Source organism: Grampus griseus (assembly GCF_964374135.1).
Source record: "Grampus griseus genome assembly, chromosome: 16".
NCBI classification, from domain to species: Eukaryota; Metazoa; Chordata; class Mammalia; order Artiodactyla; family Delphinidae; genus Grampus; species Grampus griseus.
This window is the reverse complement of record NC_139010.1, coordinates 22,577,579-22,649,667: the sequence shown is the minus strand read 5'-3', so window position 1 is coordinate 22,649,667 and position 72,089 is coordinate 22,577,579. Positions and strand designations below refer to the sequence as shown.

The following is a 72,089-nucleotide window of genomic DNA, read 5'->3' as shown; positions in this document are numbered from 1 at the left end:
GGGAATAATTGATATTTGAGGTATATATTCCACTGGAACTATGTAGAAGATATCATATTTATTAGTTTCTTCCCCTTCCTTTTTTTTCTTAAAGAGCACAGTAGTGGTAAGCATTTCTCCAAGAAATTAAAAGAGCTTGATGCTATTTCATTCTTCCTTAGTAGAAGTGTAGGTAGATGTCAATTTACATTTGGGAAACTGTTATGGACTGAATGTTTGTGTCCGCCCAAAATCATACAATGAAACCCTAACACTCAATGTGATGGTATTTGGAGGTGGGGCCTTTAGGGGGTAATTAGGTTTAGATGAGGTCATGAGGGTGTAATCCCCATGATGGGATTAATGTCCTTATGGGAAGACTTCCTATTAGAGGAAGAGAGACCAGTGCTCCCACTTTCTGCCATGTGAGGACAGTGAGAAGGTGGTCCTCTGCAAGAGAGAAGTCTCTTACCAGGGAATGAAATTGGCTGGCACATTGATCTTAGACTTCCCAGCCTCTAGAACTGTGAGAAATAAATTCCTGTTGTTTAAACCACCCAGTGTATGGTATTTTGTTAAGGCAGCCTGAGCTAATACAGAAACTAAGGCTCAAAGAAGACAAACATTAAAATTACACAGAGAACCCTCCTGTGGTAAGGTTGATATTTTTAGTGTTGTGCTTCCTAGGCTAATGTTTTACCCACCAGAATTGACTCTCAATTATAGTAATTAAGGAGACTATTTGTTAAGTGTAGTCTTATTGTCACAATTCTAGGGCCCTTGCCCACTCTAAAATTCTATGTTGTTAAAAATATATATATATGGTGGAAACAACACAAATGTCCATCAAATGACAAATGGATTTAAAAATATTTATTCATACCATGGAATATTATTTGGCCATAAAAGGGAATGAAGTACCAAAGCATGATACAACACGGATGAATCTTAAAATCGTTAATACTAAGTGGAAGAAGCCTCTCACAAAAACCTACTCATTATATGATTCCATTTATATGCAATGTCCAGAAAACGCAAATCTATAGAGAAAGTAGATTTGTGGTTTCTTAGGTCTGGGGGTAATGGAGGGATGGGGACTGACATCTATAGGATATGGGTTTCTTTTTGAGGTGACACAAATGTTCTAAAATTGACTGTGGGGGGGGTAGGGATAAATTAGGAGGTTGGGATTGCCATATACACACTACTATATGTAAAATAGATAACTAATATGAACCTACTGTATAGCACAGGGAACTCTACTCAGTACTCTGTAATGGGAATATGGGAATAGAATCTAAAAGAGTAGATATATGTGTATGTATAACTGATTCACTTTGCTGTACAGCAGAAACTAACACAACATTGTAAATCAACTATACTCCAATAAAAATTAATAAAAAATAAAATTAACTGTGGTGATGGTTGCACCTCTGTGCAACTGTGTTGATGGTTGTGAATATACTGAAAACCATTCAACTGTATACTTTAAGTGGGTGAATTACACGGTTATGTGAACTTACATCGATAAAGCTATTTTAAAAATATGAAAAGGTATTCAACTTCATGCATACTTAGAGAAATGAAAATAAGAATAACAACCATTTTTCATCCATCAGATTGGCAAACATTTTCAAGCCTATAATATTTAGGACTTGGTGAGGGTGTGGGGAAGTTGGTGCTCTTGTACACTGCTGGTGGGAGTAGAAACTGAGGCAGCCTTCTTGGAGGGAAATCTGGTAAGACGTTTCATGATTCTATATATATATGAACCTGTATCAGTAGGTGTATATATATACACATACACACACTTATTTAGTCGTTCCACTCCCAGGAATTTATGCCACTGTACAGTTATCAAGCATAAAAATGATTACCAAAACATTGATTACAATAACAAAAATTGAAAACAACCAAAAGTCAATCAATTGAGCAAAATAAATGATAGATCCATATAAATTATGAATACCATGCAGCTGTTAAAAAATGAAGATGCAGAACAGTATATATATAATATGCTACTGTTTTGTGCAAAAAAGGGATGAAAATAAGAATAAAAAAATACATGTGGGCTTCCCTGGTGGCGCAGTGGTTGAGAGTCCGCCTGCCGATGCAGGGGATACGGGTTCGTGCCCCGGTCCGGGAAGATCCCACATGCCACGGAGCGGCTGGGCCCGTGAGCCATGGCCGCTGAGCCTGCGCATCTGGAGCCTGTGCTCCGCAACGGGAGAGGCCACAACAGTGAGAGGCCCACGTACCGCAAAAAAAAAAAATAATAATACATAAATAAATAAAAATATATATTATGTGTGTGTTTGCATAAAGAAGGATACACAAAAACTAATATAATATAAATGGTTACCTGGTTGAGTAGGAACTAAGTAGCTATTAGGCAGAAATGGATGTCAGACTTTCCACTGAATACATCTTACATTGTTTTATTTTTGAGGCTTTTGAATATCTAACCAGAATAAATTAAATTTAAAAATTAAGGATATGACTGAAATAAAAGAATAAGCTTATCTACAGTAAGTAAAATACAACTTATATAAGATTTTTTTTTTTTTTTTTTTTTTACATCCCCTCTCTAGTTTTCTAGTTTTCATTTTTCCCATCTATTTCATTTTTGGGGACATGCTTCCATTTGTTCTGAATTCTCTATAAACCTTATCATCTCAAGATACTTTAAGTGAAATTAAAAAGTTACAGAATAGTAAGTACAGCACTCTTTCATGTACTTATTCAATTAACAAATACTTTTAGGTCCTTAATTTATGCTCTAGATACTAGTGATATCGAAGAAAATAAGGCAGCCAAGGTTCCTGCTATCATGGAGATTACATTTTAGTAATGAGTAGGTAGGCAAGCACATAAATAAACAAGGTAACTTCAAACAGTGATGGAAGAAAATAAAACATGGTGGTGGGGAGTGACTTGGGTTGGGGAATAGTTACTTGATGGGTGTCATGAAGATCTCTCTGAGGAAATAACCTATGAACTAACCCCTGAGTGAGGATAACCTGGGAGAAGAGAGTGGTCCAGGAAGATAATGTAGCGAGTGCAAAGGTCTTGAGAATGGAACAAGTTGGCAAGTTTGAAGATCTAGAATATAGTCTGTAGAGCAGGCAGAGAGTGGTAGGAGATGAAGTCAGAATGGTAGTCAGGGGACAAATCATGGGTTTAAATAAAAGAATAATACGTATGTTTGTATATATATTGAAAATATCTGGAAGGACACACAAAATCTTATTAACATTATTAAGTGGTTATTTTATGGGGATAATGGTTAGTAGTACTCTAATTTCCTACACTCCAGCAGGATTTGGATTTTTAAAAGTATTTTAAAGTGCATAAAAGAAATATGCTTCAAAGGAAAAAAATGTTAATAGTGTTGAAGTAGGAATCTAGGAAAGTGAATTTTGTACCTAGAAGCTTGATGATTCCTTTGGTCTTAGTCCCTCTAGTGGCGGCTCTGGGGCAGTGCTGGTGACAGTGTCTAAGCACAAGCATCCCATGGTGAGATGCTAAAGTTAATGAACTCTGAAATACTCAAAAGTTTGAATTCTTGAAATCGTGCAATCCTTGCCACATGGTGAGTGGGAAAAATCCAAAAATTTCTACTGTATACCATAAAGCAGGGGCCAGCAAAGTCTTCAGATTTTAAAATCAAAACATGAGGAAAACGCTCCAGTGCAGTAGTCTCACAACTGTGTGGCTTAAACATCCAGGCCCTGGTCACACCATCTCTTCTGAGCCTTTCCTCAGGCCTATACTGCCCTGTCTTCTCTCCACCTGGACGAGCTACGTCTCCCACCCCTCTTGGTCAGCTCACCCCTTCTACATAGCTTCCCCCGACAACTTGCTTTCCCCCTCAACTCATCCCTTGGCATTTCCTGACAAGGATAAAAATAGCTGACATTTAGGGAGCTGTCACTGGGTACCAGACACTGTTAATTAATGTTACCTTGTTCAATCCTCAAATCAATCCTGTGAGGTGGTCCTGTTATTACCTGCCTTATACAGATGGAGAAGGTAGACCTGAGGCATCGGGGCATAAAGTAGGATCAGGGCTGCTAAGTGGTGGCTTGAAATTGAATCCCTGTCTGACTCTAGACCACAGGCATTTAGCCAGCAATCGATACTCGAATATAGTTTTTTATTTGGATAGATAGTGACTATATAATCAAGTGTAGATCACAGGGCATAAATTCAGATGTATATAGGGACAAGGATGTGAGTACAGAGAACCTGACATAAGTCTTTTATATATATATATATATAAATTAATTTTATTTATTTATTTATTGGCTGCATTGGGTCTTCGTTGCTGCGTGTGGGCTTTCTCTAGTTGCGGCGAGCAGGGGCTACTCTTCGTTGTGGTGCATGGGCTTCTCATTGCAGTGGCTTCTCTTGTTGAAGAGCACAGGCTTTAGGTGCACAGGCTTCAGTAGTTGTGGCACACGGGCTCAGTAGTTGTGGCACATGGGCTTAGTTGCTCCGCAGTATGTGGGATCTTCCCAGACCAGGGCTCGAACCCGTGTCCCCTGCATTGGCAGGCAGATTCTTAACCATTGCGCCACAAGGGAAGGCCCATAATTGTCTTTATTTTCTCAAAGGGATATGTCCTCCCTTGTTTTTCTTGAAACATGTGGCTTTTGTGCTCTATTTTTTGTTCTACATTTGATAAAATAGGGATCAAAAATATTTCACTTTCCTCTTATAAAGATTTGTGATAATGCCTGGCAACTGACACTTGGCCTCAGTATCAGAGAGCAACAGAGTTAGGAGACTGTGACAAACTCAACAGCATGGGCCCCATCTAAAGGGGGTGTTCCCAGCTCAGCTCCAGACAAATGCTGCCGTTGGGAATGGTAATTGAATTCCAAATCATCAGATCTTTCAATTTTTCAAGAGAAGGTAGAAGTCTGGAATTTTATGCAAAACCTCCCAATTTAAAAATGTTGCACAGGGAGATCAGCTCGGTGCTTTGTGACCACCTAGAGGGGTGGGATAGGGAGAGTGGGAGGGAGATGCAAGAGGGAGGGGATATGGGGATATATGTATACATAGAGCTGATTCACTTTGTTATACCAGCAACTAACACAATAATGTAAAGCAATTATACTCCAATAAAGATGCTAAAAAAAATGTTGGCAATGATTTCACAACATTTTAGGAACATGGTTTGGTAGGACCAAATTTTGATTTGATCAGTGGGTCACAAGTTCAATCTTGTCTCTTTAATTGCAATGCAAGTTCCTTGTGAGGAACTGCTAAAACAGATTTCATTTACATCTCTCACAGTGCTAGGCACAAACCAAGTACTCAGAGATTTTTTGCTCAGCCGTGAAGCTGCTCATGAGTATTATTCTATATTTAGATTTCAATTCCTTTTGGCAAACATTTATCTGGCAAGTGTGAGCTTTTACAGAATCACAGTATCTGTGAACTTATCGCTGAATCAAATGGATTCTCTGAATTTACTAAAGAGAACAATGGGGCCTACGACACAGAAAGTATTCATTAAAAGTTTGTTTTTTTTAAATAAATTTATTTATTTTATTTTATTATTATCATAATTTTTCTGGCTGCATTGGGTCTTTGTTGCTGCAGGCGGGCTTTCTCTAGTTGCAGCGAGATGGGTCTAACTCTTCGTTGCAGTGTGCAGTCTTCTCATTGTGGTGGCTTCTCTTGTTGTGGAGCATGGGCTCTAGATGCACAGGCTTCAATAGTTGTGACACACGGGCTCTAGAGCGCAGGCTCAGTAGTTGTGGCACACGGGCTTAGTTGCTCCGTGGCATGTGGGATCTTCCTGGACCAGGGCTTGAACTCGTGTCCTCTGCATTGGCAGGCGGATTCTTAACCACTGCGCCACCAGGGAAGGCCAAGTTTCTTGTTTTTATTCCATTCATATTTCCTGAGTATCAGATTAATATCCTTGGTCTAGGTTATACCTTGATGCACATTATAATCACTGGCCATAGCTTAAAAAAAAAAAAATCCATGCCCCGCCCCTAGAAACTCCATTTTAATTGACCTACAGAAGGGTCCTGGCACTGGTATGTGTGTATATATGTATATACATATATGTGTATGTACGTGTGTGTGTGTATACGTATACGCACCAAGTGATTTTTTTTTGGCTGGGCCACCAGCTTGTGGGATCAAACCTGGGCCCCTTGCAGTGGAAGCCCGGAGTTCTAACCACTGGACTGCCACGGAATTCCCCACCAAGTAATTTTAATGTGTAGCCAGACTAGAGGATCACTGGTCTAGGTTCTGGGAATCAGAACTCATAGGACCAGATAATCTCAGATCTTACTGCCAGAAGTTATCTCATGAGTTATTTGGCCCAGTTTCATGCACTTAAGTCACTATTTTCCTAAAACAACCATCATATCTGATTTGACGACTATATTACCAATATACTCCACTGCAATTCTATTTGAGAAGAGAGGAAGAAAGCTGAAATGTCAGGGAGATATTCAAGTGCTTGTTTCCCAAACATAATCAAGTGACTGTTAAAGTAATTTCTTTCTGTTTAAAAGAAATCTGTTACAGTAATAGTAGGTCCAAACTAATAACTCAGTGACTTCTGCCTCACTAACGAGTGGCATATTAACCACTTTTCCATGATAATTAAAAATGAATTATTTTTTTAACATTTTTATTGGAGTATAATTGCTTTACAATGGTGTGTTAGTTTCTGCTTTATAACAAAGTGAATCAGTTATACATATACATATATCCCCATCTCTTCCCTCTTGCGTCTCCCTCCCTCCCACCCTCCCTATCCCACCCTTCTAGCTGGTCACAAAGCACCCAGCTGATCTCCCTGTGCTATGCGACTGCTTCCCACTAGCTATCTATTTTACGTTTGGTAGTGTATATATGTCCATGTCACTCTCTCACTTTGTCCCAGCTTACCCTTCCCCCTCCCAGTGTCCTCAAGTCCATTCTCTAGTAGGTCTGTGTCTTTATTCCCATCTTGCCCCAGGTTCTTCATGACCTTTTTTTTTAGATTCCATATATATGTGTTAGCATATGGTATTTTTCTCTTTCTGACTTACTTCATTCTCTATGACAGACTCTAGGTACATCCACCTCACTACAAATAACTCAATTTTGTTCCTTTTCACGGCTGAGTAATATTCCATTGTATACGTGTGCTACATCTTCTTTATCCATTCATCTGTCCATGGACACTTAGGTTGCTTCCATGTCCTGGCTATTGTAAATAGAGCTGCAATGAACATTGTGGTACATGACTAAAAATATGGAACACTTCACGAATTTGCGTGTCATCCTCGCACAGGGGTCATGGTAATCTTCTCTGTATCATTCCAATTTTAGTACATGTGCTGCCGAAGCGAGCACAAAAATGAATTATTTTTTAAAAGGAGAGAACACACACACACATAGTAAAAATGAGAAAGGTATAAAAGTACACCGTAAAGTTTACCTGCCATTCCTGTCCTTGAGCCATCAAGTCTGCCTCCCTGAAGGCAGCTACTCTTATGGGTTTCCTGGGTATCTTTCCAGAGACATTATAAAGTTATTTTTTATTTTCATATTTTGGCTTCAGTTAGGAATCTTTACTTCTGTAACTCTTTTTTTTTTTTTTTTTTTGCGGTACGCGGGCCTCTCACTGTTGTGGCCTCTCCCGTTGCGGAGCACAGGCTCCGGACGCGCAGGCTCAGCGGCCATGGCTCACGGGCCCAGCTGCTCCGCGGCATGTGGGATCTTCCCGGACCGGGGCACGAACCCATGTCCCCTGCATCGGCAGGCGGACTCTCAACCACTGCGCCACCAGGGAAGCCCCTGTCACTCTCTTTTTTTGACTGATCCTTCAATATTTCCTTAAGAGCAAAGGTGCTAAGGTTAGAGGGGGGAAAGAACGATCCACTGTGAGAGTGTTAGAACTTGAAAGGATCTCAGAGATCACCCTGCCCTCTGCTATTCCAAGTGTGGCTCCTGGATTAACAGGGACTTCACCTGGGGGCTTGTCAGAAATGCAGAATCTCAGACCTCACCTAGACATCCTGAAGCAGATGTTTTAGCTTCACCAAATCACCAGGTGATTCGTGTGCAGTTTTAAGTTTGAGAATCATTGCTCTGATCTGACATCCTCCTTCTCAAATCAAGGAAGTGTGGGTCAACAAGGTGCCAGTAGAGAGCTGATACGACAAATCAGGTCTCCTAACAGCCTTGTCAAGTGCATTTTCTGAAATGCCTAAATTCTGGCCAGATAATCTGGTGCAGTGTTTTAATGCATTTTATTCACTATGAGCTTTGGAGTCAGACACAGCACGGTTCAAATGCTAGCTTTACCAATGGAACAGAGTAGGACCTCAATAATGGTGATTATACTTCCTGTTATTACCATTATCTTTAAAAAATAAAGAATTTTTCAGAGCAGTTTTAGGTTCACAGCCAAACTAAGCAGAGTTCCCATTTACTCCCGTCCCCCACTATCGCTATTCGCACACATTAACAAGTGAATTACTAGCATTTGTCATTGCACTTTGCACTTGATTAAAACCTCAAAGCAATGTTTCGACAGCCTTTAACGAATCATTTACAGATTCTATGTCTGACTTAACAGAAAGACTTTTAAAAAAAATTTTAAATATATCCTGTTCTTGTCTCAGAATGCTGTTTTACTCTGGCAGTCCGGGAGGGATTTTATCAGGCAGCCTAATAAAATGCAGGGACTAAAACATAGGGAGGCTAAGGTCCTGGCAGGTTCCGTTTTCTTTCCACTGGATCTTATGTTGGAACAGAGCAGCAGGTTCTGAGGAAAAGACGTTGGGAGGTAGGAGCTAAATCGGAAACTAGGCCTTTTTATCAGAGAGCTCAGCTGGTGTCCAAAATCCCAGCCTGAGCCGGGAGCAGGGAAATCAGAACGAATGGTTGCAGGTACTTTCTGGAACTTGGGGTTTGGCGCCTTGGAAGCTCGGGTTCCGAAGAACCGCAAGGGAAAGGTGCCGATTTTGCCCTGCACACCAGAACTTAGCGTGAGACTGGAAGGAAAAGGGAGAAGCAGGAGGAGAGCTGCACATCTGAGAACGACTCTGGTAGCTGGCCGCGCAGAGCTCACCTATGGGCTGCCTAATTTCTGTCCTCGTTCGGAGCTTCTAGGGCTTGTAAACTCTTACCTTCCAGCCTTTTTCCTTTTCTTTTCAGCAGAGTTAGCTTTCTTCCTCCCACTTAAAGCCTACGACCTGTGACGTTAAGAAAAAAAAAGCACTTCCGGAGGGACGTTTCCTGGAGACCGGAAGTAACTGGGCTGTCTCCTGTCGCTCCTTTACACGCAGTTTTCGCGATGCCTTGTGGGAGTTGTAGGCCAGGGGCCGAGGAGACTGGGCGGTTTTTCTGGTCCTGAGGTTGGGGCCCTGACGCTGCGCGTCTTGAGGTGCAAAGAACTTCAGCGATGTTAAAAAGTTCTATGAGATTTCTATGCTATATTTTGTACTATGTATTTTTAAAGCGTTTTTTTTTTAAAACCAGCATTTGTAAGTTAAATTATATTTGCTCTTTTAAAAAGCATACCAAAAAAGCATAAAGAAGAAAACAAAAGTGGTGAGATCACTATATTGACTTCGTACAAACAGTTCAGAAAGATGTTAGTTGAAGCTAAAAGCCTTTCTTCTGTACCTGCCCAGCTCCCTCTCTGAAAAGGAATCCACATATATGATTTTTAAAGAAAAAAATCAGGTGCAAATGTACATACAGTTGACCCTTGAACAAAACGGATTTGAAATGCAGGGGTCCACTTTTACAGGGATTTTTTTTTTCAATAAATATATGAATTATGAAAAACTGCCCAGAAGAGATAATGCTATCATACTCTTCTCAACCTTCCTTTTTCATGTGATAATCCATCATAGAGATCTCTCCATACTGCACAAAAAGAGTTATCTTACTCTTTTTTTAATGGCTTTATAGTAGTAGTTCATAACACAAATACCGTACTTTATTCATCCACTGATCTCTTCTTCTCCATCCCATTGAGGGACATTTTGGTTGTTTCCAATTTTTTTCTGTTGCAAAGAATTTTGCAATGGCCTCCTTGAACATATTTTGGTGTACATCACAGGGTAAATTTGTAGAGAAAAATTGTCCAGTCAACAAGATATAAGTTTTATAAAAGTTGATAAATACCACCAAATTGCTAAATTGTACCAATTTACACTCATATCCGACAATGTATGAAGGTGTTTACTTTCCCACTTCTGTTCTAGCACCAGGTATTATCAAACTTTAGACATTTTGCTTCTCTGAGAGGTGAACAATTTATCTTCCTTTGAGTGATTAGCAGTTTCATAATTATGACTGAGGTTGCACTTATAGTTATATGTTTATTGGTTGTTTATGTTTCTGAAGGTAGTCATATTCTTGACCCAATTTTCTGTTGGGTTGTTAATATTATTTTTTAATAAATTTATTTATTTATTTTTGGCTGCATTGGGTCTTCATTGCTGCACTCGGGCTTTCCCTAGCTGTGGCGAGTGGGGGCTACTCTTAGTTGTGGTGCGTGGCTTCTCATTGTGGTGGCTTCTATTGTTGCAGAGCACGAGCTCTAGGTGCACAGGCTTCAGTAGTTGTGGTACGTGGGCTCTAGAGAGCAGGCTCAGTCGTTGTGGAACATGGGCTTAGTTGCTCCACGGTATGTGGGATCTTCCCGGACCAGGGCTTGAACCCGTGCCCCTGCATTGGCAGGTGGATTCTTAACCACTGTGCCACCAAGGAAGTCCTGTTAATCTTTTACTTACTGATTTGTTTGCACTTTTTTTAAACTGGGGAAGTCAGCCTTTTGTCTGTTACGGGAATTGTGAAATTTTATTCCTTGTACATTATTTATCTCCTGATTTTGCTTTTGTATTTTTATGCCACACACATGTGCTTAATGTTTTTTTAGAGAAAATCCTTTCTTTACTATTATTATTTTTAAATATTTATTTATTTATTTGGCTGTGTCAGGTCTTAGTTGTGGCACACGGGATCTTTTGTTGCGGCGCACGGTCTCTCTGGTTGTGGCGCATGGGCTCTAGAGTGTGTGGTCTTAGTTGCTCCTTGGCATGTGGGATATTAATACGACCAGGGATCGAACCCACGTCCCTTGCATTGGAAGGGGGATTCTTAACCACTGGATCACCAGGGAAGTCCTTTTTCTCTTTCTTTTAAGGTAAGAAGTGGATTTATTTAGAGAGAAACACTCCACGAGAGAGTGTAGGCCATCTCAGAAGGTGAGAGGCCCACATGTGCTTAATTTTTGCATAGTCATGTTTATTAATTTTTTTCTATGGCTGCTGAGTTATTTGGTTATGTATAATTTATTTTGATATAAGGAGGAATGGCTGTAGCTTTATCATTTATCATTTCTTCAAAATACGAGACAGTGGTCCCAACATGATTTTTATTACCTTTACCATTAGAGGGAAAAACCCAGGGAACATTAAAAATACACCCTATCGGGCTTCCCTGGTGGCGCAGTGGTTGGGAGTCCGCCTGCCGATGCAGGGGACACGGGTTCGTGCCCTGGTCCGGGAAGATCCCACATGCTGCGGAGCGGCTGGGCCCGTGAGCCATGGCCGCTGGGCCTGTGCGTCCGGAGCCTGTGCTCTGCAACGGGAGAGGCCACAACAGTGAGAGGCCCGTGTATCGCAAAAAAAAAAAAAAAAAAAAAAAAAAAAATACACCCTATCATAAGGTGCTGCAACAAGTTTAAATTTTTTAAATTAATTAATTATTTATTTATTTTTGGCTGCGTTGGGCCTTCGTTTCTGCACGTGGGCTTTCTCTAGTTGTGGGGAGCGGGGGCTTCTCTTGTTGCAGAGCATGGGCTCTAGGTGCGTGGGCTTCAGTAGTTGCAGCACGCGGGCTTCAGTAGTTGTGGCTCGTGGGCTCTAGAGCACAGGCTCAGTAGTCGTGGTGCATGGGCTTAGTTACTCTGAGGCACGTGGTATCTTCCCGGACCAGGGATCGAACGCGTGTCCCCTGCATTGCCAGGCGTATTCTTAACCACTGCACCACCAGGGAAGTCCTGCAGCAAGTTTAAAGGTTAGTTTTGGGGAAAAGAGTAGAAATAAATAAGTGCATTCTACTTTTCTCAAAACACATGCTTACCTGTATTAAATAATACTCCAAAAAGGTGCTAATATTTATTAAAATAAGTAATGAAGACTTTTCTAATCAATATACAACTTAAAAAAGAGAATAAATTGTGAAAATGATTTAAAAAATTAAAATGATTGAAGAATTCCCAAATTGAGGAAGTATTATGTATGTTCAAATATAAAGCAAAGTTTTTCCCCAGATCATCCTTTAGAAAAACATGTAGATGCCTCATACTTGTATCCTTACACAGTTTCTCATACAATGGAAGAATAGCACTATTCTTAAATTAATACGGTTTTTCATAATATAGTATTTTAAATATGTATGTTTAAGTAAATTTAAAAAGTTGAATATTACATGTCATTTGATCATTTTATATATAACTAAATAATGAAATTTAAGTATTACATGTAGGCATTTGACTATTTTATATATAATATATATACTATATTCATATGTAATATGTACAAATATGGCCCTAAACTCATTTTTTGTTTTTGTTTTTGCATTGTCTCATTGGTGAAACTTAGACTTGGCTTTTATTCAGGCCTGGATGATGTATTCTTGCCATTTTGTTATTGTTTGATCAAGGCTTTAGTGCGGATACAGCGGTGCAATATATTAAACTTAAAAGAAGTTCTGAAGTAGAAACATCATTTAGAAAAATGGTGAAAAATACAAGAAGAAATAGCTACATGTTTTACCATATTTGCCTCTAGGCAGAGGGAGGTATGAGGCAAGTCTTCCACTTTTTTGTTAAAAACTTGGAATACTACGTCCTTTAAAAAACCCAAAACTCATGAGGATGTACAACAGTGATGTAAATAAAAATTAATTTGAAAACAGGAATGTGAAGTTTGTGTTAGTTTTTATAATAAGAAAAACATGAGGATGTTTGGTTGGGCACTTCCTTTTAAGATTTTCTTTTTCTCTGATTATAAAATCACACTGTAAGCATTTTCATCAAGGGCTTATCAAATTCAACATTTTATGTAAATATATATAAATATATATTTAAATATATATAAGTTATATGGAACATACAATAATACATTAGTTTCAAGTGTACAACATAGTGATTCAATTTTTTTTTTTTCCTGCACCGCATGGCTTGCGGCATCTCAGTTCCCCAACCAGGGATTGAACCTGGGCCAAGGCACTGAAAACACTGAATTCTAACCACTAGACCACCAGAGAACTCCCATGATTCGATATACATATACATATTTTTAAACACCAGGTGCTACTATTTTATTTTTTTAATATTTATTTATTTATTTTTATTTGGTTGCGCCAAGTCTTAGTTGCAGCACGTGTGTTCCTTAGTTGCGGCTTGGGGGTTCCTTAGTTGTGGCAGGCAAACTATTAGTTGCGGCATGCATGTGGGATCTAGTTCCTTGACCAGGGATCAAACCTAGGCTCCCTGCATTGGGAGAACGGAGTCCTACCTACTGCACCACCAGAGAAGTCCCTCGATATTTTTATACATTATAAAATAATCACCACAATAAGTCCAGTTACCATCCATTACCATGCAAAGTTGTTACAATTTATATTTTTATTTGGGGGATGTGATCTTGTAAGTAAGCCAGTCAGTACTATTATTAAAAAATAACAAAACCTCAAAGGCTTAAAACAAGTTGAGAAGGAGAGTTTTACTGAATTCTGATAGTGACAATACATGTGGAGATATCAAAATGAGGAAAATAACCAGTAATGCTGTGTAAACCTGTAACATCACAATATAAAGGACACCTTCAACTGGGTGCTTATTGAATTGTGAGCTCTTTCTCTTTAATTCTTACCTGTATCCCAAGGGGTGCTGTGAATTGGGGGCACTAAGGAGGGAGGAGCCATTCAGAGCCAAGGTGTCAGATATGTAAGCCACAGTTTAGTAAATAATATGATAGATAATACAATATGATGCAGGTGTAGTCTATTACTAGAATTGCCTAATTCCAGATTTTTGAGGAAAGGAATGAAACCTTTAGTTGATTTTATTCTGTCACATACATTATGCCTACATGGAATAATAACTTTGGTAAAACTCAGTTACAAGATGTAGGGGGAGCAAAGGAAATTATCAGAATTCTTTATTTTTTTAAAGAAGCAAAAACTACAGGTACTTTGTGAGTATATATTCAATAGGCTCTCAGTAAATTCCTACTGACTTACACATGTTAAGTTTCTTTTCTAAAACATGTGCCAACATGAGTGAAAGACCATAAGAACAAGAGGATTCAGTGCAGTATTCTCTGTAAGAGCCGAAGATTGGAAGTGTCTGACACTAAGGAACTGAGATACACACACACACACACACATATATATATGTAAATATACTTGTAAATGCAATGACTGCAAAAATGAAACTCTGTTAGCAGTGGTTACCTCAGTTACCTTGGGAAGAAAACTGGGGGCTGGAAGACCAAGGGTGGAGGGACACTTACCTTTCATGCCTACCGTTTTGTACCCTTAAAATTTTGTTCTGACTACAGTCCTGAAGCCTGCGGAAAAAAATCCACATTCACAGAAATGTAGACAAGATGAAAAGGCAGAGGGCTATGTACCAGGTGAAGGAACGAGATAAAACCTCAGAAAAACAACTAAATGAAGTGGAGATAGGCAGTTTTCCAGAAAAAGAATTCAGAATAATGATAGTGAAGATGATCCAGGACCTCGGAAAAAGAATGGAGGCAAAGACCGAGAAGATGCAAGAAATATTTAACAAAGACCTAGAAGAATTAAAGAACAAACAAACAGAGATGAACAATACAATAACTGAAATGAAAACTACACTAGAAGGAATCAATAGAAGAAAAACTGAGGCAGAAGAACGGATAAGTGACCTGGAAGACAGAATGGTGGAATTCACTGCTGCAGAACAGACTAAAGAAAAAAGAATAAAAAGAAATGAAGACAGCCTAAGAGACCTCTGGGACAACATTAAACACAACATTAGCATTATAGGGGTCCCAGGAGGAGAAGAGAGAAAGGACCAGAGAAAATATTTGAAGAGATTATAGTCGAAAATTTCCCTAACATGGGAAAGGATAGAGCCACCCAAGTCCAGGAAGCACAGCGAGACCCATACAGGAAAAATCCAAAGAGAAACATGCCGAGACACATAATAATCAAATTGGCAAAAATTAAAGACAAGGAAAAATTATTAAAAGCAGCAAGGGAAAAACGACAAATAACATACAAGGGAACTCCTATAAGGTTAACAGCTGATTTCTCACCAGAAACTCTACAAGCCAGAAGGGAGTGGCATGATATACTTAAAGTGATGAAAGGAAAGAACCTACAACCAAGATTACTCTACCCGGCAAGAATCTCATTCAGATTCGATGGAGAAATCAAAAGCTTTACAGACAAGCAAAAGATGAGAATTCAGCACCGCCAAACCAGCTTTACAACAAATGCTAAAGGAACTTCTCTAAGTGGGACACACAAGAAAGGAAAAGGGGGCTTCCCTGGTGGTGCAGTGGTTGAGGGTCCACCTGCCGATGCAGGGGACACGGGTTTGTGCCCCGGTCCGGGAGGATCCCGCGTGCCGTGGAGCGGCTGGGCCCGTGAGCCATGGCTGCTGAGCCTGCGCGTCTGGAGCAGGAGAGGCCACAACAGTGAGAGGCCCACGTACCGCAAAAAAAAAAAAAAAAAAAAAAAAAAAAGAAAGGAAAAGGACCTACAAAAACAAACCCAAAACAATTAAGAAAATGGTCATAGGAACATACATATCGATAATTACCTTAAACGTGAATGGATTAAATGCTCCAACCAAAAGACACAGGTTTGCTGAATGGATACAAAAACAAGACCCATATATATGCTGTCTACAAGAGACCCACTTCAGACCTAGAGACACATACAGACTGAAAGTGAGGGAATGGAAAAAGATATTCCATGCAAATGTAAATCAAAAGAAAGCTGGAGGGCTTCCCTGGTGGCGCAGTGGTTGAGAATCTGCCTGCCAATGCAGGGGACACGGGTTCGAGCCCTGGTCTGGGAAGATCTCACATGCCGCGGAGCAACTAGGCCCGTGAGCCACAACTACTGAGCCTGCGCGTCTGGAGCCTGTGCTCCGCAACAAGAGAGGCCGCGATAGTGAGAGGTCCACGCACTGCGATGAAGAATGGCCCCCGCTCGCCGCAACTAGAGAAAGCCCTCGCACAGAAACGAAGACCCAACACAGCCAAAAATAAATAAATAAATAAATGTTTAAAAAAAAAAAAAAAAAAAGAAAGCTGGAGTAGCAATCCTTGTATCAGATAAAATAGACTTTAAAATAAAGAATGCTACAAGAGACAAGAAAGGACACTACGTAATGATCAAGGGATCAATCCAAGAAGAAGATATAACAATTATATATATATATATATATGCACCCAACATAGGTGCACCTCAATACATAAGGCAACTGCTAACAGCTATAAAAGAGAAAATCGACAGTAACACAGTAAGAGTGGGGGCCTTTAACACCGCACTTACACCAATGAACAGATCATCCAAAATGAAAATAAATAAGGAAACACAAGCTTTAAAAGACACAATAGACCAGATAGATTTAATTGATATTTATAGGACATTCCATCCAAAACCAGCAGATTACACTTTCTTCTCAAGTGCACATGGAACACTCTCCAGGATAGATCACATCTTGGGGCACAAATCAAGCCTCAGGAAATTTAACAAAATTGAAATTATATCAAGCATCTTTTCTGACCACAACGCTATGAGACTAGAAATGAATTACAGGGAAAAAAACGTAAAAAACACAAACACATGGAGGCTAAACAATATGTTGCTAAATTACCAAGAGATCACTGAAGAAATCAAAGAGGAAATCAAAAAATACCTAGAGACAAATGACAATGAAAACACAATGATCCAAAACCTATGGGATGCAGCAAAAGCAGTTCTAAGAGAGAAGTTTATAGCTATACAAGCCTACCTCAAGAAACAATAAAAATCTCAAATAAACAATTTAACCTTACACCTAAAGGAACTAGAGAAAGAACAAGCAAAACCCAAAGGTAGCAGAAGGAAAGAAATCATAAAGATCAGAGCAGAAATAAATGAAATAGAAACAAAGAAAACAATAGCAAAGATCAATAAAACTAAAAGCTGGTTCTTTGAGAAGATAAACAGAATTGATAAACCATAAGCCAGACTCATCAAGAAAAAGAGGGAGAGAACTCAAATCAATAAAATTAGAAATGAAAAAAGAGAAGTTACAACAGACACTGCAGAAATACAAAGCATCCTAAGAGACTACTACAAACAACTCTATGCCAATAAAATGGACAACCAGGAAGAAATGGACAAATTCTTAGAAAGGTATAACCTTCCAAGACTGAACCAGGAAGAAACAGAAAATATGAACAGACAAATCACAAGGAATGAAATTGAAACTGTGATTACAAATCTTCCAACAAACAAAAGTCCAGGACCAGATGGCTTCACAGGTGAATTCTATCAAACATTTAGAGAAGAGTTAACACTCAGCCTTCTGAAACTCTTCCAAAAAATTATGGAGGAAGGAACACTCCCAAACTCATTCTATGAGGCCACCATCGCCCTGATACCAAAAGCAGACAAAGATACTACAAAACAAAAAATTGCAGACCAATATCACTGATGAACATAGATGCAAAAATCCTCAACAAAATACTAGCAAACAGAATCCAACAACACGTTAAAAGGATCATACACCATGATCAAGTGGGATTTATCCCAGGGATGCAAGGATTCTTCAATATATGCAAATCAATCAATGTGATACACCATATTAACAAATTGAAGAATGAAAACCATATGATCATCTCAGTAGATGCAGAAAAAGCTTTTGACAAAATTCAACACCCATTTATGATAAAAACTCTCCAGAAAGTGGGCATAGAGAGAACCTACCTCAACATAATAAAGGCCATATATGACAAACCCACAGCAAACATCATTCTCAATGGTGAAAAACTGAAAGCATTTCCTCTAAGATTAGGAACAAGACAAGGATGTCCACTCTCGCCACTATTATTCAACATAGTTTTGGAACTCCTAGCCACAGCAATCAGAGAAGCAAAAGAAATAAAAGGAATACAAATTGGAAAAGAAGAAGTAACACTGTCACTCTTTGCAGATGACATGATACTATACATAGAGAATCCTAAAGATGCCACCAGAAAACTACTAGAGCTAATCAATGAATTTGGTAAACTTGCAGGATACAAAATTAATGCACAGAAATCTCTTGCATTCCTATACACTAATGATGAAAAATCTGAAAGAGAAATTAAGGAAACACTCCCATTTACCACTGCAACAAAAAGAATAAAATACCTAGGAATAAACATACCTAGGGAGACATAAGACCTGTATGCAGAAAACTATAAGACACTAATGAAAGAAATGAAAGATGATACAAACCGATGGAGAGATATACCATATTCTTGGATTGGAAGAATCAATATTGTGGAAATGACTATACTACCCAAAGCAATCTACAGATTCAATGCAATCCCTATCAAATTACCAATGGCATTTTTTACGGAACTAGAACAAAAAATCTTAAAATTTGTATGGAGACACAAAAGACCCCGAATAGCCAAAGCAGTCTTGAGGGAAAAAAACGGAGCTGGAGGAACCAGACTCCCTGACTTCAGACTATAGTATAAAGCTACAGTAATCAAGACAATATGGTACTGGCACAAAAACAGAAACATAGATCAACGGCACAAGATAGAAAGCCCAAAGATAAACCCATGCACCTATGGTCAACTAATCTATGACAAAGGAGGCAGGGATATACAATGGAGAAAAGACAGTCTCTTCAATAAGTGGTGGTGGGAAAACTGGACAGCTACATGTAAAAGAATGAAATTAGAACAATCCCTAACACCGTATGCAAAAATAAACTCAAAATGGATTAGAGACCTAAATGTTAGACCGGACACTATAAAACTCTTGGAGGAAAACATAGGAAGAACACTCTTTGACATAAATCACAGCAAGATCTTTTTTGATCCACCTCCTAGAGTAATGGAAATAAAAACAAAAATAAACAAATGGGCCCTAATGAAACTTCAAATCTTTTGCACAGCAAAGGAAACCATAAACAAGACGAAAAGACAACCCTCAGAATGGGAGAAAATATTTGCAAACGAATCAATGAACAAAGGATTAATCTCCAAAATACATAAACAGCTCATGCAGCTCAATATTAAAAAAACAAACAACCCAATCCAAAAATGGGCAGAAGATGTAAACAGAGATTTCTCCAAAGAAGACATACGGATGGCCAAGAAGCACATGAAAAGCTGCTCAACATCACTAATTATTAGAGAAATGCAAATCAAAACTACAATGAGGTATTACCTCACTCCAGTTAGAATGGGCATCATCAGGGCTTCCCTGGTGGCGTAGTGGTTGAGAGTCCGTCTGCCGATGCAGGGGACATGGGTTCGTGCCCCGGTCTGGGAAGATCCCACATCCCGTGGAGAGGCTAGGCCCGTGAGCCATGGCCACTGAGCCTGCGCGTCCGGAGCCTGTGCTCCGCAACGGGAGAGGCCACAACAGTGAGAGGCCCGCGTACCGCAAAAAAAAAAAAAAAAAAAGAATGGGCATCATCAGAAAATCTACAAACAACAAATGCTGGAGAGGGTGTGGAGAAAAGGGAACCGTCTTACACTGTTGGTGGGAATGTAAATTGATACATCCACTATGGAGAACAGTATGGAGGTTCCTTAAAAAACTAAAAATAGAATTACCATATGATCCAGCAATCCCACCACTAGGCATATACCCAGAGAAAACCATAATTCAAAAAGACACATGCACCCCAATGTTCATTTCAGCACTATTTACAATAGCCAGGTCATGGAAGCAACCTAAATGCCTATTGACAGATGAATGGATAAAGAAGTGGTACATATATACAACGGAATATTACTCAGCCATAAAAAGGAACAAAATTGGGTCATTTGTTGAGACGTGAATGGATCTAGAGACTGTCATACAGAGTGAAGTAAGTTAGAAAGAGAAAAACAAATATCGTATATTAACGCATATATATGTGGAACTTAGAAAAATGGTACAGATGAACCGGTTTTCAGGGCAGAAATTGAGACACAGATGTAGAGAACAAACGTATGGACACCAAGGGGGGAAGGCGGTGGGGTGGTGGGTATGGTGGTGTGATGAACTGGGAGATTGGGATTGACATGTATACACTGATGTGTATAAAATGGAAGACTAATAAGAACCTGCTGTATAAAAAAATAAATAAAATAAAATTCAAAAAAGAAAAAAGCGACAGTATAACATGGGAAGTCTATTCAACACTCTGTAATAACCTAAATGGGAAGAGGATCTGTAGATGAATAGGTATGTATATGTACAAATGAATCAGATTGTATATTCCTAGAACAAGCAATATTGTAATCAAATTACTCTGATAAAAAATTAAAAATAAAAAAAGCGAAAAATAAGTCATGAGACATAAAAAAAAAAAAAAAAAGAAAGAATTGCAGGTGTATTAGTCAGGGTTCTCCAGAGAAACCGAACCAATAAGATTTGTGTGTGGATAGAGACAGAGATAGATAGATAGATAGAGAGAGAGAGAGAGAGAGAGAGAGAGAGAGAGAGAGAACAAAAAAAAAATTTTGTTCTATGTGAATGTAGTGCCCATTAAAAAATAAAATTTAAAATAAAATTCAAATTCAGGGTTAAACCACATTTGTCATTGTTTTCCAGCTATTCCTTCCTTCAAATGCACACAGCCACCAGATTTAATCTTCATAAAATTTCACTTTTAACATGTCACATGCTTGAGAAACTACAGCAGTTCCCTGTTACCTCCACACTCGCTCAGTGTTCTTGGCCTGATCATCAAGGCTCTCAACATTCTGGCCCAGGGCTCATCTTCAACACTAGTCTTAAAGGCTTTTCAACACATTCTGCTGTAAAGTTGTTTTCCTCACCTTTCCCTGAACATGCTATGGACATTTTCATCTCTCTTCGACAGCTTTTGCATTTTGCCCCTTCCTCCTTTTTTCCATGTAATTTGTGAATGCGTCTATGAATTTCTTTTAAATTTTCCCTCAAAACCACACAATTTAGCATTTGATTATGTAATGTGTTAAAGCTTAATTTGAGTTAATCTTGTGTTCTCAACGAAATTAATTTTCTGGTATGTGAGGTGTGGTGATTAAAGCATAGTCTTATTCAAGGAATAAGGAGCAGGGTTCGGCATTGTTTCCATTGCACTGTGATTCCTGTAAGCAAGGGATCACTCAGAGGAGACAACAATTGGACCTGCCAGTGGCCAAGACCCCTGTGAGAGGGGAAGCTCTGCGATGGCAGGATTCATTTCGTTCTTCTATGTTCAACCCACTGCACAGTGTTAGCTGCTTCGAAGGGTGAATAAATTGGCTTATTACATGCAGTAGAGCATGCAACAAACCAAACCAAACCAACTGAAGAACAAATTCTTGAATAGCGCCCTCTGAATTGTCATCTCTACAAAGTCAGTAAATAGCTATGTGATGTTTGGTGTTTTGTAGCTTTTATTGACTTATTTTTTTATATCTTTATTGGATTATAATTGCTTTACAGTGTTGTTAGTTTCTGCTGTACAACAAAGTGAATCAGCTCTATGTATACATATATCCCCATATCCCCTCCCTCTTGAGCCTCCCTCCCACCCTCCCTATCCCACCCCTCTAGGGGGTCACAAAGCATCAAGCTGATCTCCCTGTGCTATGCAGCAGCTTCCCACTAACCGTCCATTTTACATTTGGTAGTGTATACATGAACTGACTTGCTTTTTATTGCTTTTTTCTTATTACTCGAATATTATATGTTTATCTTAGCAAATGTAGATAAGCAAAAAGAATGAAATATATAAAAATAGGTGACCCTGTTACCTAGTGACAATTGGTCTATTTTGGTGTATATGCTTTTGCATATTTTATAAATATACATACCATATACAGATGGTCCCTGACTTACAATGGTTCAGTTTAGGATTTTTCAAGTTAACAATGGTGTAAAAGAGATACGCGTACAGTAGAAACCGTGCTTTGAACTTTGAATTTGGATCTTTTCCCAGGCTAGCGACATGTGGTATGATACTCAATAAGTATTTAATAAGTTACATGAAATATTCAACACTTTATTATAAAATAGGCTTCTGTTAGGTGATTTTTCCCAATTGTAGGCTAATGTAAGTGTTTTGAGCACATTTAAGGTAGGCTAGGCTAAGTTATGGTGTTCAGCAATTTAGGTGGGTTAAAAGCATTTTTGACTTAGGATGGGTTTATCGTGTTGTAACCCCACGGTAAGGGGTCAAGGAAGATCTGTAAATTTACAAAACAGGAATCATACCATACTTCTAAAACTTAACTTTTATATTTTCTTCCTTTTTAAATTATACCAAATCATGTGCATAAGTCTCAATGCTCAGTGAATGTTTACAATAATGCATATTGTTTGTAACCTTTTTATTCATCTGACAATGTGTGAACGTTTCCCAGGCATTAAATATTTTTCTATATCATTTAAAATGACTACACGGTGTACTACTGTGGATCATTATTTAAATGATTGTTGGACATTTAATTTTCCTAAAAAATTTTCATTATTGTAACTGTGTTTTGGTAAAGATAACCAGCTGTATCTTTGTACACATTCTTGATTATAATCTTTGCATAAATTCCTAGGTATGGAATTGCCTAGACAATATTATGTAAAATTCTGACTTTTGAAAGCCAATTTCCATTTCAGAAAGGATGTACCAGTTTCTTCTGCTGCCAGTAGATTTTTCTTTTAAATATTCATTTATTTATTTGTCTGTGCCTGTTCTTAGTTGCAGCACGTGTGATCTTCGTTTTGGCATGCGGGATCTTAGTTGAGGAATGTGGGATTTAGCTCCCTGACCAGGGATCAGACCCAGGCTCCCTGCATTGGGAGTGCGGAGACTTAGTCACTGAACCACCAGGGAAGTCCCCTGTTGCCAGCAGATGTTGAATGTGTCTAGGACTCTTTACTAACTTTAATATGCAGAAGGTGAGAACAATATTGGTCTAGGAAAAGAGCCTTCCATTGCATTTAATAAAACATGAGTGGCTGCTTTACCAAAATTCCTTTCTTAATCATCTTTTCTCTTTGTTCTTTAGAACAACATCAAAGCATTGTCCTGCCTGCTCTCAGGATAGAGAGTAATGGCAGCAAACTTTTTTTTCTGGGCAAGGTTGTCTAGTGTTCGAGGGATATAACTTTTCTTTTTGATTGTGGTAAAGTATATATAACAAAAAATTTACCATTTTAAGCATACAGTTCAATGGCATTAAGAACATTCACACTGTTGTGCAACCATCATGCCCATCCAACTCCAGGACATTTTTCATCTTCCCAAACTGAAACTCCATACCCATTAAACAGTGACTCCCCATTTGTCCCTCCCCCCAGCCTCCTGGTAACCTCTCTTTTTCTTTCTGTTTCTATGAATTTGACTACTCTATGTATCTCATATAAGTGAAACCATACAGAATTTGTCTTTTGTGATTGGTTTATTTCACTTAGCATGTCTTCAAGGTTCATCCATGTAGCATGTGTCAGAATTTCCTTCCCTTTTAAGGCTGAATAATATCCCATTGTATGTATATACCACATTTTGTTTATTCTTCTGTTAATGGACACTTCGGTTGCTTCTACGTCTTGGCTATCGTGAATAGTGATGCTATGATTATGGGTGTACAAATATCTGTTTGAGTTCCTTTTTTCAATTCTTTTGGGTATACCAGAAGTGGAATTGCTGGATCATATGGTAATTCTATGTTTAATTTGTTGAGGAATCACCACTGTTTTTCACAGCTGTAACTTCATATCCTTTTAAGGCCATTTGTTAGTTATTCTGGTCAGGATTTTGGGATGCCCAAATGGGCCTCCAAATACCTCAAGGGTTGTGAAATTTCCAAAACAAAATTTGTACTTCGTTTTAAAATTCCACACCAAACTTTCAGCAAGAAATGATATATAATGACGGATTAGTAAAAATGGGACTTCAGTGATTTCTCTTTAGAAATAAACCTTAAAAAATGTATATTGGTGAGCTCAATGAAAAAGTATTTCTTTAAGGCAATAGTTTATGGAGGCATTTAAAGGGTTAAGGCAGTTAAAATGTATCCCTGACCACTCACTGTCTTCTCTAAATCCTGCATTTCTTAGGGCCACAGTGAGCTGAAATACAGGCACCCTGGACCCACCCTAGGCCAGACACACTCCTGAGTGTGGAGAGAGCCAGCCCAGGAGAAATGGCACAGTGATCAGACCCCAGTCATCATACAGTTCTCCTTCCCACTGGCACATTTTATTTCCTTTGTGACACAAATCACTATTTTAAATAATCCTCTTTGTTTGCATGTGTCTTGTCTGCCTCCCTCTGTCAGAATGTAAGCTCCCTAAAAACAGAGACTTGTTTACCACACCTTTTTCTACAATTGTGCTGAATATAAAATAGGTCCTCAATAAATATTTATTGAATGAATAGATTGTCAAATGAATACAAACTTGCTTTCTTAGTCTATTTCTTTCTACTCTTAAACTATTTTAAAACTTATGAAATACTGTAAACACTCAGAAAAGCGCCTACTACTCATGTTTAACAAATCCTAAGATTTTACCATAATGCTTCAATTTTTTTTCTATCCCTTAAAAAAAATGGAAAAAGATAAAAATATATAGGAGATGAAGAGATGGCCAATTTGGGGGGTGTGTAAAAATGGACAGTCTTTGTCGACTCATGAGAGAAATGGTTCATCTACGTCGCTTACATAAATTCAAACTACAGATCCCAGGCAGCACTGCAACAGTTCTGCTCGTGGGCTATTCTTTTCTCTTGTATAAACAGCCAATGAAAGGTAGAGTTTACAAAGGTCTAGGATGACATCTGGTGTGTTGACTGTGGCCAGACTTAAATCTAGTTATTGTCGTTTGGAACGCGCAGCTGTAAACCAGACCTCATAGGGCTTTTCCTGTTAATTCGCAGTTCATTGTGCCTCTTGTTTCAGAGGGAAGAAAAGCTGATTTAGTAATCTAAATGGACGCGATACTGAATTACAGGTTGGAAGACAGTGAAGATTACTACACGTTACTGGGATGTGATGAACTGTCTTCGGTAAGGCAGGGAATAATGCCGTTCTTTTTCACAACAGTATTTCAAGTTTTTATTTAAGGTTTTAATTTGGAACTTACGTTGCCTAAAAATCTAATCTTGTATTATTTTAAAGCACTTTTGGCTCAGAGAAAGTTAAGGACTTAAATATGTGCTGGGTCTTTACTTGAATAATGTCCTTTTTCAGTTTTATGGAAGCTTCTGATTGAATATGTGTATTCTGTCACATGGCCATAGACTCTATTTCAAATATACTAAAAATACATATTTGAAATTTAATTCTAATTGCTATTGGCGTGTTTCATAGTATACATAAGCTATTTCTTTATTATGGCAATTTACACTGTAATTGAGATGAGATGTAATTTTCTAGCAATTAGTGATTTTAAAATCTTTTATTAAAATATGTACTTTTATGTGAGTAGTTAAATTATATAAACCAAGAAACATCGTTTTATGTTAATATTTCAAATTGTGTGAGAGGAATTACTTCTTTAAAGTCTGGCTTCTGAAACAAAATGTGTGAAAACTCTATAATTGTTCACTTGATCTATAATGGAACAATGTTTTTAAAGGTCCCCGTAGATAATTATAAAGGTTGTAAAAGTTTTTTAAATTATGGAAAGCTCATTTATAATTCTACCTCCCAAGGGTAACACTATTAATGTCTGGTATATTAATCACCAGTCTTTTTCCTATATATATATTTTTGAAGACAAGTTCGCTTTTTATCTGTTAACATTATAACAAGGATTTCTCCAGGCTACTAAAGATTCTTCATATATGTGTTAATGATTGCATATTTCATTTTACTATTGTACCACAATTGGTTATTCTCTTATTGTTAAACATTTCATTTATTTACAGTTTTTTAATATTTTAAATATTGAGATGAATATGAAATATATTTCAATTATATTATTATATGTTCATATTATTTTATATTTATATAACAAGTATTAAAATATTTATTTTATTTTATTACTAAAATATAGCCATTAATATTAAAATATTTTAAAGCAAATTATTTTTCTATTCATCTGTTTCATAAGGCTGGAGTTAAGTAATAAAATGTACTTCATTTTGTTTGGAGAATAGAATAATATTGGACACAAGGGATTATCTCTAATTTCGTCACCCTGAGGAAGTTATCTTAGGTTCCTTGTAGTTAAACACACTTAGAGCAACTGAGAACGCTTATTATGTGTTATTCATACTTTGGATTATACTCTTGCCAGATAATTTTTGAAGGAACTATCTGAATCAAAGGAACATAATTTAATTTGAAAAGTTTCACGATTTGGATTTATAAAAAATATTGTCATGCTAGGTTATAAAGGTTGTAATAGCCCCTTAATAAATCTCTTGACCCTTTAGTCAGTCTTTTGTAGTTATGTTATTGTCTTTTCAATCTTTCCACAAAGAAAGATTAGTCTTGAATAGACTACGGTGTATACCGTAGCATATATTAAAAGGAGAATAAAAGCATTGTCTTGACATTCCTTCTTCCGGATGTATTTTACTAATCCTGTCAATGGCATAGCATGTGTAGGTAACAGTCATTTATTTAAAATGCAATGACCTGTCACAATTTTGTCGATTCTTTTTATATATATCTTCCCCCGTGCCCCACCTTTTTTTTTTGTTTGTTTTGGCCACACCGCTCGGCTTGCGGGATCTTAGTTCCCTGACCAGGGATCAAACCCGTGCCCCCTGCAGTGGAAGGGCGGAGTCCTGACCACTGGACTTCCAGGGAATTCCCCTCTCCCCTCTTTTTATATGTATCCTTCTCACTGAAAAATATTTTAATGCCTTTTTTTGAGTATTACTATGACATTTCCTTTACTTAAATTGTGTTGCATGGATTTTCTTTACTTCAAATATTCCTTGATCTGATGCTCTAAAAAAATTAACCAGAACTGTTCCTATACAAGAGCAATTTAGCAGTTATAATTTCAAAGCAGCTTGATATTTTGATTCCACTTACAACAATTGAGTTAGATACACACATAATTCTTTGCTTTAGTATACAGTTCTTACATTTTAAAGCGTGTGTTGGAAATTAATTAAATGACATATATGAGGCCATGGGAGGATTTCCATGCTGCTGAGTAGGAAACAAATACCCCCTGTTCAAAAACATTTACTGAAATTTGAGCCCAAATCAGTTAGCTTTTTCTCCCTAAATCAGATTTTACATAGACGCATGCTATGAAATCTTCTGAAGTCCTTATTGATGCATATACCACACACTAGTGGTGGAAGGCAGCCTCTTGGGTGTGGATCTTAATTAATTTTTTAATATCTGGTCAACATTTCAGTAGTAATAAGACTTTCTCATTTCAAGATTTCATGGACTTGAAAACTGAGCATAAACTCAATAAATAGAAACACCTATTTTTTTTCTAGTTCTCTTTCTTATTGACTTCAGACCACTTGGGTTTAAATCTTAACCATTTATTGGCTATGTGACCTTGGGAAAATTATTTCACTTTCCTATGGCTGGGTTTCCTAATCTGCAAATGGGGATAATAATAGTACTCACCTCATGGAGGTGTTGTTGGGATTAAATGAGACATGATACATAAGGTGCTTAGAATGGTGCCTGGCATATAGTAAGTTGTCGTGGTTGAGGGAGTTGTTTTGGCCTCACAGTAATACTGTACACTTGGAACTTCATAAATTCATTCTATTCTATTTTTTTAAAATCAATTAATTAATTTATTTTTGGCTGCGTTGGGTCTTCGTTGCTGCGCATGGGCTCTCTCTAGTTGCTGCAGGAGGGGGCTACTCTTCCTTGTGGTGCACGAGCTTCTCATTGCAGTGGCTTCTCTTGTTGCAGAGCACGGGCTCTAGGTGTGCAGGCTTCAGTAGTTGTAGCTCGCGGGCTCTAGAGCACAGGCTCAGTAGTTGTGGTTCACGGGCTTAGTTGCTCCGAGGCATGTGGGATCTTCCAGGGCTCGAACCTGTGTCCCCTGCATTGGCAGGCGGATTCTTAACCACTGCACCACCAGGGAAGTCCCCATTCTATTCTATAATTCGCATTATTTTTAAAATATTTTATTTTGAAATGATTTTTAATAGAAGTTTTTGAAGAGCAATTTTAGGTTCATAGCAAAATGGAGGGCAAGATACAGAGATTTCCTATATACCTGCCCCCTCCACTGATGCATAGCTTCTCCCATTATCCACATTCCCACCAGAGTTACAACTGATGAACCTACATTGACACATCATCATCACCCAAAGTCTATAGTTTACATTATGGTTCACTCTTGGGTTTGTACTTTCTGTGGGTTTGGACAAGTGTATAATGACATTTATCCACCTTATCATAGTGTATCATAGAGAGTAGTTTCTCTGCTCCAAAAATCCTCTGTGCGCCATCTATACTGGAATAATTTTTGGCTTACAGAAAAGTTGCAAACATAATAGAGTTCTTGTATACACTTCACCCAGCTTCCTTAATGTTAACATCATATTTAATGGTAGTACCATTATCAAAATCAGAAAATTAACATTGGTACAATAGTATTAACTCAACCAGTGGTCATCAAGCATTTTTTGTAAAGGACCAGATAGACACGGTCAGCACTAGGATGAGGCAAGCAGAGTGCTTATGATGCAAAATTTAAGGAGGCACTAACTCTCAGGGTTTCTGCAAGTGCAGAGACCTGAGAGAGAGTGAGTACTTCCTTAAACCCAGGTGTCCTGCTTGTCTTTTTTTTTTTTTTTTTTTGCGTGTGTGGCAAGCGGGATCTTTGTTTCCTGACCAGGGATCGAACCCATGTCCCCTGCATTGGGAACGCAGAGTCTTAACTGCTGGACCGCCACGGAAGTCCCTGTGTGTGTCCTCTTGGTGCTGACCCTGAGATAGCAAATATTTTAGATTTTGCAGGATTTATGGTCTCTGCCACAACCACTCAATTTGGCCATTGTGAGAAAGTAGCTATAGATAACATGTAAATGAATGACCATGGCTGTCTTCCAATAAAACTTTATTTTAAAAACAGGTGGGGGCTTCCCTGGTGGCGCAGTGGTTGAGAGTCTGCCTGCCGATGCAGGGGACAGGGGTTCGTGCCCCAGTCTGGGAACATCCTACATGCCACGGAGCCGCTAGGCCCGTGAGCCATGGCCGCTGAGCCTGCGCGTCCGGAGCCTGTGCTCCGCAACGGGAGAGGCCACAACAGTGAGAGGCCCGCGCACAGCAAACACAAAAAAACAAAAACAAAACAAAACCCAAAAAAAACAACAAAGAAAAAACAACATGTGGTAGGCCAGACGTGGGCTGTGGGCCAGAGTTAGTCAACCCCTGACCTAAAGTATAGGGCTCCTTCCAATTTCATCAATTTTTCTACTAATGCCCTTTTTCTCTTCCAAGATCCAAGCCAGGATCCTTTATTGTACTTAGTTGTCTGGTTCCCTTAATTTCCTCCAAAATGACAGTTTTTCATATCTTCCTTGTCTTTCAAGACCTGGACACTTTGAAGAGTAGTGGTGAGTTGTTTTGTAGAATGTCCCTCAATTTTGCTTTGCTTGATCTTTTCCCATGATTAGAGTGAGTTTATGTGTTTTTGGAAAGAACACCACAGAAGTGATGGTGTGCCTTTCCCAGTGCATCATTTCAGGGGTACCTGATGTAATATGTCTTATTAACCTTGATCATTTGGTTAAGATGTGTCTGTCAGCTTTCTTCTGCCAGGTTTTTGCAGTGTAGGGTTACTATTTTCCCTTTTGTAGTTAACAAATATATTGGTGACAGTTCTTTGAGACCACAGTGTTTCTCCTCAAACGTTCACCCACTGATTTTAGCATCCTTTAGGGAATCTTGCCTATAAGAGTTACTGTTATGGTGTTTGCCTAATGGTGACTTTCTATTTTCCTCATCCGTTTACATTTATTACTTGGAATTCTTCTGTAAAGAAAAGCTACCCCTTCTCCCACATTTACTTACTTATTCAACTATTTTTGTCACTGTGGATTAATAGATAGTTATTGTATTTTATGGATTTTAACCCAGTATTACCATTGTATATTTTATGGCTCAAATCACTTCTATAGCTCATGTTAATTAATTATCATTTCATTAGAATGATGTAAGATGATCTCTCATGAAATCTATTTCAGGGATATTACTAATATCGGGCGTTTTGTGGGAAAAATCCAGTTTCAAACTAAGTAAATCGAAATGATGGATGTTAACCCACTTATTAAAATGGGTCTTGTCTTTTCTGCAACATATTCTGTAGCATATACATTTCCAGCACATGAATCAATGTATTCTTTTAATGAATAAATCACATTTTCAGAATGCTCCTATTACACTACAGTCATGTTATTTGAAGAATATCTGTCAGTCTATAATCAAGTATTCATTCAACACTTGGCATTGGTCCAGTACTAGACGTGATGGGGGGAGAACAAAACAAAAAAGTGAGACATGGTGCGAGTGTATAAGGAAATTGGCATCCAGTCGAAGAATCAAAGCTCATACACAGGAAACAATTCCAGGACAAATAAGTACTGTGCTGTGCGGTACTGTTTATGAGTGCAACAGGAATTAAGGAAAGAATATCTGAGAAGACTTCAGAGAAGAGATGGGGCATGAAACGATCTTACTTGGTTAAAATTTAAATGCATGGAGGGAGAGTCAGAGGGCATTTGTGTGGCCAGGGAAAAGCTGGAGAAGATCTGTTCAAGTGGGAATCAAATTACTCCTTATTGCACATGAGTATTTCCTGGCACAGAGCAAAATACTGTGCTATTAGGATATGGAAAAGATAAGTTTTTAAGTTTTAAAATTTAATTTCTAAAATTAATGTATGTTCAATAAAGAAATGAGGAGTATGAAGAGAGCACAGAGAAAAATGCTTAATGTTTGGGAGTATGACATAGGCATGCCAATTATGCGTACATATATGCTGTATTTATGTATTATGTAATAAGTACATGTGTATATGTATAAATATATATATATATATATATATATATATATTTTTTTTTTTTTGCGGTACATGGGCCTGCCACCGCCGCGGCCCCTCCCGCCGCGGAGCAACAGGCTCCGGACGCGCAGCCCCAGCGGCCATGGCTCACGGGCACAGCCGCTCTGTGGCATGTGGGATCCTCCCGGACCGGGGCACGAACCTGTGTCCCCCGCATCGGCAGGCGGACTCTCAACCACTGCGCCACCAGGGAAGCCCTATATATATTTTTTTGTATGTGTTTGGAGTCAGACTGTCTGAGTTGAAATCCTGGCTTTGCCACTTAGTAGCTCTGTGACTTTGGGAAAATTACTTAACTTTCCTATGTCTTGGTTTCCTAATCTGCAAAATGGGAATAATAATAGTACCCACCTCATAGAATTGCTGTGGGAATTAAATGAGATGCTATATATAAAGTACTTAGAACAGTGCCTGGCACAGAGTAGGTCTCAATAAATCTTAGCTATTATTATCATTATCTTTATTTTACATATTCACATGTTATGTAATTCCTTTTGAGAAAACATTAAGGTTTTATACCGTACATAGTACTTTGTAGCTTACCTTTTCTCATAGAATGCATTATATAAAATTTCTCAGATTATTGTCTTCTACTAAAAGATGATTTTTTTAATGACTGTAAAATATCCCATCTTAAAGCTATATTACAATTAACGTTAACAAATATCCTATTACTAGGCACATAGGTTTTTGTTTAAAATGTATAACTTTTTAATTTAATTACTTAATGAATTTATTTTTGGCTGCATTGGGTCTTTGTTGCTGCGTGTGGGTTTTCTCTAGTTGCGGCAAGCGGGGGCTACTCTTTGTTGCGGTGTGCAGGCTTCTCATTGCGGTGGCTTCTCTTGTTGCAGAGCATGGGTTCTAGGTGCACAAGTTTCCGTATTTGTGGCACGTGGGCTCAGTAGTTGTGGCTCGCCGGCTCTAGAGTGCAGGCTCAGTAGTTGTGGCTCACGGGCCCAGCCGCTCCGCGGCATGTGGGATCTTCCTGGACTAGGGCATGAACCTGTGTCCCCTGCATCGGCAGGCGGACTCTCAACCAATGTGCCACCAGGGAAGCCCTGTCAGGTGGATTCTTAACCACTGCATCACCAGGGAAGCCCTAAAGTGTACAACTTTTAATTCATTGAACTTTCTTATAACTAAATCCATTTCCTACCTCTGATTATCCTCTTAGCCAAATTCCTAGAATTGAAATTGTTGAACTAAAGAGTATGAAAAAAATTACAGGATTAAAAAATTTTTTTAAATTTATTTTCTTGGCCGTGCTACCTGTCTTGTGGGCTCTTAGTTCCCCGACCAGGCATCGAACCTGGGCCCTCAGCAGTGAAAGCGTGGAGTCCTAACCACTGGACCGCCAGGGAATTCCCAAGGATTTTTATATATGTGTATATCGCAATTGATTTCCAGAAAATGTGAACCATTTACGTCCTCACCAGGAAAGCATGAGAGAGTTCATTTCTTTGCACCCTCAGTGACACTGGTCATGATCATCCCGTGGATGTGTTGATTTATTTAATTATGTGTAAAGTTGAAACTTTTTTGTATATTTATTGGCCAATAGGGTAGGCAGCTTTCCAGACCATTGGACATTGGGTCTGGAAGGCAAGATTCAGAGGACCTTGACATGGAGAGCCTCACTTGTCCATGGGCCACACTTAGGGTGGTGATGCCAGGAGATAAATAGAACATGCCCAAGACAAACTAAGCCTCTTTACTGGTTAGTTTACCCAGAACCAGCCGTACATAGGAGATTTGTAATAAACTTTGTGACAATAAAACTATGAAAAGCAATGAAAGACAGATATGGATTATTCTTAATTTTTAAAGATGGGATAGGAATTAAAAAATAAAACAAAAACCCCAAACTTTCTACCTTTGATAGATAGGTAAAATTTTATCCATTTGTATTATTAAATCCCCCCAAAATATATACATAAATATGTATATAAGTGTGTGAAAATGTGTCTTGAAGGATTCTGTTATCTTAGGGGAAAAGGAGTAAAGGTTTTTTAAAAAAAATTCTGTATTGATAGAAATTTTTTCAAAGAGAGTTCGTGAGTATTCATAAATTACTTGTTAATTAAAAATGCTTACTACTACGGCTTCCCTGGTGGCACAGTGGTTGACAGTCCGCCTGCTGATGCAGGGGACACGGGGTCGTGCCCCGGTCCGGGAAGATCCCACATGCCGCGGAGCCTGCGCATCCGGAGCCTGTGCTCCGCAACAGGAGAGGCCACGAAAGTGAGAGGTCCGCGTACCGCAAAAAAAAAAAAAAAAAAAAAAAAAGCTTACTACTAGATTCTTTAAAAATTTTAAAATATAAAAACAAGCCCCAATCTCAATTTTCTTCATTCTATTAGCAGGTTATGGTGACTAAGGGGTAAAGGGAGCACCCAGGAAGAGGAAACATAATCAATTACAGCTCTTACTAGGAAATATATCTCTTCCTGTTATTCCAAGTGTTTCCCAGTACATGCTTAACATGGAAAAGAGTAGAGATATCAGTCTGGGCTTTAAACATATTCATATCTAATACAGCCTGTCTTTGATTGTAAAAGTGAAGATTTTTTTATGAGAATTGATTAAGGATGACGTGGAGCTGATAAAAATGTTTTTCCCATGAATCTTCTGACAATACTGAGCTGAACTGCTTGAGAATTCATTTCTCAAACAAGAGGCAATTTGCTTTCATTAATTCATGTATAGTAAATATAGTACTTGATAATAGGTCCCTAAGTCTGAAGAATTCGGCCACATAAAACAGTGGTTACGATTATTAGATTCAAATTCCATCTGCTTAGTTAACAAAAAACTCAGCTTCTGAGTAATAGTAATAAGCTAAATGAGTTCAAGTTACTTAACCACTGACATTTAATAATAGCTACTATTATTGAGTTCTTACTGTGATTGGGCTTTGTGTTAAGTGCTCGACTTATTCATGAAACGTAAAGATGAGGGAACCTAGGCACATAGAAATTACACAACTTGCCTAAAATCTCAGGGCAGAACTGGGATTTAAAACAAAGTAATCAGAATCCAAGAGCCACATAACCACTGTTGTATCCTGCTGTTGACATTGCAATTATAATTAATGAAGCCAAGTCTTGATAATTCATGATAATAAGGATTAGATGGGTGAGTGAAATCAAATAAAATCATAAATGGCCCTCAAATCTCATTTTAGTTTGGGTTGAAGTTTCTGTTTTCCCAATCAAAATCTCTAACCAAACAGTTTATTGGTAACAAAATTATCAGGTTTATCCTTTTTTTAAAAATTGTGAAAAAATTTTCCTTCCAATTTTATTGAGATATAATTGACATATAGCACTGTATAAGTTTGAAGTGTACAGCATAGTATTTGGCTTACATACATCATGAAATGATTACACAGTAAGTTTATTGAACATCCATCATCTACATAAATATGAAATTAAAGAAATAGAAATTTTTTTCCTTCTGATGAGAACTCTTAGGATTTACTTTCTTAACACCCTTCATATATAACATACAGTAGTGTTAATTATATTTATCATGTTGTACATTGCATCTCTAGTACTTATTTTATAACTGGAAGTTTGTACCTTTTGACTACATTTATCTAACCTCCTAATTCCCAACTGTGAAATTCTTAATAAAAAAGAAAAGGGCCAAAAGGCAGACAGAAAGAACTTTATAATGGGTAATTTATAAACTGGAGAGTCTTTTTTTTAAATTGATTTTTTAAAATTTAATTAAATTTAATTTTTTTGGCCACATCACATAGCATGCAGGATCTTAGTTCCCTGACCAGGGATTGAACCCATGCCCCCTGCAAAGGAAGCTCAGAGTCTTAATCACTGGAATGCCAAGGAAGTCCCTGGATAGTCATCTTGAATAATGGTTGGTGGCTAAGCATCCTTAGAAGAACTCGGATGTGTAAACTCACCTTTCATATATTCTTAGGATAAACCTATCTGACCATTTTTGACATTTGAACTCATAGATGTCTTGGGCCATCATCTAAATACAGTAGCAAGTTTAATTGTCATCACAGACTACTATTTGAATAGGAACTTTTACTGGATACTTTCTGAATTTTGTTATTGAGAAAATAATTTCTTAAGAGTAAAAAGTCAAAATACAAATATAGGGATCAAAATAAAAAGTTGGGTGATCATGGCTTTTTTGGGAAAAACTGACACCCAACTTCTTCCTTCATTCCATTCAAATTGGATTCCTTATTTTATTTATTTATTTATTTATTTATTTTGCGGGACGCGGGCCTCTCACTGTTGTGGCTTCTCCTGTTGCGGAGCACAGGCTCCGGAAGCGCAGGCTCAGCGGCCGTGGCTCACGGGCCCAGCCGCTCCGCGGCATGTGGGATCTTCCCGGACCGGGGCACGAACCCGTGTCCCCTGCATCGGCAGGTGGACTCTCAACCACTGCGCCACCAGGGGAGCCCTGGATTCCTTATTTTAAACATTGATTTTTCTTTTAGGCTGAACAAATCCTGGCAGAATTTAAGGTCAGGGCCCTGGAATGTCACCCTGACAAGCATCCTGAAAACTCCAAAGCTGGTAAGTATTTAATAATGGCTGTTTCTCATGAAAATGTAGAGCATAGAGATCTAAAATGGCTTTAATAGTAACTTCATTTTCTTTTATCTATTTACACTCAAAATTATTCTTTCATTCAATGCCAAAGAATATTTTTGCACTATCAGATGGAAGGTGAGGAGGGAATTGAGTAAGGTCTATCTTTCTAACAGTAGTCATTTGATATTCATTTATCTTTCTGCTATAATGTTCTGCTTCATGGTTTCAAATCTGCCCAGTTTATGCTTTATTTCACCAGTTCTCAAATGTTAACATGACTTAAATATGTTTGTAACCAGGTGGCTGTCTTGATGAGAACCTTGCTATGTTTTCTTCATTTTGAAGACCTGGATAGGTCCATATATATTATATAATAATATATTCGCACATTTGTTTTTTCTTTATCATATTTTACATTTCATGATCATAAATTTATGCATAAATGCTTTTGTGTATCTCAGCTTGAAAAAATACAAGCAAACCAATAATCCTTCCTTAACCTGTTGCCCTCCTGCTCCTTCCCTATCTCTTGCCTTCCCTTTAGAGCCAAACTTCCTGAAAAAGAAGTCCACAGTTGGTATCTCTACTTCCCATTTGCCCTTTTCAATTTATCCCAGTCTTCCTCCTCACCTTTCTAGGAAACAGTTTTTGTAATAGTCACTAAGGACTTCCTGGCTGCCAAATTCAATGGCCTACATTGCAGTCCTTACCTTCCCTGAGCTTGCATCAGAATTTGGCACTATTGACCATGATCACCTTCTTTTTTTTTTTTTTTTTTTTTGCGGTACGCAGGCCTCTCACTGTTGTGGCCTCTCCCGTTGCGGAGCACAGGCTCCGGACGCGCAGGCTCAGCGGCCATGGCTCACGGGCCCAGCTGCTCCGCGGCATGTGGGATCTTCCTGGACCGGGGCACAAACCCGTGTCCCCTGCATCGGCAGGCGGACTCCCAACCACTGCGCCACTAGGGAAGCCCCATGCTCACCTTCCTGACACTCCTTTTTCTTAGCTACCAGGATACGTACGCCCTTATGCTTTTCCTCCTACTTCTTGGGCTGCTCTTTCTGTCTCCTTTGTGACTTCCTTCCCTTCTGTCCTAAGGTTCCCTTCTAAACTCTCTTCTGGGTTTACTCCCCATTTTTTCTCTGGAGTTTTGTCCAAGTCTGTGGTTTCAATCATCAGCTACTTGTTGATGGCTCTCCAATCTACCCTTAACTCAGTTCTCATTCCTCAGTTTCAGACTGTAGCTTCACCTGCTTCTTGGAAATCTCCTTTTGGAGACAATTCAAAGTCACTCTGTGAAAAACTGGACTTGTTATTCATCCTCCTCTCACCTCTTAAAATCATGCTCATTTTTCTATGTTTCCCCATCTCAATAAATGGCACCACCATTCATTCAGTTGGTCAGGCAAAAACCTGTCTCCTTCCTCTGCCTCACATCTACATCTGATTGACTACCAAATGCTGGTGATTTGCCTTCCGCATCTCTCTCCCATAGGTCCTCTTCCCTCCATCCTCAGAGCCACTGCGGTAGGTAAGCCACTATCATTTCATGCCTGAATCCTTACAGGACTCCTTTAATTGCTTCACACTGCAAATAGTGGTCTTTCTTTCTAGTTATGGTAAGAAATGAAAGATTTAATATGTATAAAACAGTACAAAGAATACTATAACAAATGCCCATGTGTGTATCACACAGCTTAAAACTTTACCAGTGCAGTTGAAATCTCTTGTGTATTCCTACCCTGATTTTACCCTCAGGGTAGGTAATACGATCTTAAATTTGATGACTATGTTTACTATATGTGTATACTATAGGTATGTGTATAGTATGTGTATACATGTGATTTTTCTATAAGGAAAATATTATGATTAAGACCTGTCTATAACTCCATATTTCACAAATGGTAAGACCCAACCCCTCTTCATTAAAAAAATTTTTTACCTTATCGTAAATCTCTTAATTTTCTATAGAAATCACTGATCCCTTTGATTTGTATACACAAGTCATTTTCCAATGTATGAAGTCATCTTTTGTTAGATACTTAACTATTATTTCTGCTCATTTGACCCTCCTCCTTTTTCTTGGCCACGACACATGGCTTTCAGGATATTAGTTCCCTGACCAAGGATTGAAGCCAGGCCCCCTGCAGTGGAAGCATAGAATCCTAATCACTGGGCCACCAGGGAAGTCCCTCCCCTTTTTCATTAAGGCAATGTGAACAAATCATAAGTGTAAACCTGATAAATTTTTGTCCACATATAACCAGTTTAACCACTGCCCAGATGAAGATGTAGAACACTTCCACCACCCCAGGGAAAGTCCATGTCCTGTTCAGTCATATCCTGTTCAGTGTCAGCACCCTCTCCCATTTTTGGATCTTATCATCATTGATTAGTTTTGCCTAGTTTTGAATTTCATGTAAATGGAATCATACAGTATGTATTCTTTTGCATGTAGCTTCTTTCGCTTTACCTTACGTCTGTGATATTTACCCGTATTGTGCGTGTAGCGATAGCTCATTCTTTGCCATTGCTGGGCCTTTAGGTACAAGTCCCTTCATGCTGTGCTCCCCCCACTTATCTCTCTATCCTCATTTTCTCTCCACCACCATGCTTACAACCCCATGTTTCAGCCACTCACAACTACCTTGGTTCCTTGATGTGCCCTGCTCTCCACTCTTTAGACCTTTATACCTATTGCTTTCTCTGCCCGGAACATCCCTGAGGCCTGCCCACCTCCCTGCCCTGCTTTCTTAAATGGAGGGAAACGAATGGGCGAATGGTTTATTTAAATGTTCCTACTATGCTTTTAACTCATATCGGATCCCCGTCTTTCTTTCTTTCTTTTTTTTTTTTTTTTTGTGGTACGCGGGCCTCTCACTGTTGTGGCCTCTCCCGTTGCGGGCTCCGGACGCGCAGGCTCAGCGGCCATGGCTCACGGGCCCAGCCGCTCCGCGGCACGTGGGATCTTCCCGGACCGGGGCACGAACCCGTGTCCCCTGCATCGGCAGACGGACTCTAAAGCACTGCGCCACCAGGAAAGCCCCCTGCCCTGCTTTTGATTGGTTGGGTCATGCTCCTGAGTCAGGTCTCAGCCTAGCCATCACTTCCTCTGGGATTTATGTGTGCCCCAGCTACCCAGAGCACCCTGCGTATACGTCAGGTGGCCAGCTGTGTATCATATTGTCCTCTTGTTGACAATTTGCTTATTAGTCATACTGGAAGCTCAGTGAGCCTGGCTTCCTGCTTATCTCCTTCAAAGTGGTATGCCTTGCACCGAGCACAGCACCTGCAGTGGAGGACAGCTACTTTGTGCACATAATTTCTTGAATGAGTGAAAGAATGAATTTGTGAACATTTCTGTAGGAGACATATGAATTACCTCTCTAAACTAGAGTTAATATTAAGATAGATGTCCTAGCATAAAAGTATAAAAATTTGATAAACACTTAAAAAACCCACCACCACAGATTATTCTTTAACTGGGTTCCTCTCCAGTAAAGCATGGCTTTGAGTTGTTTTTCTGTCCCCAGCAAACAATTTCTATTCAGGGTGCATGATGAATCATTGTGCAATCATTGCCATTCTAGTTGCCATAGTGTTGGGAGTTTTCATGTACGGGCTACCACAAGGCTTCTTGTTCAGAGAAACACTGGACTGTGTAAATATTGTTTAAAATGAAAAGGTACACAGACATCAATATCTTCCCTTGTAAGGCTTGCAGTAGATAGATGATTCAACCTTTGGGTAGAAATTGCTTTGAAATCTGTTTAAGCATCCATTTCCTTAATTTGGATTAATATGGCTTTCTGAAAGTTTAAGTGGTTCTTTACACACTTGGAGAAGGGTTAAGGTTACTGATAAAAATATTTTAAAATGTGAAACAAAAATTCACCCTGATGCTGATTTTAGCTTGACTGAAATCCAGAATATATTGGACAGATTTTGAAACATATTTCATTAAGGTGAAAGGCTAAGCCTTTAGAACAACTGCAGGTAGAAGAAATTAAACTTGTATATACACTTTTTTGGTTTGCTAAATGTAGTCTCAACCGCTGCCACTGAAATGACTGATTTGGTAGCATGACGGAGTAGTAGATAGGAACACAGGTTTGTCTGTCTGGATTGCTCCTAGCTCCCACTTATGAGCTAGTTGATTTTGGTCAACCTCTTTGAGCCTCAACATACTCCTAGGTAGAATGGGTAGACTAATAGCATATTATTACTTCATGTGTTTGCTGTGAGGATTAAATGATGTATCTTGCATGTAGGAAGAACTCAATGAATGTTGGCAATTATGAGTCAGTGGACTTTCTTTCCTTGTTTTTATGCAGCATTCCAAGATAAAAATTTAACAAAATGGGATAGTTTTCTCTTTGTAAGTAAACATTAGATCGTTCTCACTCTCATTAAAAAAAAATCTAAATCTAAGGCTTTTAGAGATCTTTGCTCTGCAGTTGTGGATGATGGAGGCAGGACTGGTTGTGCTATAGAAATTGTGTCACTGAGATCAAAAGCCTCTGGCTGGTACTCATGCCAGTCCTATGTGCACATAACAGTAATGGTTTCAGGCCAATGCTTTATTAACTTCTCTTTGAGCCTGAAGAAAGGGATTTCAAACTAAATTAAGGACCCGTGAAATGGTATTTTTGTTATTGATTTGCAGGCTTCAAAGACATTTGAATATGTGAAGAAGGGGAACTCTTTGTCTCTTACTGACTGAAATATTTCAATGTTTTTGTACTTTAAAATCTCTTTATTGCTTTTTCCCCCTTGGAATAAAAATAACATACAGTGTTAAATAATGTTGAAAGTGAAAGTCTGCTCTTATCTCTTTTTGCTAGAGAACCACTATTAACAGTTGGTGTATTTTCCTCCAGATTGTTTTCAAAGCATGTCCTGATATCATATTATTATTATTATTTCTCAAGTAATTGTAAGTGGTCTACATTTAAATTGTGGCTATAATAATAATAATACAAATTATACTATGAAATATGAATTAAAAGAATCTCATATTTTCAAAGTAGACCTAGGAGTTAAATCAGAATGTCTCTTAAAGGTTCCATCATCATTTGCTTGTATAAGCTTATGAAATGAGATCTCTCTTCCCAGAACTGGTATATGTTTATCTTGTATGATTCATTTGATTAGTGGATATATTAAAGGACAAATATAAATCCAAACTCACTTTTATTAAATGTGGTGAAGGGTATGGAACAAGGAAAAGGCCACCTAACAGGAAAGGTAAGGTCTCTTTTGCTTTCTGCTTATCAACTGCTGTTGAGGGATTGATATTAGAATAATTCTTTCATTCCGGAAACTCTGGAAAATGAGGCCAACAATAATGTGCAAACAGAAGGTAAATCATAGATAAAAATGTAAACCTTTACAGCCTCTGCTCTAGTAGTAACTGGCATGTGCATCCATGGTGATAATTTAATGAGCTTTTTATCCCGTTGGAAAAAGTGACACGTCATTTATACATCAGGACATTTACACTGTCGTCAGCAACAGGAAGGATTTTACTCACTGGAGCTAGCAGCTATTGCAAGATGTTTTTTATATGTTTGTTTTCCTCAGCTTTTTTTTTTTGTTTTTTTTGCGGTACGCAGGCCTCTCACTGCTGTGGCCTCTCCCGTTGCGGAGCACAGGCTCCGGCCGCTCCGCGGCATGTGGGATCTTCCCGGACCGGGGCACGAACCCGTGACCCCTGAATCGGCACGTGGACTCTCAACCACTGCGCCACCAGGGAAGCCCCTTCCTTAGCTTTTAATAACCCCATCTTTAGGGTCTTCCCTTTAATCTATTAATTGCTACTACCTCCAGCAGTGATATTAAATATTCAATGACCTATTACGTACATGTGCTGCCCAGCTTTGGACAGGGTCCTGGAGGTGCCCTGCCATGGTTGGCAGTTCCTCTGGCTGCTGGAGGAACACTTGAAGTGGTGGTGTTTGGGGGATTAAAGCTCAGGAACAGCAGCTCTGTACCAACTGAGGTACAGAAGTATTTCAGTAGTTTCACAATTGGTATGGTGGTACCATCAGTATTGAGTGTACATTTGCCCTAACATCTTCTGTACCAGAGGATATTGACTACTTCCCGTGAGGTATTTTTAAGCACCATCAGGATAATTTTAATTATTTTTCCCAGTTATACTATTAAAACGTGCCTAATTCACAAAATGTTTTAAGGGCATGTGTCATTTCTTTGGTGCTTAGAGCTCAGGGAATAGCATTATATGAATATCTTTATATTCACATCCAAATTGGAAGCATTCACTCATTCATTCATTGAACAAATACTTTTTGAGCACCTACGACACTGCTCTAGTACAAGGGATGCAGCAGAAACAAAACAAAGTCTCTGCCTTCATGGGGTTTGTATTCTCATGTAGGAGATAGATCATAAACAAATAACTATATATAATGTCAGGGGGTACTATGAAGAAAAGTAAAGCAGGGCAACGGAGATAAAGGAATGGGGCTGATGGAGTGGGCAGTTATTTTATGTAGCATGCTCAGAGAAAACTCCATCGACAAGACAACATCTGACCTGACATCTGGAGGAAGTAAGTCATGTGAGTGCTTGGGGTGAAAGTCTTCTCGGTAGAAAGGACAGCAAGTGCCAAGTCCTGGGGCTGGAGTGTGCCTGGTGTACTCAAGGAACATCAGGGAACCTACTATGGCTGTAGCAAGGGAGATGGGAAAAATAGGAGAAATAGGAGGGGACTTTCCTGGTGGTCCAGTGGTTAAGAATCTGCCTTCCAATGCAGGGCACGTGGGTTAGATCCCTGGTTGGGGAACTAAGATCCCACATGCTGTGGGGCAACTAAGCCCACGTGCCACAACCACTGAGCCCGTGCACCACAACTAGAGAGGCTGAGTGCCACAACTCCTGAGCCCATGTCCCACAACTAGAGAGAAGCCTGAGCACTGCAATGAAGAGCCCGTGTGCTGCAATGAAAGATCCCGCATGCCGCAACTAAGACCTGACACAGCCAAAAATAAATAAATAAATAAATATAAAAAAAACTGAGGTCAGAGAAGGAAGAGAGGGGCAGAGGGCAGGCAGAGCATGTCAGACCTAGTAGCCACGGTAAGAATTTTCAATTTAATTCTAAGAGAAATTAGAAGTCAAAATGGAAGTAATTTTGAGCAGAGGAGTGACATTATGTGACTTTTTTTTTTCTTTTTTGGGCTGTGAGGCTTGTGGGATCAGCTTGTGGGATCTGAGTTCCCTGACTAGGGATTGAACCCGCACCCCCTGCAGTGAAAGTAGAGTCCTAACCACTGGACCGCCAGGGAATTCCCTATGTGACTTATTTTTAAAAAGATCACTCTGACTGCGGTGTAGAACACAGACTTAGGCAAAGGCAGGGAGATCAGTTGAGAAGCTAGTATAATAATCCAGCCAAGAGAGGATGGTGGCTTGGACCAGAGTGATGGCAGTGGAGGCGGGGACAAGAGGTCAGGTCTTGGCTACATTTGAAAGTAGAGCCAACAGGATTTGCTAATGAATTAGAAATGAAATGTAAGAGAAAGAGAAGAGTCAAGGATGACTCCAAGTGTTTAGAAAACTAGTACAGTATGTCCTGACTCCCCATGCAGAACCAGTCTTGCTTCTATATTTCTCTTTATCACACTGTATTGAAATGATTTGCTTATATGTCTGCTTCCTTACTAGACTCTGAGTTTCTCAAGGGTACAACGTGGATCTTAGTGATGAACAAGGAAGATTTTTATTATCCCTGGAGATTAAGGAGAAAGTGGAGATTAGAGGGTCATATGTATTGCAGGAAAATGGAAGGGGCAGGAAGGTAGTCAAGTGTAGCCTTCCCAGTTGGGGAGCCTGGCAGGCTTGGGTTTGAATTGTGGCTCCATCACTTGTAGCTTAGGGACTTGGGGCAAGTTATATGAACCTCCTTCAGCCTTAGACTATGTAAAATGTGAATAATACTAATAATATCCACCTCATAAAATTGTTGTGAACAAAAAAGAAACTCTATATTCATTAGCAATCACTTCCCATTTCCCCCTGCCCAGCCCCTGGCAATCACGAATCTAATTACTGTATAGATTTGTCTATTCTGACTATTTCATATAAATGGCATCACACAGTAAGTGGCCTTTTGTGACCATCTATCTTCTTTCATTTAGCATAATGTTTTCAAGGTTCATCCATGTTGTAGCATATACCACATTTTGTTTATCCACCTGTTGGTTGACAGACATTTGAGTTGTTTCCACTTTTTAGCTAGTATGAATAAAGCTGCTATGGGCATTCATATACAAGTTTTTATATGTGTGGACATATGTTTTCAGTTCTCTTGAGTATATACTTAGGGTTGAAATTCTTGGGTCAAATGGTAATTCTATGTTTAACATTTTGAGGAACTACCAAACTGTGGTTCAAAGGAGGAACATTGTTTTACAGTCCCACCTGTATGAGGCTTCCAATTTCTCCACATCCTCACCGACACTTGTTATTATCTTTTTTTTTTTTTTCGGTACGCGGGCCTCTCACTGTTGTGGCCTCTCCCATTGCGGAGCACAGGCTCCGGACGCGCAGGCTCAGCGGCCACGGCTCACAGGCCCAGCCGCTCCACGGCACGTGGGATCTTCCCGGACCGAGGCACGAACCCGTGTCCCCTGCATCGGCAGGCGGATTCTCAACCACTGCGCCACCAGGGAAGCCCGTATTTTATTTTTTTGACGCTATTGTAAATGGAATTGTTTCCTTAATTTCATTTTCAGATTGTTCATTGCTAATATATAGAAACAAAATTGAGTTTTGTATATTGGTCTTGTATCCTGCTCTACAGAAAGTTTTAACTTCACTGAGGAGCAGAAGACATATTGGAAGTGTTTCCAACAGGTCTTGAAAAGTTCCTATTATATGCCATCTGGTCAAATAGATCAGTGACACAGCTACCATTTATCAACCACCTACCATGTTATTTCCTGTGTTTAAAACCTCCCAGGAGCTTCCCATTGCCCTTACAAGAAAAAACAGACCAGAATCCTTAGCATAACCTCTAAGGTCCTGGGTGACCGGGTCCTTGTCTACTCTACAGGCCCACCCCTCATTGTTCTTCCCCTGACCCGTGTCTTCCTGCCAAACTGGCATCCTCTACTTCCTCTAAATAAACATGCTTTTTTTTTTTTTTTGCCTTAGAGTCTTCATTTACACTGTTCCTCTAGCCTGCTCATTACCCTCTATCACACTACCGCTAGAAAAGGTAGTTTTCTTCCTAGTAGACAAGATTGTAATTTTCCCAATGTTTATAAACGTCTATCCTGTGAGGTAGATTATGTCTATTGTTCACATCTGTGTCATCAGCACCTGGGAGAGCACCTGGCACATCACTGGAGCTCAGTAAAGGGAGTGGATAAACAGTGAGCCAGGTACATTACGTACAAAATCTCACTTGTCCTTATGATGCACTTTACAAATGAGGAAACTAAAGCTTGATGAAGTGAACTGGCCCAAGGTTACACAGCTGGTAAATAACAGAGACATATTTCAGTGAGATCAGTTGGATTGTATGGGAGTTTAAAAATAACTCTTCCGGGAAAGTAGTGCTCATTTTAAAATTTGTTTTCTAGTGGAGACTTTTCAGAAACTGCAGAAGGCAAAGGAGATTTTGACTAATGGAGCAAGTCGAGCCCGCTATGACCACTGGCGAAGGAGCCAGATATCGATGCCATTCCAGCAGTGGGAAGCTTTGAGTGACTCGGTGAAAACGGTATGTTTCTCTCTGGGATTAACTGAATTTATGAAGCTCAGGCTGCCCCTGGATTAGACTCACATAGTAGCTTAAAGAGTCAGCAGACAAGAGGAGAGAGAAGACCAAGAGGCTGGTAGTATCTAGATATAACACAGTGTCCACAAAATCCTGTGAAGGGAAAGTCAGTACATCAGGGCCAGAAGAGCCTCTGACTACATTTGTCAGTCTCTTTGGCTGTTTGATTCAGTATATGTATATGCTCCCCGTTATCATTTACTGTTTTATACATTCTGATAACTGTGCTTCTCAAGTTGCTCATATAATATGCCGAACCTTGAACCATTGCAAATTCATATTCTCCATCTTTTTAGTTCATATGAGCCTGTTCTCTTCTCAAGGCTTAATAAATTCAATAAAAAATAGGACCTGGGCTTCCCTGGTGGTGCAGTGGTTGGGAGTCCACCTGCCGATGCAGCGGACACGGGTTCGTGCCCCGGTCCGGGAAGATCCTACATGCCGCGGAGCGGCTGGTCCCGTGAGCCATGGCCGCTGAGCCTGCGCGTCCGGAGCCTGCGCTCCGCAACAGGAGAGGCCACGACAGTGAGAGGCCCGCGTACCGAAAAAAAAAAAAAAAAAAAGGACCTAATTAATCAAAGAAAGCTGTAAATTATTTGTAAATTATTCCCATTATTAATTCTGGTGAAAGAATTGTTGGATAGATGCAGAGAGACTTTTTAAACCATTGTGTTATTTTCCTTCATGGCATTAGAAAAGCTAAATACAAAATAATCTCTGTAATTACTGTTATGTATTTATTTTGTTCTTCCATGGATCTTTGTAGATTGTAGAGAAAATATAATTTTAAAGGTTTTTACATTCTTTTTTTTGTGTGTGTGTGTGGTACGCGGGCCTCTCACTGCCGTGACCTCTCCTACTGCGGAGCACAGACTCCGAACGCGCAGGCTCAGCAGCCACGGCGCACGGGCCTAGCCGCTCCGCGGCATGTGGGATCTTCCCGGACCGGGGCACGAACCCGCGTCCCCTGCATCGGAAGGCGGACTCTCAACCTCTGCGCCACCAGGGAAGCCCAGTTTTTACATTCTTAGATATGATTTATTTTCTGGCTTTTTTTTTTACAGGGACATTTTTCAATAACATGAGACTTAGAATGCATAAGTTACCTTATAAGGAAGTCTTAAGGGACATATTAGAATTAGTGTATAAAGTGATTCACATCTCTTGAATTATAGCTCTTCAAGGTTACATTTAGATTCCTTCTGGATAGTTTTTATTTTAAGGAGACTTGAGCAAATTGTTTTGTAACTGATAAAAAACCTGCAACAATGAGGGAGGGTCTTTGAAGTAATGGGGAAGAACAATGAAAAACTCTCAAAGAATGTAGTTAAAGCCATTCTACATAACATGTAAACTGTTTTCTTAATCTCATTTTGGAATGCAGTGTATATTCAAATGGTTTAAGGTGGGTTAAGTATTTATGAAGGACTAACCATAAGATGGTTGAATATATACACAAAATAACTAGAGAGAATCTCTAAAAAAATAGTGACAGCTTCACATACACAAAAATAAGATTTTTTTCTTTTACATTGTGTATATCCAAAATTCCTTGTTAACACTGACTAAATAAACATTGTCCTGCCACCTCTACATAACTATTTCTAGTCTCTTGAGTGTTACACACTGTAACTGCTACTGAATTAGTGACCCTTGTTATTTTAATGCCTTTTGATTTATAGTTCATTTTGCTTGATGATCCACTGAACTCTATTACTTAACTTTAACTGCTAATATCAAGTTAGCTGTGGATTTTTCAAAAACTCTTCTCCAAGCCCCTGCTCTAATTTATATTGCAGACGTCTTTCCATTAAACACTAATGTCCTGTCTCCAAACACATCGTTTCTGCTTAGAATTTAGCTTAACTATGAACTCTTTGAGGTCTTACAATAATTACATATCAGATCTTACTGGCTGCATCATTAGTCTTGTCAGCAAACTTGAAATATTATGCTGGGCTAGCATTTGGTTCAGGATTTATTTTTATTAGTGGTATAAAAATGATGAGATGCATATCCTCCTATTTTAAATCAGCAGTGATATTTTTCCTTGCAGTCTTCTTTGGGCTCAACCTTGTCGTTTCTGACTTACTTTTGTTCTATTCCTCAGTGAACTTTGAAACCCCTATACCAAATTTCATGTGTTTTGTACCTCATTCGATAGATTTTCTGAAACTTCCTTTCATTCCTTTCTGTTCTAATCCTCACAGTGACTTCTGCATGTGAAAACCTCACCTCTCTCTATAACATTTTAGTTGTTGTTTTTTTGTGTGTGTGCATTTCATTTGTCCATCCTTTCACACTCACTACTCTAGAGAAATTAATAACAATTGCCATACCTAGTATTGCTCATCACCTATTAGATCACCATCTTTTTGTAGATAAACATCACCATTAGGGTGTTTGGATTAGGTATATTACATAGGTCATTCTGACAATAAAATGGTTATAATTTAGGATTATAGGTGAAATTTTAGGTGACGTTTATCTAAAACACATCTGCATGTTCTCCTGCCCTAAAAGTGCAGGACAAATCACAATGTACTTTTGCAGCATCACACAGGTTCATAATACAGGAATCTCCTTGGGAGAATTCCTCAAATGAACCATAGCTTCAGGGTGGACACATTTCTATCATCCAAGAGTGATGAAACTCTAATTGGTATTTTTTTTTCCTCACACCAAGTCCCTGTCACTTCACTAGCTATTAAGTTTTCTTTTCCATTTTAGAAGTTCCTCCTGATAGTCTAATTTGTAAAAATATTTTAAGAATTCATTCAGGTCAGTGAATATGCTGGAAATTTAAGTCTAGATATGTGATGTTGGTTTAAAAAAAGGGACTATGAAGTGAGGACTTCAGTAACTGTGGCCTTTGGGATCTTGGAATAACTTGAAAACAGACACCTTTCCAGCTCAAAGAATCTTAGAGAAATCATCATTGTCTTGCTAAATGGTTTTACCCCAAGGGATCCAGGGTATGAATGGCTCTCCCTCTTGCTCCAAAATATATGGCTTTAGGATGGTTGTGGGAAAATGGTTGCAGTCAAAATAAAATTCTGAGAAAAAATTCTCATAAGTCGTTAAAAATGTCCCACGCTGTACCAATTGCTACAAATGCTTTCAAAGTGTTTACTATAGGTCAGTCATTAACCCTCACCACCCATCTAAGGCAGGCTGTAGGCACTTTTATTCCAAAAGAAAAGTACTGAGGCAAGAATTGAGGGCTTCCCTGGTGGTGCGGTGGTTGAGAGTCCGCCTGCCGATGCAGGGTACACGGGTTCGTGCCCCAGTCCGGGAAGATCCCACATGCCGCGAAGCGGTTGCGCCCGTGAGCCATGGCCGCTGAGCCTGTGCTCCGCAACGGGAGAGGCCACAACAGTGAGAGGCCCGCGTACCGCAAAAAAACAAAACAAAAAAAAAGAGTTGATACATTGTATACAGGCCACCTAGCTGACCTGTGATACATACATCTAACGTTTTCAGCTCTTGATACACTGTATACAGGCCACCTAGCTGACCTGTGATACACACATCTAACGTTTTCAGCTCTTTTCACTAACTTTCTCAGTATCTTTCCCCCTCCACAAACGAAGCCACTGGCCAGCCTCCTCTATTCCGCTCACATGTAAAAAACCCAAGAAACTAAGCAAACAAAACAACAAACCAAACCAAGCAGATTATATTTTACACTAGCTGAGGCCATTGACTCTTTTTAAAATTAACATTTTTATTTTGATATAAAACCTACAGAAAAAAATGCTTAAAACCTGCATTTACAGTTTAGCAAGTGGCTGTGAAGTGTACACTCTGTATACACCACCCCTCACCCCAACACACATATTACTGGCACCGAGAAGCTCCCTCCTTATATTGGTATATTTTGGCAACCACAACTCAATCTAATTTTTAAACTCTAGTTGTACATATGTATAATCTTGTCATAGAAAATTTAGAACACACCAAAAAATAAAAAGAAAGAAAAGAAAAAATAACTTCACAATGCTGCCATGCAAAGATAACCCCATTTGTATTTTGGTACATTTCCTTCCAGTGTTTTCTGTCCTTCATTTGTTAGTGTGAGAACCGGTTACACTGAATGGTGGCAGTAACTGCATTATGGGGTCTTTTTTTGGGGAAGAGGATTCAGGATGACGCTCCTTTGCAGTTGGGGAGAGATAGGTTGAATGTGGGAAGAAGTGAGTTTTCAGGTTGGATTAGGGCAGAAGGCTTGAATATACTTAAGGTTTTAGGCTGTGTACAGGCTATATTGCCCGCCAGTCTGTATATTTTATGTATATGTATCTATCTATATATTTATATATCTATATTTGAATATATCTTTCCAGCTTTTAATTTAGTTGAGATCATGCTATTTGTGATCATATTGGCTATTATTTATAAACACCATGTCATTAACATTTCCCAATTCTCTTAAAAAACGATGATGAACAGATTAGTTTAAAAGAGTCCAAGAAGGCATTTTACCCCTTTGTACTTTCTTTGTACCCCTTTCTTCATGGTGAGGTACTTCTCCTGGCTCCTGCCTGTGTGCACAGTGTTAAGGCTCCTGAGACAGGTGGTAAGAAATTGTGGTATCTCTCTAAGCTCTTTAAGGTGCTAGTGATCTCTGCCCCTTCCCCGCCACCTCCCACTTCCCACCTCCCTCCACCCCACGTAGCGAACTTGGCCAAATACACACATAATGGGCCACCGCCTGCCTACGTTGATTTGTTTAAACTAGCAAATAAAGTGGTGCTCTGGGGAGAAGCTGGCAATCGCAGTATTTTGAGATAGTTCAGACCTCAGTGTGCTAAAGATGAAAAGCCCGATGCCCCTTGCAACATGGGGAACGTGTGTAGCAGAGGCAGTGGCCCCTGCCATGGTTTGTGGCACAGTTTTTTTTTTTTTGTGGCACAGTTTTTAAATGTCACAACTTCTGAGCTTATTCGCTAAGCCTTGGACTTTAGAAAAATCAATGTTTTATTTGGTTTGGTTTCTTTGCTTTGCTTTTATTCTGTTTTTTTTTTGCAGCACAGGAAAAGAATATCCTGGATATTAGGAGGATAATATATTCTGGGTTTTAAAGTTGCCCAAATATGTGGCTTATGGGTTTTTCTTGGGTTTCTGAGCAACAGAGGTAGTATGCTACTGTTCAGCAGTGCTTCAGAAATAGCATCCCACAATATCCAGATGAGGTTTCAAGAAACAGTTATGTTTATTATTTTGGTTGATGTCAGGGCTAATTATTCTACTTGAAATATTCTTGACACAGCAAACTCTCACTCTTTCTTACTCTGTATTCATCTATTTGTCTTTTCATTTATCTACCCATCCATCCAATTTTAAACATTTTAATAGGAAACACAGGGAGTTTCCTGACGGTCCAGTGGTTACGAGTGGTGCTTTCACTGTTGTGGCCCAGGTTCAATCCCTGGTCAGGGAACTAAGATTCTGCAAGCCGCACAGTGCAGCCAAAAAAAAAAAAAAAAAAAAAGACAAAGGAAATACATATACAGGACACACGTGAAAAAGGTACAAAAGGATGTATGGGGAAAAGTAATTGTCTTGTGCTTTTGTTCCATTTTGAAGATCCATTTTTCATTTTTTCCTCACTCCTGACACTACCATCAGAAGCCAGAGCTAGGCTGGAAAAATTACACCATTAAGTTACTTGACAAAGGACCACCACCCAAGTATATTGGACGCAGTTCTAGGATGTCAGGTTTCTGGGGGGTGTTTTCAAGTGTTTTGGATATTGTGTTTGTCTAAAAATATAAAAGTTTTACCAGAAGTTAGTGGGCAATGCTCAACACTTGATTTATGGTCCCTGATTTTTTAAAATTGTAAATTAAAAAAATATAATAAAACAACACTTTTGTTAAAAAAAATCAAAATAGTACAATAGGATATGTAATAAAAAGTGAGTCCATCCTTATTCCAGACTCCAGTTCTACTCCCCTCTCTCAGAAAGCCACCATTGCAGCTTCTTGTGTTTCCTTCCAGAAACCTTCCATACAGTATACACATACACATTCATATTATTATTAAAAAATGGAAAGATATTTAGAAAGTTCTCATTATTTTGATGATAACTGGACTTTAAGTGAATCCACTTAAAATTAGGACAAATATTTCACAGTAAATATTGATTGACTTTCTGCTTTGTGCCATGAGTTTTCTTAAAGAGAAGATGTATAACCCAGAATTCTAATATTTGCCAACTCTTCATTGATCATGGCTGGATGGAAGGTCACAATAGTAGAGTGGGGATAGTAGTTACAACAGTAGTTAGGTTTAATCTCTGGCATGGCTCAAGGTACACAGCCCAATTGTCTGTTTTTTGATAGTAAAATACACAGAAAACTTACCATTTTAACCATTTTAAAGTGTACATTTCAGTGGCATTAAGTACCTTCCCAATGTTGTTTACCCATCATCACTATCTAGTTCCAGAACTTTTTCATCACCCCAAAAGGAAACCCTGTACCTGTTAGCATCACTCCCTATTCCCCTCTCTCCAGCTTCTGGTAATCACTAATCTGCTTTCTATCTGTATGGATTTGTCTATTCTGGAATTATACAATATGTGCATTTTATTTCTGGCTTCTTTTACTAAGCATAGTGTTTTCAAGGTTTATCCACTTTGTAGTACTTTCCTCCTTTTTTATGGCCAAATAATATTCCATTGTATGAATATGCCACATTTTTGTTTATTCATTCACGAATTGATGGACATTTGGATTGTTTCCACCTTTTGGCTCTTGTGACTAGTGCTGCTATGAACACTTGAGTTTAAGTTTTTCTTTGAACACTTGTTTTCAATTCTTTTGTGTCTAGGAATTGAATTACTGGGTCATATGGTAATTTTATGCCTAACTTTCTAAGAAAACATTCTCATTCTTGGAATCTCTCTGATGCTGGTCCCTTTGCTTTCTACCAGGATATTGATTTCTCCTTATATCATTAGTTTTCCAAATCAGTGAGGATTAATTGATTAACATCTGAATTAATTAATATCTGGCTAATAGTCAAGTCTAACGTTTTGTTAATCAGCACTATACTAGTAGGTTAGGTGTTACCACATATTGAACTTTAAATATAGAAACTATATAATATTGATTTTATATTATACATCTGCTTTCAATTAATGTAGTCAATGCACTGGGCTACCAGAGGTAAAAAAGATCTGATGTTGGAAGAATCTGACCAGACTCATACCGATAAAATTGAAAATGAGGAACTGAATGAGCAAAAAGAGATAAAGAATGAGGAGTTCGGTCCAACCACAGAGAAAATGGAGCAAAAAGAATCCAAATCCATGGAGAAGTCATTCTCCTCACAAAATCCAGATTCTCCAGGTAAGTCATGTCATGTAGCTTTGCAGAACAGAGAAGGTGTGAAATTAAAAGGCTCATTTTATATTGTATTTATTCTCAACCTTTCCAGCTACATAGTAGTGCCAAATATAAGGGCTGGTTTAGCACCTTAAAAGATACTTACCTAGCATTGACACAGAAACTAGAAGATATATTCCTTAACACATTCCTTGCAAGGGAAAACTTGAGACATTTCTGGGATCGTCATCGCTTTACTAAAACAGTACTAGCTAACATGTGTTAGGAATTTACTATGTGTAGTTCTTTACATATATTACTTTACATCTATTATCTTGTTTAATATTAATTTTACATATATTAATTTATTTAATCCTCATTACAAGTTTGTGAAGTTGGTACCAATATTATAAATTTATTTATTTGTTTTTATTTTTGGCTGTGTTGGGTCTTCGTTACTGTGCGCGGGCCCTCTCCAGTTGCGGCCAGTGGTGGCCACTCTTCGTTGTGGTGAGCGGGCCCCTGACTGCGGTGGCCTCTCTTGTTGCGGAGCACGGGCTCCAGGCGTGCGGGCCTCAGCAGTTGTGGCACGCAGGTTCTAGGGCGCAGGCTCAGTAGCCATAGCGCACGGGCCCAGTTGCTCCATGGCATGTGGGATTTTCCCGGGCCAGGGATCAAACCCATGTCCCCTGCATTGGCAGGCAGACTCCCAACCACTGCACCAGCAGGGAAGCCCAGGTTGGTACCAATATTACTCTCATTGTATAGATGAGAAAACTGAAGCCTAGAGAGGTTGAATAATTTTCTCAAGGTTATCCAGCTTGTATGTGGCAGGGGAGAGGTCTGAACTGAGGCAGTTTGGTTGCAGAGTTTGCATTCTAAGGCATTGCACTATCCTGAGAAGATACCTTACCTGTAAGTAGATTTATAGACATCTGACCCATGTATATATCCATTGAAGCAGGGTATTACAGAGGTTAAACTCTTGGCTCCCCAGCTATACTACCTGGGTTCATATCCTAGCTCTACCATTTATTATCCGTATTACTGGGTAAAAGTTACTTAACTTCTCTACACTTCAGTTTTCTCATCTACAAAATAGAGATCAGAATGGTACCTTCTCATAAAGTTACCATGAGGATTAAATGAGACGATCCATGCAAAATGCTTAGCACAGTGATTTGCCTACGGCAGGCCCTGGATAATTGTTAGCTATTGTTATCATTTCTTTGTCTATCTGGCCATCCCACTGTATTTATCTTGTACAGGTGTGTTATGTACACACACGTTAACTGTCCTCCAAATTCTTGATTCTCATGGTTGTGATACAACACCCCACTAGAATTTAGCCTTTAAGTAAAAGGTTCCTGAATGTTCTCGAACACTTCTTACAAAAAAGAAGATAATTCGATAGTTTGTGGTGAACTATAGTCTTTCTAGAGACAGTCACTTCAAAACTCTCTCTGGGGAGAACTTTTACATGCTCACTACTTGTTGGGAATAAAGATTCTTAGAGCTTCCTTCAGGTGCCTCTGCTGGTTACCCAAGAGATCCTTTCATAGAGCCTGCAGTTGACTGCATCAGCCGCATAACTGGCAGTGGTTATAATATAACAAACCAATCAAAGCAGAAGCTCGAATGTCCTAAAAACAGTGTTTTAGGCAAACATACACATACAAACACCCACCCACAGGCATTCACAGGCAAACACGTGAATGTTTCTCCATTTAGCCTTGGAATGTTCAGATCTGGGCTTCCGGAACCCTTCGGGCCTCCCTGTGACTATATGTTTCAGATTCAGACCTATTCTGAGTTCACCAGAGTTGAGGGGGTTGATCACGTCAGATTCTCACACTGAGGCCCCACTTAAATCCCTTTCATAAGATTCTATAAAATTCTCTTTCTTTTCAAAAACAGTTATTTAGATATTTAAAAACCCCAAAGTAATATGAGCTTATCATTAAAAATTCAAAGAATCACATATAGACAACAATTTAGTGTCTACCCTAGTCTCATCCTTCTCTGCTTCTACTTCCTGAAGTAACCAATGCAGATGCCCAGGTGTGTCTACTTCCATAGCCTTTGTTTGTCTATGCTAACAAAGGCATGTATAAGCATATGTTCGTTTGTGAGGGCTTTACAAATAAAGAATGGGGTTATACTGTGCACATTCCTCTCTGTTATACAGTAGCTAAGAGCACAGACTCTGGAACCAGAGCCTAGCTTTTCCCACTGGTGAGTTGTGTGACCTTGGGCAAGTGAGATAACCTCTCTGTATTTGCATTTTCTTATCTCTATATATTAGTTAAAATGTTTGTGTCTACCTCTACCTTGTAAAGTCTTTTTTTTTTTTTTTGGCTGCGCTGGATCTTTGTTGCTGCATGTGGGCTTTCTCTGGTTGCGGTGCGGGGGCTTCTCATTGCGGTGTCTTCTCTTGTTGTAGAGCACGGCCTCTAGGCATGCTGGCTTCAGTAGTTGTGGTGTGCGGGCTTCAGTAGTTGTGGCTCACGGGCTCTAGAGCGCAGGCTCAGTAGTTGTGGCGCATGGGATTAGTTGCTTGGCGGCATGTGGGGTCTTCCCGGACCAGGAATTGAACCCGTGTGCCCTGCATTGGCAGGTGGATTCTTAACCACTGCGCCACCAGGGAAGCCTTTTTCTTTTTTTTGTAAGGTCTTTCTGAGAAGTAAATAACATATGTAAAATATTTAGACCTGGTACATGGCCATTGCTTTTTTTTTTTTTTTTTTTTTTTGCGGTATGTAGGCCTTTCACTGCTGTGGCCTCTCCCGTTGTGGAGCACAGGCTCCGAACGCGCAGGCTCAGCAGCCATGGCTCACGGGCCCAGCCTCTCCGTGGCACGTGGGATCTTCTCAGACCGGGGCACGAACCCGTGTCCCCTGAATCGGCAGGCGGACTCTCAACCACTGTGCCACCAGGGAAGCCTGGCCATTGCTTTTTTAACGTTAGCTTTTATTACTATGGGACTCCTCCTTAGACCCTTATATTTAGAATGAACTCATTAGAATGAACAGCTGATAAATATTCCACAGTGTAGATATATTGTAATTTACTCAGAACAAATTGTGATGCCAGTTTTGATACCCTCACATTGTGAAAATGTATTCTCTTACTGTGGTTGAGAAATGAAGCAGAGGGGGTGAGAGGAGGGAGGATCACTGTTTTGAAAGCTGTCGTTGGAGAATAAGAATTACGCAATTTTGCTGAAAGCTGCATTTACCAGTATTTTCTTAATGTTGTTTAAGAGATTATTGGCTGTTCTGAGTAGTGCCTTAAAGTTAGGGTTTCATATGCCAAAGCACAGTTGCCTGATTATTTATAATTTCATTTGACTGCACTGTAAATTTTTATAACATCAGCATTTAAGAAATATTATTCATGTCAGCTTTACCAAGCCCTGAGTGGCTTCCTACATAACTTTTCAGCATTTTTGTTAATTTCCTCAAGCAGTGCTTGATATTTACTTTGAAGTTTGCCTTTTGATGCCTCTTCTGTGATGAGCTTCTATTAAATAGTCCCCATGATTTTCTGATTCTTCATTGCAACCAGGAAAATAAGGAGCATGGCATCTGAAAACCCATGTGCGAGACAATCTTACTTTTACTTTCTTTTCATTTAAATATGCAATAAATGTGCCTTCTGATGAATACAATTCTAGAATCAAACATCCTGGAGTAAAATAAAAACAAATGTAGCAGATGCTGTTGATGTGCTAACATATCCTCTGGGCATTGCCAACCCTACGGCTCCCACCAGAGTGCTTTCTCCGGCAGTGAGTCCGGCTTGGCAGCAGTGAGCGGGCAGTTAAGTACCAGGGAGTAAACACGCTCTGGGTGTAGCCATCGGATGATAATGAATGGGAGTGGGAGGCTAAATTCCCCAGCGCCTTCACCCCTCAAGTGGAATAACTCTCAGGGGTCTTTACAAACTTGGTTCCTTTCCCTACCAGGGTCTCCTGGGATCAACTAACTCCCCAAGTTAGCCACTTGAATTCAAGTTCTTGTCTGGGGTCTACTTCTAGGTGGACCCAAACTCGAAAACATCTTTTCAAACTACAGAAATAACATGTATTTAGTGTAGAAATGTGAGAAAATATGGTCAAGCAAAAGGAAGAAAATACAATAACTTGTAGTCTTACCACTTAGGGAAATATGTATTATTGTTATTTTGGTATATTTTAAGATATGTTAGTATACCTAAAATGAAAAGGATATTACTGTACATATTTTGTGTGTGTGTTTCAATTACAGGTTGTCAGAAACAATTCCCTTTTTGCTTTTTCCCCAAATGGCAATTCTTTAGATTTATTTCTCTGATAGTTCTAAAGAAAGTGCAGATCCTATTTTCCTGGGATAATCACTGTCAACTATTCTGTGTATATTTTTCCTACTACATATTTAGATAATATTTCAAATATCGATGGAGGCATATTTAATATATTATTCTGTAACCTGCTTTTACATCAGCAATAGTATAAAAGTAAAAAATGATACAAGGCATACTTGTTCATCGCAGAAAAATAGGAAAATACAGATAAACAAAAAAAGAGTATAAAAAATGAAAATCATATCTATTCCAACTCTTCAGGAATAGTTACTGTTAACATTTAGGGGTAATTACTTAGAGACTTAAAAAAATTTTATATAAATACCCATGTAAATATGAATTTATGAATGAGATCATGCTGTCTAAACTGTTTCGTAACTACCAGTTACTTAGCAATATGTTACGAACATTTTTCTATGATGATAAATATTAAAACATTGTTAATGATTATATCAAAGCCTTTTAACCAATTTTCTATTACTGAAGATTTAGACTATTTCTTTATTTTTTAAACATTTACAAATGGTATCATAATAAACATCCTTAGAGTTAAGTCCTTGAGCACATCATGATTATTTCATTAGGATACATTTCTAGAAGTAGAATTATTGGCTTAAAGGTTTATATATTTTAATGAGTTTGATAAATATTGCCAAATTGCCTGCTAGAAGTTTTGCCAGTTTACACTTCCTCCAGTAGAGAATGAAAATAACCTTTCCTCTAATTTTCCACAAAGTTGTTTATTAGAATTAAAAAAAAAATCTTACTACTGTGGAATAAATTATTTGTATTTCCAGGGATCCTTTCCATTGACCTGCTACTTTTGACAGCTGTTTGAAAGTAGTTTCTAATTTGCTTGCAGATGAATTGTCAAAATTCCCACCACTGGAAGTATCTATAAATATCTTTTTATTAATAAGCATTTAAACACGTAAGGCCCTCTCATCCATATAAACCAATTCCTGTTCATAAGGATTCAATAGTCTGCTTATCCATTTCTGTAAGATATTACTAATTCATACCAAAGACTTACCCTTACATTTCACTTATTGCAATGAAATCTAATCAACAAGCTGTTTTACTATTATAAATAAGCTTGACTTTTCCTACCTCTGATTTTAAAATATTCTCTTCTCTCTTCTACAGGTTTTTCAGATGTGAACTGTTGGCACCTTCGTTTCCGCTGGTCTGGGGATGCTCCTTCAGAACTCCTGAGGAAATTCAGAAACTATGAAATATGAAATGTCCCTGCTCCACAGGGGGGAGAGGGAGAAGGAGGGAGGGAGAGAGACAAAGAGAGAGAGAGAGAGATCATTCCCTGCGCTGCCAACATACAGCCTTTGTTCAAATCTTAAAAATGTCATGTTTGTGAATTGCTGAGTACAAATTAATTCCTCCACCCTTGATCCTGTTCTCTCAATATGTTTTCTAAACAAGAAAATTTTCAGACTAGTTTCTTTCAATATTTGAGTAAATTACGGCTCTTAGATCCAGAGTAGATTGTATTATGTGCGTTTTCCTGTTAATGTTATTTATAGAAATCCATTAAAAATCGATCTCTATATTTAAATATTTCATTGATATACCATGATCTTTATGAGTGCTAGATGTACAAGAAATGTTTTCTGACTCTGGATTTAAAATGAAATGTGAAATTACTTGTCTAAACTCCATTGAATAAAATAAATAATTTTCCCAAACTTCATAATGAATTTATAATTCAACTGTATTTTGAAAATAATTTGAATAAGTATTTCTACTTCAATCTTAATAATTATAAATTTAAAAGGTTATTATTCATTTGAGAAAATGTTTTTACAAGATTTATTATATAGCAGGTGATAAACTTATAAACTATGTTCTAACTATGAAAATGGGCCTGTTACATAACACATCCTTTTTAGGTTGGAATTACTAGGTTTGCCATGTGTAGTCTATGGTTATTTTTTGTTTGGAAACAAGTGAATGAAAAATTAAGAAGAAAGATGATTTTAGAGCAGGGGTTCCTTGGTCAAAACAGAGTTTTCACTGGCCTATAGCAAAATGAAAAAAATACAAATATAGGAAGTTTTTTTTTTTTTAAATAACTCTATTTATTTATTTATTTATTGGCTGCGTTGGGTCTTCGTTGCTGTGCGTGGGCTTTCTCTAGTTGCGGCGAGCGTGGGCTACTCTGTTGTGGTGTGCGGGCTTCTCATTGCGGTGGCTTCTTTTGTTGCAGAGCACGGGCTTTAGGAGTGCAGGCGTCAGTAGCTGTGGCGTATGGGCTTAGTTGCTCCACGGCATGTGGGATCTTCCCGGACCAGGACTCGAACTCGTGTCCCCTGCACTGGCAGGCGGATTCTCAACCACTGCGCCACCAGTGAAGTCCCAGGAAGTTTCTTTAAAAAGCAAAATTATTCAAAAATTATGTCCTTCCTACCTTTGTGGTTTAAAATGTGCTTTTTTAAAAAAATTATTTATTTATTTATTTTTGGCTGTGTTGGGTCTTTGTTGCTGTGCATGGGCTTTCTTTAGTTGCAGTGAGCGGTGGCTACTCTTCGTTGTGGTGCACAGGCTTCTCATTGCGGTGGCCTCTCTTGTTGCGGAGCACGGGCTCTAGGCACGTGGGCTTCAGTAGTTGTGGCTTGTCGGCTCAGTAGTTGTGGCTCATGGGCTCTAGAGCATAGGCTCAGTACTTGTGGCACACGGGCTTAGTTGCTCCGCGGCATGTGGGATCTTCCCGGACCAGGGCTCGAACTCGTGTCCCCTGCATTAGCAGGCAGATTCTTAACCTCTGCACCACCAGGGAAGTCCCTTTTTTTAAAAAAAAAACTATTTATTTATTTATTTTTGGCTTTGTCGGGTCTTCATTGCTGCGTGTGGGCTTTCTCTAGTTGCAGCGAGCAGGGGCTACTCTTCATCGCAGTGCATGTGCTTCTCATTGCGGTGGCTTCTCTTGTTGCAGAGCACACGCTCTAGGTGCGCGGGCTTCAGTAGTTGTGGCACATGGGCTCAGTAGTTGTGGCGCACGAGCTTAGTTGCCCCGCGGCATGTGGGATCTTCCTGGACCAGGGCTCGAACCTGTGTTCCCTGAACTGGCAGGCAGATTCTTAACCACTTCGCCACCAGGGAAGTCCCCCAAAATGTGCTTCCTTTTATGAAAGAGTATCATAGTAGATTGTATTGGTTTGTTGGGCTGCCATAACAAAATACCACAGACTGGGTGCCTTAAACAATACTTCTCATAGTTCTGGAGGCTAGAAGTCCAAGATCAAGGTGTGTGCATATTTGGTTTCTTTTGAGGCCTCTCTCCTTGCTTTGCAGATGGCCACTTTTTCCTCATAAAGTCCTTTCTTCTTATAAGGACAGCAGTCACATTGGATTAGGCCCCCACCCTAAAAGCCTCCTTTAACTTCATCTCTTTAAAGACCTTATCTCCAAATAAGGTTACATTCTGAGGTACTGGGAGTTGGGACTTCAATAAATGAATTTTGGGGGAACACAATTCAGTCCATAAAATAGATGAAACCATTTTTTTTTTTTAACAAATACAACCCTGTATTGGTTCCCTTAATATTATTATTATTATTATTATTATTTTTGCGGTACGCGGGCTTCTCACTGTTGTGGCCTCTCCCATTGCGGAGCACAGGCTCCGGACGCGCAGGCTCAGCGGCCATGGCTCACAGGCCTAGCCGCTCCGCGGCATGTGGGATCTTCCCAGACCAGGACACAAACTCGTGTCCCCTGCATTGGCAGGCGGACTCTCAACCACTGCACCACCAGGGAAGGCCCCCTTAATATTATTTGAAGTTCTGCTGTTTTGTCAAATCCAAAAGTCAGGGCCAGACATTTAGAGAATTTTTCTACCACCATTTTACTACTTCAGTAAAATGGGATTTGTTACTATATCTGCAAATTTTATTTCAAAGATAGAAAGTAAATGCAAAAGAGATAGCACATTAAATGAATCAAATGAGCTTTAGGACTACAGTTGCCTGTCATAATGCCTGCCTGACCCAAGCGGGCACTCAAATAAATGCCAGATCGAATAAGTGAATTTTTCAATCTAAGAATCAAGGTTTTAATTTTTTTCTCTTTTTTTCCCCAGTCTGTCTGATTTACAGCACTGATGACTTCTAATGACTTGTCAAGGGGAAAAACACTCCCACTCCCATGATCTGCTCTGCTTTTGTCGCAGACATATTTCCCAATTGTTGACAAGACTGAGCGCTTGCTCTTGTTTACTTTCCTCTCCCATGATGTTTGAAGCCTCCACATAAGAAATGAGAAATAGTGTCACTTGAATAGGGGTTTCTGACGGGTCAGGCTTGTGCTAAGCACTTTATTTGCTTGATCCCGTCTAACTTAGTAGACCTTTCATTCTTAAATACTCTCCTGAACTCAAAGTTTAAAAAGGGAGGGGACTGTGCTTTGATAAATAGTGTTTCTCTTTGAATGAAAAGAAAGAAGAAAACTGGACTTTTCTTAAGTAATTTGTTTGAATGCCCCAGTGTGTCCAGCACAACCACAATTGTATGTATGTGTAATAGCACATTTTCAAAGCCATTTATTTTTGGATTATGGCTTGACTTCATGGCATAGCAAACTGATTATGAAAAGACAATTTTATATAAAGATGATTAAGCTCTTGAGTCAGCTCTAAATGGTAAAGATAATTAGTTTCTCTCATATTTGATATTGAATGAATGAATGAAGCATATATTTCTTGAGAACATTATTATGTGATATATATCGTACCAGTGTTTGTGTAGGATATAAAAAATGCTTAAGTCAAGTTTATGCTCTCAAGTAGTTGATAATTTAGTTTAATAAGACAGGTATCTGAATATCTTATAGTTTAAAAGGAGCACTTTGCATTAGTTTAAGTACGTAATGTGCTTAGAACATGCTGGGCACATAGTAAGCACTACGTGTACTAGTTACTATTCTTATGTGTTAAACTTTGTGATAATCAATTAACAGAATTGTGGCCTCCCTCCCTCCTCAATCCCTTTCCTCCAGTTCTCCATCTCAGAGGCACTGTTTCTTGCCTATCCTTCCATAGATATCCTGTGCTTTACACACGTACATGTGTTTCTGTTCTTTTCTTTACCCAAATGGGAACAGTACCCTGCTGCACATCGCCCATTTATTCAGTTACTATGTACTGGAGATTTTTCCATTTTTAATATGGAAGTGCTACCTTGTTCTTTTTATCTGCTACATGGCTTTCCATTGTGTGGATGAACCATAATTTACTTAATTTGTCTTCTATTGAAGCCTTTCCAGGTTATTTACAGGCATTTTTTTTTCAAACACAAATAGCAATGTAGTGAATAGCTTTACACACAGTATTCTTATATATGAAGTATACCTGTAAGATAAATACCTCTTACTGGAATGAATCAAAGAGCATGTATGTACATTTAGAATTTGATTACCATATTCTTAAGCAAACAACAGATGCAATTAGGCAAGTTTCAGAGATCTTAGGGCCATTGGATTGGAAAACCCAGAAAACAGTGTGCGTTCATTGGGATTCTTGTCTTTAGTCTTTTTCACTCTAGGATAGACACCGTTGAGTGGCTCAGTTTGAAGCACTATGCTTATGGAAAAATTTACCCAGCTGGCCCCCACTGCCGTCATCCCAGGGAGTGCCCAAGATATAAAGCAATAATAAAATCAGAGTATACTTTTCTTCTGGTACCTTCCACAGAGACAGGACGAGATCAGGGTGTTTTTTCAGTGTTATGGCTTCTTGTCTTCTGGGTGTCCCGAAATGTTGAAACACAATTCTAAAACATTTTTTGCTCTTTTAAGTTAAGGGCAACTCAGTAGAGAAACTCTGGAAAACCCAGGCAGAATTCACAATTTCCTATGATCCCAAACAGTTTCCAGTCTCCCATGGACATATACCAGCCTGTCAAAAACATGTCCTTTAACGAGCAAATTAGAAATGCAAAAAAGACTTTGCAGATATTTCTTGTAAAGAGAAGGCTGCATCAGGGGAAGATAAGGTTGTTTTCCCGCTTGTGAATTTTCATATCCTTTCCGTGCCCAGTTCTGATGGTGGTTACAAGACCAATCACAGTGGCAAGTGTCAATGACTAATGCAGTTATTGAGAGGGGTCTTTAATTTCCTGGAGGCAAACACCATCACCCGCCACGTCCATATCACAGACGAGAAGATGCCAGGGCTACTGGGGAGTCAGTGATGGAAGAAATTACAAAACTGATGCAATTACTGAGAAAATGATGAAATGTCTCACAAAGAAAGGCTTCAATTTCCTTCAATTTCAGGTTTTGTGATATGCATCAGTGTGGCTGTGTCTCTAGTATTATTCTCAGCTCCCTGTGTCTTCTTACCCTCATGGTGGGAGAACATTTTGTAACAGGAAGATCATCCTCACCCTTTCTCCTCCCACCCTGGCTCTTTCATTTCTTCCAATGTTTTTTGCTATGATGATTTCTTTTATTAATTAGCAGACAAGAGTAAATGTTTTCACAGTGGAATCTAGGTTAGGTTTATGGAGAACTAGATCTTTTTCTGTTTTTTCTGTTTTTTTTTTCCAGTTCTAACTGATGGTGGGATTTAGGGCAAATCACTTGAATTCTCTGATTCCCTTTCTTGTACCTGTGGCTGAAATTAAGAATCTTCTCTTCACAGAACAAAGGCTCTTGGCTCAGGACCAGGTCCAGAGTTGGCCTGTTTAGGGCCTTGGGTGGGAGCCAGGAGAGCATGGAAACTGATAAGGAGTATGTAGTCCAGAAGTAGAAGTCAAGGGTTAGTGACGACAGAGAAGGCAGAGAAAGCAGACGTGTATTTTTCCATCATTCTTTCTAATAACTCTTCCTTTCTTACTGTTCTTTTAAGTAAAAGGGCTGAGATAGAAAACGAGAGATTACAATTAAGTATGTATACCTAGATGCACAGCCTTAAACACCTCAATTATCTTTTTTACATTCAGCTGAGTTCGATATCATTCTTGATAGCATCCCGCCTCTGACGACAATGGCGATTTGTTTTCGGAGTATAGTACAATATTTAAATACTTTCCAGCTTGTTAGACTATCAGGGGAGGCTCTAAAACAGGGATAATAAATAATAACAACAACAACTCCTACCTTTACCAGTTTCCAAAGGATTTTCTCATGTATCTTGTTGTCCAAAGCATTTTCTCATGTATCTTGTTGTCTTGTTGTCACAACTAACTCCATTTTCTTGAGGAATTTGTACCTTTTGCTACATCCTAAAACCCACAATAGAATGGAAAACAGATTTTAAAATTTAATTAAAAAAAAAAACACTTTTTCAAAACCAGTGTTCTCAATCTTGGAATCCACCTGGGGAACATGAAACCCCTGATACTGGGTCCCAAACCCAGAGGTTCTGATTTAATTGGCCTCTGTGTCAATCCCAAGGGCGTTGGGTTTTCACAGCTCCAGGTAACACTAAAGTGCCATGTGGTTGAGGACCACGTGGCTTAAACAAATAGGTTATACGTGAAACGGTTAACGTCTTGATGTCTCTACCTGTATACAGGAGACCAGAGCTCTCCCTTCCGTGCCACCAGTTATTTCTGGGGCTCCCCACGGCCCCAGAAGAACTTCATTTGGGCTCCCAAACAGGTCTATGAGTGGCAGCCACCGCCTTGCCTTCGCCAGCGTTCTCTCTGGCTCTCATCTCCAGCCCACGAGGCCGCTTGGAGCGCCCCCTGCTGCCGCTGACGGGCGCTGAGCGTCTGTCGGCGGGAAGAAAGGCCTCTTCCGGGTCCTGTTTCCGAGGCTGGTTCTCACGGTTTTCAACAGTTCCCCAGCGGCTAGGACTCGCCCCCTAACCTAGTGGTCAAAGATCCTGACTTCCCGGCTTGACTGGGAGCACCGACCTCCCTCTCTCCTCCCGTCCACCTCCTCTCTCACTTTGGCCTCACCCCAACGCCTTTCTTCTGCCAACTGGGGGCGGGTTGGAGGGGCGGGGCTGCGGAGGAACGCATGGACTGATGACACACAGGATTCTGGGGATTGAGTGTGTGGAAGGGGGTGATGTGTCTCCACCAGTAGCGACTAGCTAAAAGTGCTCAGTTTTAGGAATTCCATCTGTGTTAAAGCAATAGAAATGTGGTATAGAGACGTTTAGAAATAGAAGCCCAGCAGTGGGCTCTGAGGTCCCGCGGATGTGTCGCTTGCTTCAACAGCGTTTGGACTGAACCGACCCGGTGACGCCCCTTGCTCCAGGCCCCAACCATCCTCTAAACTTTTTTCCAGTTGCAACCTTCAGAAGCAGCCCTCAGCTATCCTCGGCCACCGGGATTGGCCAACACCATTTTTTGAGCTTAACTCTTTATTACTTGTCAACCATGAGCGCCCATATTCTTCAGAATTATTCCGCGGAGGTAGAGGCTGTCGTCAACCGCCTGGTCAACATGCATCTGCGTGCCTCCTACACCGACCTCTCTCTGGGCTTCTATTTCCACCTCCACCATGTGGCTCTGGAGGGCGTGGGACACCTTTTCCAGGAATTGGCTGAGGACAAGCGCGAGGTGTCAAGCCTCTCTTGAAAATACAAAACTAGTGCGGCTGCCGCAAGCCCTTCCAGGATGTGCAGAAGCCATCTCAAGATGAATGGGGTAAAACCCAGGACGCTATGGAAGCCACCATACTCATGGTCTGCCAGCGCAGACTTCCACCTCTGTGACTTCTTGGAGAGCCGCCTCTTAGATGGGCAAGTGAAACTCATCAAGAAGATGGCAGCCACCTGACCAGCCTCTGCAGGGTGGCTGGTCTCCAGGCGGGGCTAGGCGAGTATCTCTTCCAAAGGCTCACCCTCAAGCACCACTAGGAGCCTCCGAAGCCCAGCGGCCTTTGAGGAGTCCCTCTGGTGTCAGAGCTTCTCTCTGAAGCCCCTCTCTGCAACCACTAGACAGCTTTTCAAACACCCTGCAGCCCTCTCCCAAGCCTTCGACCAAATGGAAACAATAAAGCTTTTTGCTGGGGGGGGGAGGGGAAGAAGCCCACGTGAAGGTCGTTTACCAGATAATACTTAAAGTGAAATGATTAGCTATGTGGCCTCAGGCAAGTCCTTTACTTCTACTTCTCAGAACCCATTTCCTGCCTTGTAAAATGAGATGTGAAACAAAAGCAGGAAAATTGGGACTGAAAAGCAGACTGCTCTGGATTTGATTCTTCTCTTCTGGTTTAAATTCAAGGAATTAGGGAGTCTTTGCATCAAGGCAAGGACAGTACACTGGCAGACATCCATGGTGACATCTTCCATGGTGTGAAGTGTGTGGTTAAGAAGGTGGCTCTGGAGACAGCAATTACCATCAGGGTAACCTTAGGTAAGTTCATTAATCTCCCTGTGCCTCAGTTTCCTCATCAGTAAAATGGGATAGTAACTACCTTTATTAAAGGACACAAATATTAACTATTAATAGTAACGATTGGGAAAGAAAATCAGAGGGTGAATAAAAAGATTTTTTTCCAACAGCATCCCATTCTCTAAAATGGTACTCCAGCATCACCCAGGTGCTTGTTACAAATTATTGGACCCCACCCCAAACCTACTCAATCAGAAACTGTGAGGGGCAAGGCCCAGGAATCTGTTTTGGAATCTTTCTGGAATCTCTAGGGGATTCTTATGCATGCTAAAGTTTGAGCAGCACCGTTCTAGAATCTTCCTCCCCAAAGTGTGGTCCAAACCCCAGAATCATCAGCATCTCCTGGGAATTTGTTAGACATTCAGAATCTTGGGCCTCACTCTGGATGTGCTAAATTGTAATCTGTGTTTTAACAAGATCCCCAGGTATTTCTATGTACGTTAAATCTTGAGAAGCACTGCCCTAGAACTGCATCTTTAATTTAGTAGCTACTAGCCATGTGTGGCTATTAAAATTAAAACTAAATTAGTTAAAATGAAGTAACATTAGAAATTCAGTTCTTCAGTCACACTAGCCGTATTTCAAGAGCTCAAGAGTCACATGTGGCTAGTGGTTACAGTACTGGACACTGCAGATTACAGAACATTTCTACCATCTCAGAAGGTTCTATTGAACAGTACAGCTCTAGAATAATTATTACTATAATTATTTTTTTGTGACCACAGAGCATCTAGATGAAGCAGATTACCTGGGACAAGGTTGATAGACTCTAACGTTTAAATGAGGCAAGCAGGCGAAGTAAGTGAATGAAGTAGACCAGTTATAAGAGAATCAAAAGCACGAGGGCAATGGTAAGTGGCCAGTGATACTCCATGTCCATGCTGGGACGACAACTGGGAGTGCTGGTGACTGTGGTAATCTGAGAAAAGCATGTTTAGATACAGCCAATGTTACCATGGAGGAGGCTAAGCCCAGCCTAGGATAGATTGTTCTATTTTTGTTTAAGAAGCTAGACATCTGGATTTTTATGTGATTCTTAACTTTTGATTACTAAGTCAAAATTTAAAAAATGCTGTGCTAGCCAAGGAAACATTCATGAAAGCCTCCTTTGGCCTTGATGTTGTGACCTTGAAATCAAGCTGTCTAGTTCTGCCTTGCAAGGTCAGTTGTTTGCCTTGTGTATGTCCTCCTTTCTTGCCTGTTTCTTCTTTCTTCTCTTCTTTTGATCTTTTCTTTGCTTTCCCTTCCTTTTTTTCTTTTCTCTCTCCTCCTTTAATTTTTCTTTCATTCAGTAAGCATTTATTGAATGCTGTCTTTGTGCCAGGCATGGTGTTAGAGACTCAGGATACAAAGATGAATCAACATTGCCAGTCCACTCAAAGAGCCCACAGTTTCGTGGGAGACTCAGCTATGAGCATAGATAATGAGAGTGCAATTTGAGGAGTGTTGTAGTAGAGGTATGTCCAAAGCCTTATGGAGTGGTAAATAATGGAGTAAGCCAACTTTGAGGGGGAGGGATCAGAGAGGTCTTCACACATGTGGGATATCTGAGCTGAGTGTTGAAGGATGTGCAGGAGTTTTCCAGGTTGAAGGGCTGGGATAGAAGTGGGAGAGGGTATTTTTAGTGGAAGAAACAGCTTGGAGGCTTGACAGTACTTTGTGTGTTTAGCGAGAAAATTTCTGGGTGGCTGATGTGTAAAGTATTATATATAAAGTGATTTACTAGACCTCCTTATTCTTAAAAGTTTGTCTGCTAGCCACTCTCTGCCACTATTTGAGCCACTTCCTCCTACCCCCCAGGCTCCTTTCACCCCAGCCTTGTACCCCTGAATCTACAACCTGCTTCTAGAACCTCACCCTCCACCTTTCCCCTCCCCTGCTGTCTTTCTACTCCCTTCTTCCTCCTGCCAACATCTTTCTCCATCCACTTAAAATTCAGAGTGCCCTTTACATATTCAAAACCATCTGGTGCTCAACCAACCAGAGGGAGAATAAAGATGCTGAGATTGTTAATCCATTTAAATGTCAATGACTCTGAGGTTTTTATTTGGATCCTGATTAAACAAAGTGTTAGAAACCTAAGACATTTTTTTTGAAGTATAGTTGATTTACGATGTTGAGTTAATTTCTGCTGTATAGAAAATTGACTCAATTATACACATATATATATATGTTCTTTTTTATATTCTTTTCCATTATGGCTTATCTCAGGATATTGAATATAGTTTTCTGTGCTGTACAGTAGGACCTTGTTGCTTATCCAACCTGAGACAATTTATGAGATGATTGGAAATTTGAACACTAACTGGATATTAATGATTGACATTTTTAGGTGTAATAATGGTATTGTGGTCATGTTAAAATGAAAGTCTTCATCTTTAGAGATGCATCAGATATTTATAGATGAATTGATATGAAGTCTGGGATTTGCTTCAAAATTACATAGGAGTGAGGGGAATTGAGGTACAGATGAAACAAGATTGGCTATGAATTGGTTATTGTTGAACCTGGGTGATAGGTACATAAGGGTTCATTATATTAGACTCTCTAATTCTCTGTATGCTTGCATATATATAATATTCAAAATACTTCATGCTATTTGTTGAATTGTGTCTTTCAAAAAGATATGCTGAAGTCCTAACTCCTGGTACCTCTGAATGTGACCTTATTTGGAAATAGGGTCTTTTCAAATGTAATCAAGTTAAGATGAGGTTATTAGGGTGGGCCCTAATCCAGTATGACTGGTGTTTTTATAAGAAGGGGGAAATTTAAACAGTCAACTAATATTTGACAAGGGAGCCAAGAATACTCAACAGAAAAAGGATAGTCTTATCTATTGAAATAAATCGTGTTGGGAAAACTAGCTAACCACATGCAGAATACAGTTGGACCTGTATTTTATACTGCTTAAACGATTAATTTAAAATGGATTAAAGACTAAAACATAAGACCTGAAACCATAAAACTCCTAGGAGAAAACATAGGTGGTAAGCTCCTTGACATTGGTCTTGGCAATAATTTTTTGAATATGACACCAAAAGAACAAGCAACAAAAGCAAATATTAGTAAGTGGGACAAAAACAAACTTAAAAGCTTATGCACAGCAAAAGAAACAATCAACAAGATTAAAAGGCAACCTATGGAGTGGGTGAAAAATATTTGTAAATAATATACCTGATAAGGGGTTAATATCCAAAATATATAAAAAATTCATACAACTCTACAGCAGAAAACCAAATAATCCCATTAAAAAATGGTCAGATGATCAGAATAGACATTTTTCCAAAGAAGACATAAAGATGGCCAACCCTTACACCTCTTAGAATGAGTATCATCAAAAAACAAACAAAACCCCGAGATAACACGTGTTGGTGAAGATGCAGAGAAAAGGGAATGCTTGTGCACTGTAAATGGAATGCAAAATTGTGCAGCCACTATGGAAAACAGTATGGGGTTCCTCAAAAAATTAAAAATAGAACTGCTATATAATCTAGCAATCTCACTTCTGGGTATATATCCAAAGGAAACGAAAACAGGATCTTGAAGAGATATCTGCACTCCCATGTTCATTACCTATTTATTCATAATAGCCAAGATGTGGAAACAATCTAAGTGTCTGTCAACAGATGAATGGATAAAGTAGATGTGGTATATATACACAGTGGAATACTATTCAGCCACGAGAAAGAAGGAAGTCCTGTCATTTGTGTCAACATGGATGCATCTTGAGGGCATTATGCTAAGCGAAATAAATCAGAGGAAGACAAATGCTGTATGGTATCACTTTTACATGGAATCCCCAAAAGCCAAAAATCATAGAACAGAGAATAGAATAGTGGTTTACCAGGATAGGGGAAATAGGGAAATGTTGGTCAAAGGGTACAAACTTCCAGCTATATGACAAATAAGTTCTGAGGACCCAAGGTATAGCGTGGTGATTATAGTTAATAATACTGTATTATATACTTGAAAGTATACAAAAGTAGATCTTAAATGTTCTCACCACAGAAAAGAAATGGCTAGTATGTGAGGCAATGGAGGTATCAATATTAGCTAATGGTGTGGTGGTAATCATTTTGCAGCAGATAAGTGTATCAAATCACCATGTTGTACACCTTAAACTTTCATAGTGTTATATGTCAGTTATATATCACTGAAGGTAGAATAAAACAGGAAGGGGGGAATTTGGACGGAGACACACTGGGGAAGTTCCATGTGACTGGCGGAGGCAGAGACTAGAGTGGTTAGATGCCAAGAAACCCAAGGATTGATGGCTACCGCCAGACTAGTAAGAGGCGAGGAAGGATTCTCCTCTTGAGTCTTCACAGGGAACATGATCCTAACAAGACCTTGATTTCTGGCCTCCGAAACTGTGGGGCAATAAATGTTTGTTGGTCAAGTTACCCAGTTTGTAGTTCTTTGTTTTAGCAGCCCTAGGAAACTAATGCACTCCATAATAAAAAGTTAAAATAGTAACTACATAACTTAAACTCTTCTTTTCTTCTTTGCTTCCTCTTCTGCCACATCATAATCTAAACATCTTCAGATAGGTCCATCTTGGACATGATATTCTGTTACTTTGAATAAGGACAATGACAGAGAACTGAAAATCTAAGAGGGAGAGGTTGAGGTAGAAGTAAGGAAGGTGGGATTAGAAGAAAACTAGACAAAGGCATAAACCACCGCACAAAACTACACAGCCCCACAAGACCCCTAGAATTTCCTGAATAAGCCAAGGTCCTCTGGGCCTCTGTTAGTTCCTTCCTGGGGTCACAGACTTGGCTTTTGGTCTTGGATCTGCCATTTTCTAACTCAGAGACATTGGGCAAGCCATTCAATACAAAAGATTTATTTTCTCCTCAGTAAAGTGAGGGGGTTGGGTTACACCAGGAAGCCTTCCTTGCTTGCCCTACATTGGCTCAGGTGCTCCTACATCATCTGAACCAATCTGTGCCTACTGTAGCGTGCATCACCTGCTTGTTATTGGTTACTGTCTATCGCTACTACAAGATTGTGAACTTCTTGAAACAGGATCTGTCTTGTTCACCACTGGATCCCCTCACTGAGTCCCTGACCTCGTGCACAGTAGACAAACAAAAGTAGCTTGGTACAACGACACTGTATTTGTGATAATCTTATACAAATCTCTGATAAAAATTCTCTTTCAGAGAACTAGAGAAAAAGCCATTTGTTTGCATGTAACTCTTTAACTCTTTACTCTGAGTTCTGCTAGGGACTGGACTGATCTTCTATTTTCTATTTGGCAGTCAGTCTCTGAGAGCCTCCCTCCCCACCGGGGCTTCCACCTCACTGAGCTCTGACATTGCTTGTGCATTTGGTACAATGCCCAAAACTGTGCTGAGGACAACTAAAGTGCTTGCCCAGGGTAGATTTT

General features: G+C 39.3%; 1 protein-coding gene and 1 pseudogene across 2 annotated transcripts; both read left to right on the top strand.

The window, feature by feature from the left end:
- The first annotated feature begins 25,046 nt into the window (after positions 1-25,046).
- On the top strand, positions 25,047-59,390 carry DNAJC12 (DnaJ heat shock protein family (Hsp40) member C12). The gene is made up of 5 exons (XM_082673689.1): positions 25,047-25,270; positions 35,750-35,828; positions 45,458-45,597; positions 52,808-53,012; positions 58,479-59,390. The coding sequence occupies exons 1-5, from the start codon at positions 25,193-25,195 to the stop codon at positions 58,571-58,573; spliced, it is 597 nt and encodes a 198-aa protein (XP_082529815.1). The 5' UTR covers positions 25,047-25,192; the 3' UTR covers positions 58,574-59,390.
- Positions 59,391-65,674: 6,284 nt separating this feature from the next.
- LOC309834436 (ferritin light chain-like) lies at positions 65,675-66,156 on the top strand (annotated as a pseudogene). Its single transcript has one exon. The product of its transcript is annotated as a ferritin light chain-like (transcript).
- Positions 66,157-72,089: the final 5,933 nt, after the last annotated feature.

What these genes read in the sequence shown, in the direction of transcription:
- DNAJC12 (XM_082673689.1), top strand. Translation starts at nt 25,193, where the DNA reads ATGGACGCGATACTGAATTACAGGTTGGAAGACAGTGAAGATTACTAC. An exon ending in GATGTGATGAACTGTCTTCG is followed by an intron (nt 25,271 to 35,749) that starts GTAAGGCAGGGA and finishes TTTTTCTTTTAG; the next exon opens with GCTGAACAAATCCTGGCAGA. An exon ending in TCCTGAAAACTCCAAAGCTG is followed by an intron (nt 35,829 to 45,457) that starts GTAAGTATTTAA and finishes TTTGTTTTCTAG; the next exon opens with TGGAGACTTTTCAGAAACTG.